The sequence below is a fragment of the Amblyomma mixtum genome, chromosome 5 (assembly GCF_055824585.1).
Source record: "Amblyomma mixtum isolate Tamu chromosome 5, ASM5582458v1, whole genome shotgun sequence".
NCBI classification, from domain to species: domain Eukaryota; kingdom Metazoa; phylum Arthropoda; class Arachnida; order Ixodida; family Ixodidae; genus Amblyomma; species Amblyomma mixtum.
In genome coordinates this window covers 79,488,900-79,560,988 of record NC_143016.1, presented here as the reverse complement: position 1 = coordinate 79,560,988, position 72,089 = coordinate 79,488,900, and the positions used below count along the sequence as shown (strand labels likewise).

General features: G+C 46.5%; 1 protein-coding gene across 1 annotated transcript; it reads left to right on the top strand.

The window, feature by feature from the left end:
• Positions 1 to 14,176: 14,176 nt before the first annotated feature.
• On the top strand, positions 14,177 to 63,574 carry LOC149342772 (zeta-sarcoglycan-like). Its single transcript, XM_089542232.1, has 9 exons — positions 14,177 to 14,428; positions 52,810 to 53,065; positions 55,394 to 55,513; positions 56,556 to 56,657; positions 58,542 to 58,629; positions 59,205 to 59,324; positions 60,736 to 60,808; positions 61,189 to 61,312; positions 62,483 to 63,574. The coding sequence occupies exons 2-9, from the start codon at positions 52,835 to 52,837 to the stop codon at positions 62,651 to 62,653; spliced, it is 1,029 nt and encodes a 342-aa protein (XP_089398358.1). The 5' UTR covers positions 14,177 to 14,428; positions 52,810 to 52,834; the 3' UTR covers positions 62,654 to 63,574.
• Positions 63,575 to 72,089: the final 8,515 nt, after the last annotated feature.

Here is a 72,089-nt window from a genome sequence, read left to right as displayed (position 1 = left end):
CCGAGGGGTTGGGAATGGGGTCAACTAAGGGATTAAATTAGCATGCCCACACCATATGGTAGAGGTTAGCTACCTCTCCACAGTACCCTACACTAAGGAGAGTATAGTGTAGGGTACCACTGGTGTAATTTAGCTGGTGTTGGGCATGTGTTGGTTTGTAGTCTCCTAATGGTGTTCTCTTCTAACTTATTGAGGGATTTGTGTGGTGTTGGGTATTCCTTTCTGGCTGTTCTATATGGTGCGAGATTGTCAGCATACACTGCTAAACCTATCAGGTCACGGTACCCTTCATGATCATCAGGGGGAGACGCCCGTTATAGAAGAGCTCAGGCTTGCCTGTGAGCGGCTTCGTTTCCTCCTGGTAGTTCCAGGTGACCGGGAAATGAGATGACTGAGGCTTGGTTGGGTGGATGCTTAGTCAGCAATGACAACCCTGAGTTATGAATTAATCCGTAATTGAAATTTCGACAGGCGTTCTGGGAATCAGTGAGCACAACGGCGTTGGGGTTAGATGCTACAGCTAATGCAATAGCTGCCTCCTCTGCGTGAGTGGGGTTAGATGTTTTCATAGAGGCGCAGTTCGCTATCGACCCTGAAGGCGTTGAGACCACAATAGTCATGACACCATTCTTTGGTCCTGCTGCGTCCACGTAAAGGGTGTTAGGTTGCTTGTCCCATTTCTTCTGCAGGGCTTCCCCTCTTGCTTTTCTCCTCTCGGTGTTATATGCGGGATGCATATTCCGTGGAATGGACGGCAACTTCTAATGTGCTGTGGGCTGCACAAGTTCTTCATCTGTGACAACGGGCGTGAACTACCGCAGGTTTCCTAGCGATAAGAACTTTCGCGACAATTGAGTGAGAGCTGTCCGCCGTGTCAACTGGTCTCCGAAGAATCATTCCCGCTTGTGCTCGGAACATTTCGCGCCAGATTACTATGAAGACAGCGTGTACCTCAGAGGGAGCTTTGGACTTGCTAAGGCTTCGTTCAACCGGCGCTTGAAGGCATATTCTGCGCCAACGTTATTCGAGTACAACCACCTATCGCAGCGGCCATCTGAACGAAGCGCGGCCGTCAAGAGGAAGCGGACCACAGTGAGCGTGCTCAAAGTATGTTGGATTGTAGAACTGTAGCTGGCGTGAATTCACTTCCAAAAGCTCGCCGTCAAGACAAAGCTTCGCAAAGAGAGGATTGTTGGTGATGCATTCCCCTGTAAGGACGCTGTGCACCGCGGCAACGTTCCGGCAGCAGATTCCTTCATCAGGCTGGGTCGGCCGGCACTGGCCACACGAACAGCTGCCGTCGGGAGCATCTCATTAACGTTTGTTCTGATGACTCTGTCACAAATGCATGCACGAGAAATGACTCAAGTAGTCACTTCTCTGAGTTCAGACCGTCTCCATGCTGCAGGTGATGCGGCCTGTGGTGCGACTCGGCTGGCTAGCGCGGCGGTGGATCATACCTGAAAGGCAACTCATCGGGTCGGAAATCGTCGAATGAGTCGTCTTCTAAAGATTCGCTGGTCTCGGAAAAGCTGTTCTCCGCGCTTCAGTCACGTCGACAGCGCGGCTCCGAACTTCGCAGCGCGGCGAACACTCTAGTGACGTCACAGTCAATACCGCACGAAGGCGCCTCCCCGGTATCGGTTTCGAGTTTTGCGTTTTTTGTTGTTTAAAAATTACTTTAGGGTTGCTTTTGAAAACCTTGTATCGTACACATTACAGGAGATTCTTAGGAGTACAAAACAGCCATTAACTTAAAATGGCTGAAAAATCGCCGGAGTTGCCCTTTAAAGGTCGACTGCATGCACGACTTTATGACCAGTAAGAAAAAAAGAAAAAGCACGCCTGTTAGAGCTTTGCTAAATTTGTGGACGTTTATTGCGCAAAATCAAGCGTACGCTCAATGTAAATTATCTGGAGCAGAAAAAATGAGGAGCACTGTGTAGAAATAATTGCTGCAGCCTTGCTTCCGGTGTACTAACCCGTCACCTTTGGGCGCCACAGTGGACGGTTCCGGAATAATTTCATCCACCTGGTGCTCCTTAACGAGTACAGACATAGCACAGCACGCGAGAACAAAATATACGACTTGCCTAGCTAACTCATGAAGTGGTTCCGATAATTTCTTTCTCTGTGCAACAACAACGTCACGTGTTTGTTCGACTTTTTTTGTGTTGTTTAGCGCCTTGCATTGTGTCTGGGACGAGCTATAGCTAACAGAACGTGGAACTAATAGGCACTGCAAAACGCAACAAAAACCCAGAAAAATCTAAATGAAAATTGAAATATTGCAATCATTGATGAGTGCTTTAGGTGCTTACGCGCCAGTATAGACGAGCGCTGATCTCCGTGACAACACATTACATGATTCGTGGAGTGCTTGCTTATGAACGTTGACGAGGAATTTTAGAAGGCGCATAATTCTGAGTCAGCGCCGTGCACTTTCTCTGAACTTTTGCATTCCTACAGACAACTCTCCGAATTTTACAGCTCGAAAAGTCATAAGTAAACTATTAGCCCCAATGCGCCAAAGTGTGGAACAGTTTACAGTTCTTTAAACCACTGCATCTCGGCGCTATAAGGTTGCAAAACACACCAGGGAGAACGCGATATTAACGATCTCAATTCGCCTCCTTGCCCTTCCTAAAAAAGAATGAAAGAAAAACAAAGAAAAAGGAGCAAATAAGGAGTGATCCACAACTACTTAATTTCACTCCGGCAAAGTTTATTCAGCGGGAAGCGAAATTAACGACTTTGAAGCCTAGGTGACGGCCCACCAATGGGGCGGAAGAAGTCTTCCATGCTCGAACGTTCGCTGCCACCCCGCCGCTGCCAATTAAGCTAATGATGGTCTTCACGGCTTCATGTTCTCCCGCAAGGAGAGGAGGAAAGCGCCCCGCTTCGCGTCATCTGCCACGTCACGCCGCTTGTGCGTCTTTATATATCCTTTTTTCTTTCAGTTCATCTCTTAAAACCGCGCGATTATCTGGAAGACAGCTCTTCAGGGGCAGTCGGCAATGCGACGGCACCGAACGATAGGGCTTACATGCGCTGCCGTTGATGCGTACATGCGGTCGCATTAATTGCAGAGACTGGTCCGGTTAAGAAATCTCGCCGCCAGAAGCGTGGTGAAATGACGACATCGCCGCTCGAAATTATAGTTTTAGGATGATGTCAAAAAAAAAAAAAAAACGTAGGTGGTGCGATTAAACATTTTGCTTATTGTTACTGACTGTTAAACTGCTCTTACAATGACTCTGTTGTAGTACTTGGCTATTTCCTGCAACTTTGTGGCACTGTTTGTGTAATAACCTTCTCTTTCTCCCCACTCTAATGCCAAACTGAAATGGCCGGCCGTGTGGCTTACGTGATAAATAAAATCACTTCCTCTATGAGTACACCAATTAATCAATGGCCCTCAGTTCCCAGAGGCAGTGACGCAGCGGGAAGGGGGGGCTAAAAATTTTCGGCTTCCAAAAGGCCCGCCATTGTATACCGAACCTGGCAACGTTCAACGCTAGACCTTTTATCAGTGAGGCTAGCCTGGCAGTGTTGTTTTAGAAATTAGTGGCTGTAAAAAAATGTTATGTTATAGGGCTTAGGGAGTTTAGGTGGGCATATGAAGCATATGCTATGTAAATGGGTGGACACGTACTATGCTATCGTGCTTTAGCGGATCGGCAGAGCTGGGTGTGGGATTCCTCATCCATAAGGATATAGGTGGATGTAAGTGGATATTGGTGGCATATACCAGGTGTTTCAGCAAACACTTTCAAAAATCTTCAAAAATAGACTTTTTGGGGCAAAAATATGGTTTTGACGGCATACTATTATCAGTGTTGGCGGACATCAGAAAACCAGTTAATCGTCTTAAGTAGTAAGCTGGTTAACTAATTTTTAATAATTAAATTTTAACCTCTTTAATTAGGCGCCTATGTGCATTTAGAGATTAGTTTCCTGTCGTTAGTAATAGCCATATCAGCTCTTAGAATTTTGAAAACGCGATTACCCTTGCCGTTGTGGTTCGAGAAAATTTGGATGCATCGTGCGAAAATACATGCGCTTTCGAAAGCATGCAGGCAAACCAACCACTCCAGTACATGTAAATAGTCGGAAAAGCCAAAATTTGTCGAGCCACAGCGCCAAGGGTCATCGCGTTTTTGAAATTCTAAAAACTGATCTGGCTGTTACTGATACTGACTACAAATCTCTAACTGGAGCTAGGAGCCTAACTCAGCCAGTTAAAAAGTGAATTATTAAAAATTAGTTGACCAGCTTATTGCTTAAGACGATTCACAGGTTTTCTGGTGTCCGGCAACACTGGTAATACTATACTGCAAAAGATGTATTTTTGCCCTAAAAAGCCTATTGTTGAAAATTTTTGAACGCGTTCGCTGAAATACGCGTTATAGTGACCATAGGACGATGAGTTATCGAATTAGGCTCGATTTGAACAGCGAATGGAGGAAACCAGTAAGGAAGAAGCACATGACACAAATATTACAAAGCTACCTTAGCGTACAAAAGACTTGATTAAGTAATACTGACAGTTGAGGTAATTGGTGCAGCATCTATGCAGAAAAAACAGGGCAAGAGGACCCAAGACTCTCCAAATTTTATGTAAGTGTCCTAATCCTTGTCTTTTTATTCATTTATGTACAGTACCTTATGTCTAAAAGGGCCTACTGTAATGGGTCTCCCGGTTACTTTCTTTTTTTGTTTCAGTAAACAAGTGTGTTTTATGTACAAGCAGCCAAGTCATGAGCAGCCAAGTCCAAGTCATGAGCCAACAAAGATCACATTTTTAGAGAACGACGTTTGAATTGCTCTGTGAATTGCTCTGCTGTGGTTCAATAAGGGCTTGTTCCCCCGGTCAGCTTTTTATCACAGCTTGCAACACGCTTCGAGCTGCTTATATCGCCCGAGTTGGTGCCAAGACTGCGGGTCCTGTGAGGGATAAGGATCCTCACATTACTCTTCCATGCTGTCCGATATTATCCGTGGCAAAAAGCAATCGTGACGTCACAATAACACAACTTGCGGAAAGCGCCTTTCTGGAATCGCAGTGGGCCAAGGGTCTCCGCGTTGCCCAAGGATTCGCGCCACTGCTGCAAACAGTCGCGGCGTCCGTCCGTGGCTCGCCCGGAGCAGCCCAGGAGAGAAGCTAGGCGAATCGGAAATAACGTCATGCGACGGGCAGCATCTTATTTCCGCCCCGCGTGTCACTCCGAGATACACCCCCCTCTGAGCTAGACCACGCTCGGCTGTTCCCAGGCAGGGTGTGCGTGGTCAGCGTGAAAACAAAGCTCGGTTCCGGTACGGGGGCTTCCGGACGTCCGGGTCGGCACATTAACTCCCGCCATGCCCTGCCACCGTAATCAGGACCCGCTCCGCAGACCGCGTTGACGCCTCGGCCGCCGGCTTCTCTCTTTACGGATCCGTAGAAGCAGAAAGTCCGCTTAAGCCGGTTGTGACGTCTGCCGCCGCGCCATCTTGGGCTGTTTCTTCTGCGCTTATCTGTTGGACTGAAGCAAGCGCGCGGATGGGACATGCTCGGCGCGAGCAAAGGGAGGCCGGGGACGTGAAACGACATGATTTAATATTGGCTTTACTCGCTTAAAGGAAAGTCCTTGACCTTTTGTTTCAAGGCTATTTCGCCCCAAAAAGGTGAGACATATTCACATGCTCGATGAAATGCGTGTTTGGAGAAGAGCTAAAAACCGCCTTCGACCTCAGTATTGCGGGGTAAATGCTATTAGCTGTTTCGAATCGAACGCTGTCAGTTGACATTACCTAACGGTAAGTCTAGTCTCGTGACATGAAGCGGAAGCATATATTACCAATTTTACGCCATCAGTTCTCGCACTATTCCTGAAATGGCGGCAGAAGAGAACGAGATGGTGCTAACACGACAGGCTTGCCTTGCAACATAGGCCGGTCATGCTACAAATGTCCGTAATCTCTGAGGTCACTTCCAAGCTGTGCCGATGTTTCTCTTTTGTATATGTGTTTCGTGACGCACTCGCCCACGGTGGCACATGTTAAATTTCGCAGCAAAGTGTGAACGCAATTTATAGTTTATCCGCGATGGAAGAGATAGATGCTTCCGAGGCTAGGTGTCAACTTATTGTCTTGTTTTTTAAATATTCTTACAACGGCATTTGTTTTTTTTTCAAATTATCGGTGAAACAATTGCAGAGTATGTAAGGTGGGAATGGAATATGCTATTTTAGTTTCTGGCATTTGTCTGACATTATCACGAAATACTGACAAGTTTATGCACGCGTGTTTCTTACTGGGCGCCTTCTTTGCGGATAAGCGGTTGAGTCATGTGCTCATCCTGTGCGTATGAGGCCTGTTTTACACCGCTGGCAGTTAATGGTATGTGTGACGGGCTTGACGTCACACGAAGCCGCGTACCACCTCCACTAAGGATGTTACGGGGAAATACTATTTACATTTATTTACAATCGGTAGGGGGTCTAGAAAGAATAGTTTCTAGCAGGGAGCACCGACGCGAACAGGGAGGCCCATCAACCTCTTGTACTTCGTTCGTCCCTTTCACGTGGGAGACCACTTCATCTTCCACTTCCACTTCGTCGTAACAATATTGCAGGGCGCTTGAGGGCGGTATCATTCGGTGGCTGCCTACCGTGGTTGAGAACGTGTGTCATCCGAAGTTGTATCCGAAAGAGGAATGTTGCGAGCGTCACCGAGAACGTGAAATCAAGCGACGACTGCGCGAAGATCCGGATTTGCGCGCTCTGGAAGCGCCAACGATGAGGGGATCCTGACTTATGAGCTCGCGATGTCGAGAAGACAAGACAATGGTGCCAGGACCGAAAAGTGCGTGTCCGCGAAGCCGTAGCCGTCGGACGCTTGAGGTACGCTAACCTCGGTGGTGGGACTAGGGCATTTGAGTGCCTGTTCAGCGCTACCACTTTCGGCTTTCCTGCGTTTGGTCATGAACTGACTATCGGTGATGCTTCAAATTTTAGTGGTAGCTCCACACTTTACTCACTGCCTCATTTGTCAGGAACATCACATGGAGGAGAGATCAGAAAGCCAGGTGGTGCTGAAATTTTCCCATTTTCTGATAGTCACCTGTCAATATTTTTCTCTATCGGGCATAATTATGAACGCGCAAATATCTCCATTCATGTTGTTCAGGATTCGACAGCTCCCCGGAATAAACCTAGACTCAAGAGCACCTTGGATTCAAGGAGCGCCTAGATTCAAGAAGCGCCTTGTCCGTGTGGTTTCTTCGTTCGTCCTGTTCCTTTTGCGTTTTATATCATCTAGTCATGTACCAACTCGCCCACCAATCGATTCTTCTGAAATTCAAGAACGATTGTTTTTTCCCGAGCGTAGGCGTCGCAATACACCACGAGTACTGTCCGTTAAACCAGGGATTCGCGTGAGCTTTGTTAAAAATTCACAGGGATGCCTAATTACATTACATGTTGGCAACGCTACAGTGTTACAAGCTGCTGATGCCTTTACGTCGTGTTTTGTGTCATTCTTTCATGGTTTTGTTGGCGGACCCCTACACGTCTGTCTGCACAGAACCAGGCATATCTTCGAGTCATCCATCTGGTGGCTAGATGTTCCCCAAAAGGTTTGCAATGGTAACAAGATGGAGGCAATGAAAATACATCAAAACGTATAGTTGTAATTCACGGTCTGGTGACGTCTCTTCTGTCCCTAGGAAATTATGGGACCAGCGGTGCTTTTTTTTTTCCCGACGAGTCTTCTAATATTTTACTGCGATTACAAACCTACAGGATGGTGGGGTAATAAATTAATCTGTTGACAACATTAGAGGAGTTAGGGAAACTCGCGTCGTTGCTTAAAAGAAAGCAGGAAGACAGATTGTGGGTGTTTTGCCCTCTTGGAAGAGGAGGTCCCACCGCTTGTCAACCGTTGCCTGCTCTGTCATGGTCACTCTGCCCGGCGACTGTTCGTTTTTCACGGCTACACGATGACGCACCAACGAGGTCCAATTTTGTACTCGGTTCCGTGACTCGCGTTCCATGGCCGGTGGTTTTACTGCTAGGAGCGGCGTTGCGCGCACCCAGGCGCTTCGATCATCAAGCTCGTCGTCTCCTCTTTGACGATGCGGGCGATTAGTGGCTCGGGTCTTTCTTGAAGCCGGTCCCAGCGGCAGGCTGGGGACCATGGGTCAAGGCTTGAAGTGGCTAGCCTAGCCAGGCCACCCCCTGCAATAACGACTTCAGATCACGGCCCCAAAGGGCGATTGGCCGCTCTTGCCCTTTTTCCCTCTTCGTCGCTGCTGGGATAAAAGTCGAGCCGAGAATTCACAATGAGTCAAGGGCTGCCCCAGCGCGGCGGCGGTAGCAGCCTGACGAATTCTTTCCTGAGGGGAACGTGCGTTGCAAGTCGCCGGTCGGAGCGCTTTTTTGCTCTATTGACCGCCACTGATTTTTCCTGACCTTCACAAGGAAGTGGCGGGAAGAAGTTTGACAGTGCTATCTCGGCGTTAAGTTTACGGATCTTAGGAGTGTTTACGTGTGTACTTCGGCTTCTGACAACAAAGCAATATCCTTCCTTCTGTTCCACTCTTCATCTTTCTTTCCTCCCCCTCCATCCTTCTCACTTTTCGCATTTTCTTCCGAAACCCAGCAGGTCGCTGTCCATTAAGGAACTGCCAAGTTTTGGTTGAGGCGTCAAGGGTTTGGATTGTGCGAGGTATTTTTTTTTCATGCCGTCTGGAGCAGACACAAAACGAACACAAGCTTAAGTTCCAGTACGTAGAGTTGCTCAGATTTAGAAAGGAGGATAAACAAACAACTGTGTAAATCAATCATTCTTTTTCTGCGCAATACACTTTGGCCAATAAACCACATGAAACAGCCGTTAAACCCAAAAACGAGTTTGTTTAGATGCTTAAGTTGATCGCATGCAACACGGGCATACTAGCTTCCTCACAAAACTCACACTCTGCCTCTTGCCGTTCCTGCATCCTCCCGTGATACACACAGAAAATGTTAAATGAAATTAACCTGGAGCAAGGAATACAGAAGAGAAAGCAGATTTAGCAGCCGGTCAGAAGGAACCTTATTATCTCGTTCTTGTGGCTTTGATTCTGGACTGTTTACTGTTGCTTTAGGGCATGCTATAACTTCAAAACCTCGCCTCTTGCTTCCGGTACGACGTCGAAACAGACCTCGATTTTCGGTCGCCGTGGAAGACGAGAGGTAAAGGGCTGCGCGCCGTTCAAAACGTCATCCGCAAGGTTCCCAAAGACAAATGGCCATCGCGCAGTGTTTCGGCGTCGGCGGTGTTTTCACTCGGTGCTCGCGGATTCGAAACCGATCGGCGTGCCCGAGTTGTTCATGCCCGACCGAGAACAGGTGCTGAGCGCAGGCGCAGCGCCGGTTCAACGCATCGAGCACGCGTAGGGCTCACGGGAGCATTGCTCGTGCGGTCTGGCTTGCTGTGAGGAAGTGACACGATATGCATGGGCATACGAGTGCAGCACCTATGCGGAAACAAAGGAATGCCGTGCGATTACTTTCTTGGAGATAGAGAGCATTATAGAAGGAATCTCGAGGAGAAAACAGCTCTAAAACTTGTCCACGAATATAAAAGTGTTCCGATTATGCCGTTAGCAAGGTTTGATGCAAACAACGCTATCAGAATCAAGAAAAACTGTAAAATTATATTGGCAGCTGTCACGTCAAGACGCGAGACGTATTCTTGCTTTACAGCCGCAATCAGACACATGGTTGTGCCCAAAACAAGACGAATAAAGAAAATGCAGGGTAGTAAAGAAGTGGAACGTGCAACAACAGAATCAAGAGATGCAAAAGAAAATATAAAAGTATGCTTCAAATATATTAAAATGCATTTTAACTCAAGGGGTTTGGAGACTTTACACCGGCAAAAAGTGACAGACATTAAAGAATGCCAGCAGTTTGATCAGGCAAGCCGAATATTCTCAGCCACGAGTTTCGACACTGCGGTTTCATGAGTAAACAGGAAGAGAAAAATAAATGAACATTATCAACCGTCTAAGCATTGTCAACAGATGCCAAAAAAGTGCCTGGACAAGAAAGCGATGGATTGTGGTCCGGTCAATTCTATAACAGCATGAAGACCTGGTAGCGTAACGAGAAATGCTTTAGTATTTTTCCATTATAGGCCTTATTCGTAACTATGAAAAATAAGGACGATTCTGCTGAAACATGTCTTTTGAAAGGTGCACTATATGCGCATGCAGCGACCACATCGAATCATTCATCATGCTAGCATGCCATAAATAAACTTCGCTTCTGTGTTTGCCTTTAAGTTCATTTTTAAGTTCCTGGGTTTCCTTGCGCTTAAAAATTTTCAAAAGTACTTGCAGGCCTTAAGGCTTGCTCACATCACACAAAGAAAGAATAATTATTTCATACTAAGAGCATAAAGTTAGAACAAGAGGAAAGGGAAAAAATCCGGACCCTCACATTAGGTCACTGTCGCTCTCTCTCCACTTCCACCTCTTCATTTACCCCTTTCTTTCCTGTGTATTTCGGGTGTCGTCACGAGTGAGATAGTTACAGGACCCTTCCTTTCCTTATAATCACTATTAATAATATTAACACGATTTGTACGTAAGAATAGAGATTATGCTCTTGGAAACAATACCATACTGAAACCCTTGCGCTTATTGCATGCCTGCTGCCCACTGAGATAATTTTTTCTTTGCGACATGATTTAGAGGCAGAAATTGTGTCAAAATTCGTTGTAGTGGACAGAAGTGCCGAAAAGTAAGCGTACGGGAAACACCTATGACTGCTACCTCTAGCCACGTGGTCCTAACAATGATCACCGATTACTAACCACGACCGAGTTGGGATCCCGGCGATTGTCGTCTCGCCTGGCCGCCCGGGTCGAAGGGCGCAGCTCGAGAGGCGAAAGGCGAACAAATGACCCTATCAGCTGTGGCGCTCCCTTTCAACCGAGCATCGCGCTCGGGCGTCGGAAGTCATTTAATGTGCCGCTGGTTTCCGGGGAGCGATTCGCAAGGTGCAGCGCGCGAGTCACCGCGTGTCCTAATGGCGCTCCGATTAATGACCCACAATTATTCCCCGAAGAGGTCCGCACTGTCTCCACTAATGTACCAACTCCTCCTCCTCTACTCTACCCTTTACCTCTCCCCGTTTCACTACGGGCTCTTCGACGCGTCCCCAGCTATGCGCCACGAGCGAAGATCCGCCTCGTTCAGTTCAAGGTGTTCGATGTCTGACTGCGGATGTTCCTGCAGCGCTGCGCTCTGTAGGCTCGTCTAGAGCTGTGGCTTCAGCCGAGACCTTTATTTTTTTCAGACTTGTTTTACCGTTGAGCTCTGTCTATACCGCGGCACGACAGCTTATGGACTGCTCGAGCGTTCCTCTACAAACAAACAAACAAACAAACAAACAAACAAACAAACAAACAAACAAACAAACAAACAAACAAACAAACAAACAAACAAACAAACAAACAAACAAACAAACAAACAAACAAACAAACAAACAAACAAACAAACAAACAAACAAACAAACAAACAAACAAACAAACAAACAAACAAAAACAAACAAACAAACAAACAAACAAACAAAAACAGACGCACACATAACTTACCAAGTACATCATAATCAATAACTTAACCCCTGAAAAAAAGAAGTAACTAATTAACACTAGCTTTCCTGAATCTGTGGCTCCTCCGCAACGCGTAATAACACATTTTCTCTTTTTTTTTAACATAAAAAGCATCCTAACTAGGAAGTCTCTGCAGTTGCTGCTCGTTACACATTTTTTTTCACAGAGCTAATAGGTTCAGCCTCGAGTTTGGTTTACACCTCTCAAAAACATATTAGCCAGTCTGAATTCGTGCGAGTGTCAATGGGTGTTTGGGTAATAATCACTCAAACCCACAAAAATACTTTTATGCTGCTCGCTGCAGAATGCGCTGCCTCGGCAGATAATTCGCAGACAACACTTTACTGATCCCGATGAAACAAAGGTCGTTCCACGTGCCCAGCCTCGAAGCCAGTGCTGCAATTGCTGAAGCGATCGTTCCGAAAAACAAGAAAGATCGTGTTATCCAACTTTGTTGCTAAAAAAAGTGGTGAATTTTACTCTTAACAGAAACAAATCCAACAACCCTGTTAACCACCATAAACTAATCTATGCATTCCGCTATTTTGCTTGCTCTAGTACTGAGTGATGTTATTATATAACTGAGCTGAACCTGCCCAGAAAGGTTCCGCTATGAGACCCAAAAACTAGACAGGTTTATCGGACGACCACAAATTACAGACTATCGTTTATCAACAGCTGAACATAGTAAGGCTTCATCTCATTGTTCAGTTGGTTATAAGGGAATAAAATGGTAATGTCATTGAGCTTTCTAACCTAAAAAAAAAGAAACATGATACAACTGTTACTACAGCAAGAAAAAAATGCCGCAAACGTTCAAAAATTCTGCCGATAGAAGGATCGCTGTGATGTGCTTTTGAACTTGCATTCCTTTATCACAAACTTAAAACTTTCATGTCATGCTAATTCTTTCATAGAAAAGTGTTAGCCGAAACCATTTTAGTCTCGGAAAAGACATATGGCTCAAACATTTGTGTTCATAGCTGGTCAAAACTTAGTGCTTTACCTGTGCCTTCTATCCACGAGTCTATCATCAATTATGCATTGCAATTTTCTTTTCTGAGTCGTCCTGCGCTTTCGACGTGGTACTTTCGCTGAATATAACTCTAAACTCACCCGTCTGATTAATTTTTATGAGTGTCGGCGCGAGAGTTGTGTGGCTGGCTTCTGAAATGCGACATTTTTCATACCAACGGTTTGGACGATTTCTCGTTTCAAGGCATGAATTTTGCGAGGATGAACAATAAACATACCTTCTACAGAGCGTATATGCAAAATTATACTCGGAGGTGTATTTCGACCGGGAAATGCCTTTTACCTTAAATTTCTGAAACCAACGTGTAACTGATTTCTGTTTCAAATACAACAGATTGCGTTCATGCGGTACTAGCCTGGACACCATATCGAAGGTTTTCCACATTCTGCAAATGTAGCTTCTCCGCAATATGATAAGCGCTGCGGCAAAGCCAAAGCCAACTGATGCCATCCAAGTGAAGATTTCTCTGCACAGGATCTGTTAATTACAGTGCCGCCGACACTACTAGGCTTGGTACGTGAACATTTCTCTGGTAACTTATTGTCGACGAGGTGTGTTACTTTCATGTCTTTCGCATAAGCACGTGCCCGGCAAGCTGATCGCAGCGCTCCCTTTATCTCGCGAACTGTTCTGCTGCCAAGCACGGTTAGTCTCCAGCAGCCGGAACCAGCAACTTAAGTGAGCGGATGAATCGGTCAAAAAGTGCCGCCAATTTCTAGGGTAGCCACGAACGACCTGTTGTACCAAATTTCAGTGGAGGCTCGATGCGCCGGAATGCTTTGCAATGAAAACGACGAAATTCGCAATATTTAATGGCGTTCTGTGCGTCTTGGCTTTGTACTAAAAACAACAACTACTACATCAAGATCCTCATAACAAAAAATATTACTGCTCCTACTACGAATGCAGTTACTACTGCTGCTGGTACTACTAGTACTTTGAACGCCAATACTACCAATCTATCTATGTTCAATTCGTGTTTAGTGGGTGCTTTCCTATAGCTGTCATGATTAAACAGCATTCACCCACAGGTAAATCACCCAATGGTTTTGAAGATGTTTGGCGCACACAACCCCGTATCACGCAGTTAAGTGGTCTTTGATTCTGCGGACTTTAATGCTCCTTTGCCTCTTCAAGCCAAGTGCATACTTCAAAGCAGAAGCATGATTCTCCAAACTCCTTTCCTTCTCCTCCGGTTCACGTGCTGGGCCTCCCAGCCGCTCTTCCCACGCTTCGCTCAGCGGCGGTGGCCGACGAAGCGTAAGGAAAGAACGGTGATGCGGCGCAGCGGAACCGGAGGAACCGACTGACGGAGCGTCGGCGTCGGCCCCGCTGTAAATAGTGCTCGCCGGTGCGCGCAGCGGCCGCTCTGGCGCGCTCAGCCAATGAGCGTCGGCGACGCGCGGCGGCCGCGATGGGCGGAGCGCCCCGGGGCGGCCGCGCGGCGCGCGACGCGAAGGGAGCGCAGGGGCGCCCCCGAAACTTGGCTCGGGCGCGCCGTAGAAAGGGGGCCCCGGCTGGGCGAGACTTAAAAATACGCGCCGCTGCCGCTGGCCCGTCTCTGGAGAGCGGCCTCGGGCTCGCGCGTGCGCCACGTGGTTTTTCGGGAGTCAAGCCTCGGGGTCCCGCGTAACACACCGGCGACCGTCCCGCGCCGTCTTTCGTCCGCGGGCTTGCTGTGTATACCGCTGCCTCAGGCGCTGCTGCTGCTGCGGCCGGAAGCTGCATGGCTGAGGAGGAGAGGAGGTGAGTGACAGAAGCAGCTAGTTTGTGCTGCAGCTTCAGTTGCGTACTTCAGCGCCATGCCGGCGTTCCATTGACAAATTAGCGACATGCATTTGGATAAAGGGAGACTATGATTCACAGCGGCACATTTTGTATCCGTCATTTCAAGTACGCCGTTTTTTTCGCTCGGCTAGTTAGTTAAAAACCATGCACTAATTGACACAGAGCTCTGGTAAGGTGACTTATAGAAGCGTGGCATAGAACTAGACTGAACAGGAGGTTGTGATGTTGGAAAGGCGAGAGGCTTTATTTGGCGACCACGAGTATATTATGTGCGCCTGGTGAACTAAACGCCATGCTCAAAGAATTTTGGCGCGCGGACGTTGGCTCCAAGAATGTCTAATACGCGCGTCGCTGGCATAAGAACACGTGGTAGATGACTTCGACATGCGATGCTCGATTTCATTACTCATTACCCACTTTCCTTTCTCTATATACCTGTATATTTGGAATGTGTAATGGTGCGTTGGCTTTTCAAGTTTGTATAGTTTATTTGATTTTAGCATCACGGCCGCTGCCAAAGAATGAATGTTAAGGTTTGGTTTATTGGTTTGGTTTATTGGGGTCTAACATCCCGAAGCAACTCAGGTTAAGGAGAAATATTGAACGAAGGCGAGCAAAAATAACAGCGACAGTTAATGAATTCTTGGACCGCTCGCAGGTTAACGAGATACCCATATAAAGCAATACTGAAGTTGGCGTTATTTAATACTAATGAATGAACTGTCCTCGGCCATTCTGTGTTACCGAACACTGAAAAATGGCCCTCCCGATTTTGCTGGAAGAGAGGAGTTAATCTTTACTGATCAAGAAGCCCCGTTTCACTCACCAACGCTAATTCTTCTCGTACGGAAGCGGGAACTTAAGGCGTTTATAAAATGAATAAATTAGCGCCATCTTTTTAACGCCTAGAACGACGGTCCACTTATGCGACCAGCGCTGCTGTCTTGAAGCGGAAATAAATTACTGCGCGAAGCTCTGTCGTGTTAGCGTGGTGCTCGACTTGTAGAATCGTACCTGCGTCATTGCAAGATCGCACCCAATCAGAATATTGCTCGAGCAAAGATGTTTCGTTTTTTTTTTACTGCATTTTCGATAAGCGATGTGCTACAATACACCGAATAAAAATTGTGCTTAACAAACGACAGAAACTGCCGGTAAAACTCCGAACGACATCACTTATTTTGCTACAGCTAGAACCAATTCATTTGTTTGTATTCCGTATAACTGGCGAGTAGGAAGCTGGTTTGGTTTAGTTTATTGGGGTTTAACGTCCCAAAGCAACTCAGGCTATGAGAGACGCCGTAGAGAAGGGCTCCGGAAATTTCGACCACGTGGGGACGAGTAGGAAGCATGCGTAATACGCTCTCTCACTACATGTTTCGTCGTGATGACACTCTTGAATGTTAGAGGCCGCAGAGGTAAATTATGTGGCCAGTTGAGGGATGTGCTCTGACTCAACTGTTTAACTCATTTCTATTCTTAGCGTCCGAAACTTCTAGCAGCGTAAAACTTGTTTTAATGGCTAAGTTTTACTCTTATAACGTCAATTTCTTAGAAGCAAAATGGCATTCATAAGTGATTGAGTTATTGAAAACTTAATGACGGGTATTTTTTGGGTACAAGCAATACTGCGCTGCCAGAAGCAACCGACATGACTGCAGCTTTTGATGGCCTTTGTCATTTTCTTGGCCATAAAACGCTTTCTCAGTGTCGAGGAAATGTGGGCAATAAGCTGCAAGGGCGAAGACAGCAAAATGGGGCGTACGTGAAAGACGGCCGCTGTTGAAACAATCCCTAAATCGTGCCGTTGTTACAGAAATCGATGTATTCGTGAGTTAACTCCACAGCTACAGAGCATCAAGACCTCATCCGTTAATAATACCCTTTACTTTCGGTAGTCCTGCAGTCCCGACTTCTAGATTTATTTAAATGCAGAGAGAGCGAAGAACCTATCATAGTCTCGATAAATATTTTGTTTTTAAGCTGAACGCCACCGAAATTCCTTGTTTGACAAATAGTATCCCTCCATTTTTTTGTATTTTCTGCAGACTAGACTAAAGAAGTTTCCTCTAAAAAAAAAGGATATGCGGTCAGAAGTAAAACTTCTGGGAAGGATTTACATGATTGATGTGAAGTGAACACACATTATTTCAAAACAACAAGCTCAAGGTGCGCTCTGGAAGTCACCCCGATAAAAAAAAAAAATCAATTTCGCAGTGTTAGATGCTCTGCGCGAATCAGTCGTCATAATAAACTTTGTGTGCGTTTCTGTTGTTGGAGCAGGTAGGGATATAAAAGAACTGATGGTGCTACTAATATCTCTAAAGAATGAAGGCAGCAGTTTTAAAATGAACGGTTAACAGTTTACGGTTCTATTTTTTTGCGGCAGTACTGCACAGAAATTCACAGTAAATGAAACGGAGCGAAATTTTTATTAGCCATCCTGTCGAATTTGTTTATTCGTCCACTTGTCATAGAAGTGAGTGGACGAAAGGTTTGCGAAGCCAGACCTTTCACTTAAAAGTGCGACACCCCACAGATATTGAAATGACTGATCGTCGAGAAACGGTTTAACTGAAAGCAAAGAGCTAGTGGGACTAAACTTTCATTTTCTGAATTTCCCCGGTGACGATGATGATATGTGATAGTTCACGACTTCTCCTGTGAGTTCAGTAGCCATAAAATTAGGCATATATTTCAAATATTCTGAAAAGTGACTATATTGTGTTGTCAACTACAGGGAAAGTGCGTGAAAGACAACAAGACATTGACCAATGCTGCATTGTAGTAGTAGTAGTAGCAGCAGTCTTTATTTTGGGGCAAAATTACAAAGTTTGTTCGGGGTGAGAAGGCTTAAGGTGGTTTCCTGCCTTATGAGGCCATCCAATCCTTGACAGTAGTGGCACCTATTTATAGAATTCAATCGAGAACACTTGTAGCACAATACATCGGACAAAAGTTCATAACAACCTAATTGCAAATACAATGTATACGAAACAAGCATGTAAGGTTCAGTTACAGCAGTGCACAAAAACACAATAAATGAAACTACCAGGAGTATTCTTAGCATATTTACGCGCATTATTGAAAAACTAAACCCCCAGAGTAAAAAATAATTGTAAATACATCTCAGTGTACTTTTGCAACTAAAAAATATTATTTGTTTATTCACAAAAAGAACAAGATTCACATGACACACACAAAAAATATTGCACCAATTTCTCCACAAGGTACAGCCCCCGTCAAAAGTATACAGCCCGAGGGGTTTGCTTCTAAGCTGTTTAGCGGGGCTCCCTAGCGCGTCTAACAGTCCAAAGCTTCGGAAAATTAAGGACGCATAGCCATTCTTCTTTCGAGAGATTACGGTCGCTGAGGATGCATCACGAGGCTGACCGCAGGCCTCACAAGCAAACCCGTTGGGCTGTATACTTTTGACGGGGGGTGTACATATGTTTCGGTGTTTTCTTGGTTATTTTTCTGATCAGCTGGCCGATAGTAATGAAAAAATGAGTTTATGATGAATCTATACGTGCAGTAGCGTGCGTAACGTCTGATCGTTATTGTTCGTACTTGGAATGTCTGTTAGTATTGCCTCCTAACAATGTTCAAATATGGTATATTTTTGGACCTATTGCTTCCTGTTTTGAAAGCCTTGCTGCTCGCTATTAATTCGACGCTTCTTTTCTTTACGAAAGAAATCAGCTTATCCCGTCAGATGGTAACCGACTTCACATCGTCTCCTTCCCACCAGAGCCGAATAAAATGCCCACTCCGTTCCATTCCTGCCAAAGTATGCCAGTTATTCTACAACTGGTTGTCTTTTTTAGGCATTCAGAGCTGACACAAAATTTATTTTATAATGAGGACATGTAATCGAAGCTAGTGTGTGCGGGCTACAACTGCATGTGCTTACAAGTGTGGGCAGATGGTAATGGAAGAAACGATTGCCTTCAAAAAATTTTCATACGTTGCCTAACTGTAATTGCTTGCTGCGCTTTGTGCATGCCGGTGATGAATACTAGTAAGATTTCTGGTGGACAAACAATCTTTCTTCATTTCCGATAGGGAAGGCGTGATCGCACTAGAGTGCCCCGTTTACTTATGTGCCCGCCTGTACATGTTCTACACCCGAGCAGTGTTTTAGTACTATCACTCGCGCCCCAAAGAAATGACTACACAGCGCACCATTGCAATATGGGAGTACGTGAAATAGATTCAAAATTACACTAACCTTTTGCGCACGGGTTTAGCGGGTTCGCTTAGGCCGTTGTGTGACCGCTCGTTCGTACAGTTCGTGATATTGACGAAAAACTGGCAGATTCTATATATTGGTTGAAGAAAAAAAATGTTTCGTCTTCGACGTGAAGAACAAAGCGCTTTCAGCGAATCTCACCAAGTGAGTGAGAACAGCAGACATTGGTTTCTGCTGCTGCATTCAATCACATTATGCGTAGCTCTATGGCTTTCGACAAGACAGCACTCAATAAGTAACGGTCGCGCTTTTGCAAGGATTCTCAGTTCTTCGACTTGCGGCTATCGTCGTCTTAGGCGATTTAAGCGCTCGATTCTCGTATACATTCTTAAGTCTCTTTGTTTCAATTTGTTCGCACTGAAGGGAATGTTATGCAGCTAACGTCAGCAAATCAGGGGCCTGATTCGGAAAGTTACTTCGGTAATGTGATGGCGTTTGACCTGCAGGCACCGTGAGCTATGCGTACGCTTTATCGCCTCTGTTACCGGAGTAACGGGCACTTCCCAGTCTCAACCGCTCTTAAATGCGAGATGCTTCGAAAGTTCGACGGCTGACTACCTGGTACGAGCTGCGCCCTTGATTTCAGTGCGAACAAAATCAAAGATGGAGTATAGAAGTTCTTCAAACTTCATACATTATAAAAGTCTCACAAGGGCACATAACACATAATGTTAACGGGATCTCTCATAAACCCCCTTCGTGGCATCGCCGCACTAAAGTAAATGTGCATCTTGTTTCCTAGCAAGACTTATTCATAGTCGCCCGAATTCTTTGCTCCACAGATGTTCCTGTGCTAGAGGTTGGTTAGACTGAGAATATAGCCAACTAACGTGAAAACAGACGGGAAGGCTTTGAATTCACTAGTTCCTTTTTACTTAGCCTGAGAACTGTCTCTCGCCTTATTTGGTGGAAGCAGCATTTATGGGACCGGTGCGTGGCTAAGTGATAGCGACTACTAAGACTGCATGTAGGTTTCGGAAAATAAGACGGAAATTCGTTCGGCAGTTCGTACTAGAGGCTGATACGATTTAGTGAATTGAAATACTACCTCATGGATGGTCACTGTGACGATAGACGTACTGGGAGAACGAAAGCGATGATTATGAGCACATGTGTTTGCATGAGATCCATAAGAGAAGAGCGGTAATCTACTGTCGCAACAACAGGTTTTCTACGAAGCCTTTTTTTTCTTGCTTGCGTGCCTGAAGAATGAACACATCGGAAAGAAAAGAATAAATTTCTCTTTTTTTGGAAACAAAGTGCGAAAGTAAGAGCGTCTTCTAATGAACTATATATCACATAAGCCACACTGTAAGGGATAAACTACTTCGCCAATTCGTGTATGGTTTCTGAGGGCGCTTAGAAGTGTGAATAACCCTAAAGAGGACAGCAAGCCTCTACACTCTCGTTGAAACTCGTCCATTCCGGTGTCGCCTTCATCTCAAAAGTTTACGTGTGGAACACCATTGTCTTATAACACGCACAAGCCTTTCTTGTCCAAAACACGAGGACGGAGCAGTTCGATGCCTTTGGGGGTCACGGGCTTATTCATTGCTCGCAGGTAGCGCAAGCCTGGATAGAATCTGCGCGAGCCTTTTCCCGAATAATACATTCCGTCGGAGTATTCCGCGATGATTCATAGGCTTCGGACGGGCGGCACGCATACGTGGCCAGCGGCATCGAAGGTCCGCCCGGGAGGGGGGCGCTGAAAGTGGCGAATATTTCCGCCGGCTCAGTGTATTTCGGTGCGCCGACGGCGAGCTCGACGGCCGTTCAAAAATAACGCGCTTCCCGCGGGCAAAACAGAGGGGGAGGGAAAGGGAAGGGAGAGCCGCACCCGGCGCTCCTGGTTGATGGCGCGGCGATATCGTAAATCGTAAACAAACGCCACACTTTGCGTACACTCAAGAGCACATTTGCTGCGGCTCGCTCGGGGCCGTGGCGAGCGGAAATGGGCCTCGGTTGAGACAGCTGGCGCGGTTGTGCGTGCGTTGTGTGTGTATGTTGTGGTGCGTCGTTGGCCGACGACGGACCGAAGAGACTGGCCGGGGGCTTTTCGCGTTTGGCGATGCCGATGCCCGGCGACTAACCGGGTTCTGTAGAGAAGTATGGCTGCTGCTGTTCTTTCCGGGATCCGGGAGGCGTGATTCTGCAGGCGATGATGTTATCGCGGCTCGCGACATATAAAAAGGGTGGCCACCTCTATCCTGCCGTTCACACTTGCCTTTGATATTGACGTCTCTTCGCGTCCTGCGCCACAGTACGCCGACTCACGGGCGCTCAGGGCGCTTGTACACAGTAAACACATATGCGCCTATATTAGAGTAAAAAGGGACTACACCTTTCTTCTAAAAGGGAGTGCTCTACAGAATACCTTACTCCCGTTTTACTCCATTCTGGTTATAGTGTAAGTGTGGGATGGAGGCGTACAGTTGGTTTACTATTTGCGATGGAAAATGACGGCTTTTGGTATCCACTAGGCAAGCTGGTCGACCGACACTTCGTTAAGCTTTTACAACAATTTTAATGTGTCATTGATGGGCCGACTATGATTCACTGACAGTTCGGCCGCATTGGCTCTCGTTGAATTTCCAATTGCTTCTAATCAGTGAATTAATTAATCTCTAAACGTATCAGTCAAATGAATGACCAGAAGAGCTGACGGAGTGCAGGCTTTCTTGGTAAATATTTTTACCTGATTTTGCCCTGGGTGCGCAGTAAGAAAGACATGAAAGGTGTAGAAATAAACTCCATCACGCCAGCTACGACAAGCATAGCTGATGACCGCATGGCGAATGATTGCGGCGTCGAGTCCAGTGACGTCCCACGCTGTAACCAAAAATTTCGTCAAGTAGACGTGAAAATTATTATTTCAGGAGCTTTTTCGATCTCTGCTGAAGATTGAGATCTCAGGAAATTTCGGCCCTTAAAAGTGCCTGAAACTTCGTAAAATCCCCTTTTCGACAAATTTTGCGCCTCAAAATCTCCACAGAGAGAAAAATTCTCCGAATGGAGCATCACTGGTACGTTCGGTGCATATTTTAATGCGCTGTTGCGCACTGTAGGTAATTGGGCGGTTATGAAAACGCTGCCAAGAAAAGGCCTCAATAAGTGAGGTTCAAAATAGCCTGACATTGCGGCTCCGAGAAACAGTGAGCCTGCGCCAAAGAAGGAGAAAAAAAAAAACGAGAGCGTGGGATTATTTAAAGCGCGCGTTTGTGAAATGTGATACATATATCCAAACCATTTCACTTTCCGTTTTGTCTGGTGAAACTGACGCGACATAAAACACAGGAGAAAGCTAGGCGCCGTAACGCAGAGGTAAACACCTGGGCCGGTATTTTATAACGTTTCTATTTTGTAACATCTTTCGATCCTCTGTCACTGATGTCATCCGCCATGGCCTACGTCATCGGAAAGCTGCGACCAATAGCAGCAAACCAAAATACAGAAAACGAAACGAAAGTTTGCAGAGTACACCGCCTGTATGCAAGATATGATGCCGAAGTTAAATTCCTCGAGAAAGCTATGTTGGGGCAGCTCCTGCGACGTTGTTGTCTATCATGTGGGGCTTGTTTTATATTGAAGGCTGTATGTACACGATTTTCTCCGGGTTGGACTACGCCGCCATCGTAGACGGCATCACCGTAGTAATATGTCGCTACAGAAAACATCGTTCACCTATTGGCCGATAGCAATGCCGCTCATGTCCAGGGCGGCCGGCACTTTCGACGAAGCACAGAACTTAATACAGGTACTTGTCATGGGAACTGGCCCTGCGATTACTTCATCCACCGCGGAGATGCCAGGAAATGTGAACTTCGTATTTGCTTGGCAAGAAGTTGACTTCAATCGTAACCTGAGTTTGAAAACATTAGACTCTTTCTTTAGAGTATCGACGACTACCTTAGCACCTTCGTGGCTTTGAGAATACTCTTTAATAGATAGGTATCAATCAGTACCGCTTACGATACATAACAGCCTATGTCGCGGCCCACTTGGGATCCTTGAACCGAATCAACATTTCCAACCGAAAACTAGCGAAGCCACAGGGGACACGGCTGCCCTTCCCAGCATTCTGATGCCGGAAGAAGCGCTCTTCAGGAAACTCGCGCAGACAGCGCCGTCTCTTTTCTCTAGATGATTTTCATATACTGCGTAGGACCATGGCCTTCTGCACTGAAAGCCTGATGAAAGAGCACTGCTCCAGCGCGCATCTAAAAGTTAGTCCCTACCGCCGCTATAGGGCAGAAACACTGCCGTCGATGTGGCGTTTATATATACTTGTTCGAACATACACATCTACTGACATTTAATTTCAAATAGAACATACTTATCATTTATCCGTGTAATTATAGTTCAGTAACCCATGTTATGGTCGGTGGTGGCGAATAAAAGAAAAGGGCTAGAGGAAAGATGTCTTTTAAGCATGAAATGCTTATAGCTCCCGTTGTCGGCAGTGTAGTGACGTCACGCCGAGACCGAGAGCCATCATCCGGGCACTGAAATCCACTAAATTCCAGTCATCCGGGCTCTGAAACGAGAACATCCGGGCACCGTACGAGACTTAACGAGATTTAACGAGACTCTCTAAGCCCTCCTACGCGACCGGCATGCAAGCGCCGGTTGGTCTCCAAACGAGTCACAAAAAATAACTGCTGCCAGTGCCTTCTCAATGTTTATCAAGATATCAGTCGAGCTGTGCGTTTGATAATGCACGGAATTATAATTTCCGATTTCTAATAACGGGTGCAAAAAGCACATAAATGCCACGATACACTTCGTTGTCATACGTGATCTCTTAGGGGCTTCGCGCATCGAAGCAAAGCCGCGCAGGCGCACAGGGGCCTGGGGGAGAAGCGCTGCGTTCAAAGGGCAAGGCATCGCGCCGAACGGGGGGTGGCGTTCCTCCCTTCCTTTACGGTGCGGTTCGGGTGTCCACCGAGATGACATTAGGCCCGTAAACATTTCATGCTTACTCTACTCTCGGTTACGGGAGAGGCAGATATTTTTTTTTTGTCTATAGAGAGAGAGAGAGACAAAACTTTATTTACAGAGGAATTCGGGGCGCGCCCCAGGGTCCCCGCACGACCCCACTGCACTCAAGTGTTTATGTTCCGAAGGTCCATAACACTGGCAGCACGGCCGGTGGCGATGGTCTGCACGGCCGGGTCCTCTATACAGTCCAGCCCATTTACAATGGCTGCAGTCACAACGAACGCTCGCTTATTACGAACGAGGGTGGCGCTACTGTCAAAATATTGCCACGTTTCCACAAGCAGCCGCTGGGCGGCTGCTCTTCGCAAGTTGCGTGCATCGCCGAGTGAAAGAAGAAGCTCGGCCCCGGCCTCCTCTGAGTGCTCCTGGCTTGCTCTCCGGTGCCGTCCAGGTCAACCCTCCATTAAAGCCTTTCGGTTAGGAGCCCCAACGGCTACGTAACACTTGCGACACGGCGACTTGCGTAACACGGCACTTGCGAAGAGCAGCCACCCAGCGGCTGCTTGTGGAAACGTGGCAATATGCATTAGAGCAATGGGACCACGTCAGATACAACGGAGGTCAGTGGCGGAGTAAGTCGGCTAGAACGAATGGAGAGGCGCCGTAAATTTGGTCCCGAAGTCGAAAAACCTACGATCCGGAAAGCGCGGAGTTTGAAGAGCACCTCGGAGCCCCCGTGACATACGCCCTCGAGAAGCATGCGGAGACCTCAGATGCAATAGAAAAGGAGAGACATTCCCGTCAAAACTAGAGCCTTGAAAGACGACACCTGCGCTGGTCGCAAACTTTCGTGTTGACGTCCATCGACAACTCTGATAAACTACGATACTTTGGGAGGCAAGCTTTCGTACCCTACAGGCCGAACACAAAGGCCTGTAGAATGCGTCAATTTTTGTTGTTATTTTGGGGAGAATACAAGCAGGCATAAGTTTGGTGAGGGCGATGCACGGTTTTTCGTCGAGTGGTAGGTTGAGTTCAACCATAACAGTGTGAAAAAGAAATGAACTCCTGTTCATGCTTGACAACTTTGCGACCCATCACGTGTTACCTTCTGTGAGTGTGGTGAAAATTCTCTTCTCGCCACAGAAGAAAAAGCGCACGATTCATTCACCGGGCATGGGCGTAATTCAAGTGCTCAAGTTGTCCTAGAATCTGCGCTCCATACAGCGCATGCTGATTGCAACTGACATAACAGGTGGCGACGTTCTGGCTCGGATATCTTTGTTCGTCGCTTTGGAAATAATGTGGAAAGACCGTGTGGCTGGTACTGACAGCGGAGAGCGTCAGAAATCGCTTTCCATGAAGCATGATTCATTGAACAAGAAACGTTTAAAGACGCCTTTGAATGTCCGCGTGTAAATTCATTTAGATTGGTAATAACGCGTGTTCGATGCACTTATGGCTGGGCACGATTTTGCCTGGGATAACTTTGTGATGGGCGGATCATGACGCTGGCATTGCAAAGTGATACACTGACGAAGACATTGTACGCGAAGTATGAGCACTCCCCGCCTGCCAAGAATCTGATGGCGAGAAGGCCTACCTGCCAACAGTTGCCGGGTACGCTTTAGCCACGATTGGTTAAATCGTGTTCTTAAGCACCTTGTTGCTTGGCCTCGGTGAGAAGCATACGTACGACCACTCTGCTCAGCTTGGAGAGCGTCATGATATGGCCCCCTTAGAAGAAGCCGAAGCAAATAATGAACTTTGCTAAGAAATGCAAGAAGAAATTGGATAATTAGGGCTGTAAAACAAAAAGGCCACTTAGTACGAATCCCAGATACAATGAACGCAATCCGCGCGGATGGCAGGTTCGTTATAAGCGGGCTCGACTGTAGTGAAAAAGGTTGTCATTATGCATGTTTTCCCTGCTTACTAAAACTTTACGCACAAAATAGAGGACGATGGGCAGATCAGAGCAGGCGAAAAAGTAAATCCAGCGCTATCAACGGCCAAAAAGCTAACGAAAGTTGGAGCACGCGCATGCATGGGACGCCGCTATCTCTGCAGGTCTGTGTAGATCAGTAGGTATTGTGTAGGACACGCTGTCGGATCTGGTCACGTGATCTAGTCTGTCTTAGCCCATAGGACTTTGGAGGGGGGGGGGGGGGGGGAGGTGCTGCTCCCTATATAAAAGGGAGAAAGTGGTGCGGAGCCGTTATCGTTGACGCTGCCGAGTGCCTGACGAGAGCAAACCCTGAGAGGGCACAACAATAACAAACGCATGAGAAGAACGCACGTTGTGGGAGGTTGGTTAAGAATCATTTCCTGCGAAAAACAGCGCAAATGTTACGACGGACGAGTGTAAGGTGTAGGAATACAACACAGCGAAATTTAAGACAGGGACGAACAAAAGACGAGACACCACAGCGCAGCGGTGTGCCCTCTTTTCTTCGTCCTTAAGTTGCCCTGAGTTGCATTCCTAGCTGTCATCAATTACAAACTAGCCTGATCAGTCACGCTTATAAGGTGCAGAAAGGACAAGCGCTCGTCCTGTCTCCACTTTACAACCGTCCGTCTTTCCATTTGCGCTGGTTTTCTTCGAAAATGGGCAACGTGAAGACATGCCGCGCCCACACGGCGCGGCATGTCTTCACGGCAGGAGGTGAGAAAGCAAATGATCAGTCACGACTGGTCGCTGGGCCGCCATTAGCCACACAGCTGCCGCCGGATTCAGTAACCTTGCGTCATAGCGACCATGCTTCGCTAATTTTTCACACAGCAACGAAGCTACTTCTTTCCTGAGAGGGAAAGAGCGCGATTGAAGCTAGCCAGGCATGTCAAACGTGTCATTGTCCTCTGTAATTCGTTGGCGTCAATGCCAGTCTGCCAGCGCGGCATGGTCATGAAGCGCGCGTTTCTGCAAATGCCCTTCAAGGGCGCGTTTGAGCCATGTCCAGCGCGACGTCATCCTCTACTGTCTGCTTCAAACGATATAAAATTTTATGAAAAACGTCCCCGGGACTGTTGCTACGTTTACATGAACTGGATTGAAGTCGCGTTGAGTCCTGTTTTTTAGGGGAACTGAAATATGCATCAAGGAAGAGAGTAGAGGCCTAGTCACAGCTTCGTTCTCAAAAGTCATTCTTTCTCTTGAATAACCAACTGGACCTTCACTCTGTAGAGTTAGCGTAAACGTAGCATATGATTTGGTGTTTCAGGTCCTGGGTAGCTGCCGTCGTTTAAGTAGACTCAGGATCGGTTGATTTGCTGCGGCAGACACACACGCGCAAGCAGAGAGTGGTCGAACGGGCTGGTTTGTCAAAAGGTGAGAAAAGAAGAAAGGAGAGCTAGACCTTTAACGTATCCTTTAAGAAAGACTGAAAATGCGCAGCCCATTCGTGCGAGGTCAGATGAGGGCCGCGTGCGATGCCTCCAAGATCGGCCTTTTTCAGTAGTTTCAAGCCGACTGAAAGAGCCGACCAAAAAGGTCAAAGCAGGTGAAAGCGAAAGAAACTACAGCGTGGACAAACGTCCTTTCAGGCCTTTCTTTAAACCTACGTAGGGCAGCAAACACGTGTGCACCGCTTGCTCCAAGTGCCGGCAGAAAGACAGTGAAGCACCTACGTAGCACGTTTTTGAATCCAGAAAGCTATAGAAGTATGAAAGAAACCGTTCAGCGTGTTCTCATTTTCGCTAATAGGCGTCCCTGGTGCTTTGTTTTTACAAGCGCAGTATGTTCGTCGGCGCGACCCATCTTGGTGCGCAGAAATAAATTTTGGCACATTTAAGCTTTTGATTCGTTTCTCTAGCAAACCGCCTCATATAGTTTTTGAAGGAATTTTCAGTTCTCATGCAATTTTTTTTATGCGCTGAAAGGACAGCGCTACGAATGTGTAGTACATGTGATGTCTCGTTACAAAGACCGTGATTGTGTTATAACACTGTAGATCAGTCAGGACTCGGGTATGTGCATGATTTGTGGGCCACATTTAAAATTTAGGTTACGCTAGAGTGGAGCAATTGCCGGCTGAATCCGCAAGGCTAATTCCACCTGTATACTTGCAACCGCCTCAACCTCTCAGTGGTGCAATTTTTTTTCTACCAAATCAACGGTCGAAACGGCTTGAAAGTGATGTAATTAAAATTATAGAGTCATTCTGATTGCATGTTTTCTATTTGAATGCTGATGAGACGAAATAAATTTTGATACCTCACAAGAGTCCGGCCAAAATACACGTGACATAGTTGAAGCAGGGATTCATTGTCAGTTAAACGTCGCCATTTAAACAGAAGCCAAGTTCAGGTCTGTAAATTGAAATGTAAACAGTGCGATCAAGTTATAGCGGTCGACACCTGGGACAAGAATCAAGCACGTTAAGCTTCTTGAGCATTCACGACCACGCGGCAATAACGAACACGCTTTATATGCATTCATAGGAAGGTTGCTAAAACGCAGTTGTAGGGCTAAATAACATATATCACATGCTTTCTTTTCGATCCCATAAATGATTCCTGCGCACCCACATACGTGTGTATCGGTGTGCGTGCATGTGTGTGCGTTCGTGATTGCGCAGATGCCGGTGAAACGCATTGTATTGGATTAGGAGACTTTAGGCGTCATCACTATTACCAACACGTTTCAGATGCTCCATTACATTGGTTACAGTATGCACACGCTACTGTTATTCTGCGTCTCTTTCGCCGCAACTTACGCGATTACGCGAGCTGCCAATTTATGTTGAACTAACGTACCTAGAAAGGATAAGAAGAGCTTTGCTCATTCCGCGTGCACTCAGTTTGAAGCGTTCGTTACAATAGAGGGTATCAGCACTTAGCGTATACACTTTCATAAACAGATGGCCCTAACGGGCAAGGTGCATGCTAGTTGCAGTTGCACCAGTTGCATTGGGTTCGTCTACGCATGCACATCGGTAGCTAGAGGTCACGGTAAGGTGTATGCGCTAAGTGCTATTACTCTACACGCTCGGTACACAGTACACGCCGGTATACACGATAATACTCGGTACACGCCGTGCTAAAGCTTTCTAATATAAAAGAGAGTAACTTCAGTTCACTTAATGATAGCCCCGGCCGCCAAATTTCGATGAAGGCGAGATTCTAGAGGCCCGTGTACACTGCGATCTCAGTGCACGTTAAACAACCCCAGTAATAAGGGAGTAATTACTCATTGGCATCCACCCGAGCGCAGCCATACGGCTACAAAGGAAAGCTATACAGCTTTCTCAGAAACTTCGCAGTTAAAGAAAAATTCGTCCTGGTCCGGGGTTCGAACCCAGGACCACCGCTACACCGGAGCAGTCGCTCTACCAATTGAGCTAACCAGGACGGCAAGCTTATGGTAGGGCGAGATCGAATTGATCAATAACTCGAAGTGGGAACTGTGTTGGTCAAATGTTTAGGGGAATCCCCCAAGGTGGAGTAGATTTGTAATAAGGGAGTAATTACTCATTGGCATCCAACCGAGCGCAGCCATACGGCTACAAAGGAAAGCTATACAGCTTTCTCAGAAACTTCGTAGTTGAAGAAAAATTCGTCCTGGTCCGGGGTTCGAACCCAGGACCATCGCTGCACCGGAGCAGTCGCTCTACCAATTGAGCTAACCAGGACGGCAAGCTTATGGTAGCTTGGTAGCTTATGGTAGCTTATGGTAGCTTATGGTAGCTTGGTAGCTTGTAGTAACGTCCCCTAAACATTTGATAAACAACCCCAGGTGGTCGAAATTTCCGGAGCCCTTCACTACGGCGTCCATCATAGCCTGAGTCGCTTTGGGACGTTAAACCCCAATAAACCAAGCCAATCAACGAAACTTAATGATAGCGAGAAGGAATTTCACCTGTTTATGTTTCTCTTATGCAACCAAGTTAGTGGTGGCAGAACTTGAGAGTTACTCTATCCAAATCAAAACATCAACTATCACTATTGCAGACGGCCACGTTTATTTGACCACTGAAATGGCGGTCAGAGGCTAAGTCCTAGCAGGAAGAGTATCTTAATGGCGAGGAAAAAAAAAGGAAACGTGAGGTTGCATCCAATTAATCTCAAAAGCAAAAAATAAGAAACTTAAAAGAATGAAACAGACCAGTAGCGGAAGGCGCGAATGATGAGAGGAAAAAGTCCGTGATTTCTATCGTCTCGAAACTATCAAGTGAGATAAGACGACGGCCGAGTTTTTTCACACTTGTGTACCGCACATAAAAAGAACCAGGCTTGGTGCCTTGAAAGGCCGGCGCCTAAAGCGGCCGCTTCCCGTCGACTATCTCCCTCCGAGGGTTCCCCTTTTCTTTCGCGGACCACTCGACGCCCGTGTTGTTGCTCGGGTTCCCCGTGGGGACTGGGGCGGGCTGATTGGTTCATTCGACCGTTCCTGAGTCACTTACCACCATCCCTTTTCTCCCGCAACCCTTTATCTTCCCTTCTCGTTTTTCCCTGCGCCGCCAGAACTGCTCACGCAAAAGCGTTCTCTGGAGAGTTCCTTGGAAGCCGAGCCGCTCGTTTTTACCAGAAACCGCACCCTTTTTACCACTCCCTAGACGGAGTTGAAATTTAAACTCCAGTGGCTTGGAATGCCAGCCATTAACGATTTAGCCAAGCAATTTTGGGGGTGGTTGTAATTTGATTTTTCGTTCTTGGGTGAACGGCAAGTGGAGCAACAACTTACGGCTCCCGAGGAATGTCAGCCTTGTGCAAAATGTGAGCATACGATTCACTACTAACTGAGAGCGCGGAACCGTAGATACTGATAGGACAACAACGCGGGAACAGCGCTCCGTACGTGTTACTTCTAATCCTCGTCTTCAATTTGCCGCTGCTAGTACAGAGTCCCTTCCGCGCCCAATCCTGCACCTATACGACTGAATTTAAACATCGCCGCCATTTTGACAAAAAGTGCAAAAATATTTATATTTTCTTCACACGACCTGTGGTCTGAACCCATGAAACATGTAAGTGAGCGGTCTAACAGTTCTCCTTAAAGTGGGCGCATGACATAGACTCAGTTTCAAGTTGCTATTCTGTGCACTCGTTTTTCTATCTTCATTTATTTGGCGCGGAATCATAGGGTATGAAGTGTAAAGGGAATGGTTTTAGAAAACAACGCTAGTGTATACAAGCACCTCATGGTGCGACGTGAACTCTCGCACGTGACTTCCCACGTGATTGTGCGCGATCACTTAGCTGGTAGGTACACATTTCCTTGGATAGGACCGAGCGACACCGGCGGCCCGGCCCAGTATTTGCCCTGAATATGTGATGACCCGCTGTGGGGCATTACACACGAACGTGCGATCGATGACTAAGTTCGCGCGCACTCCCCGCCACTTCGGCGATCGCGCTAGCAACGCATCTCTCTTTCGACCGATGCCTGTTCGTTGCCGCTGTGGTTCGTACGTCTTGCTTGGCACAGATGGGTAGCAGTAATTGTTCCCTAGTAATTTAGCCTGGCAAGCTGGATTCGGCCTAAACGCATTTTGGACGGAAACGCAGGCATTTCATGAAGGATCCTTAGCTACGTTTATGCCACAACTGACTACTGAGTTCGCACAGTTCGCGGCACCAGCTAATCACTGTGGCTTTTTACGTATAAACGTTTTCCAGCGCGTAGTGCCTTCGTATTCCTTCCATCATCATTATCATCATCATGAGCAGCAGCAGCAGCAGCAACACAGCTATATCCACTACTGGCAAAGGCTCTCCCCTAATTTTATGCTTAGCCCTGTCCTTACCCCGGCGGTGGTCACCCCATCGACGTGCTCTGATGCATTAGTGCTTCCGCAGCTCTGTACATTTTAAATAGAAAGGAGTAAAACGACGGGAGTAAGCTGTGCTCTAGTGCATTGCTTTTTATAGAAGGGAGTGTGCTAGAGGATAACCTGCTACCTTTTTACTCCATATAGGGGTATTCGTGTTTAGAGTGCAGTTAAGTTAGACGCTTTCAATTTAGTTCCTTTCCCTTGTTCTTCAGAAGCTGCGGCCCAAGAACTTTTGAGAGCAGCCCTGTTCACTGCTTTAGGAAGTGCTCGCCTATGTTCTGTATTACCAGCTGCACGAAGCGCTGCTATGGTGCGCATAGATGCGCCGAAAAGTGCTCAGCCAGCTGCAGCGAATTTTGTACCTCGACTCTGTTCCTTCGATGCAGACATATCATTTTCGGGAGAATAACCCATGCAGTCATGGTTTAACACCTTTTTTTAAAGCATAAATAGCGATTAGCTGCTCGTCGTTCGTTTATGTAAAAAAAAAAGCTGAACTTCATCGCACGATGCGCAGTTCACTCCATATTTGCGCGTTCGCTTCTTTGATCAGTTGATGCGATTAATAATGTTGAGCGCCCTGCACGTAATTTTTTTGGAGGAATGGTAGCGGTGCATAAGTTTCTCATTATTAGCGATCCTCCGCAAAATTGTTTGCTTTCCTGAGGTCCACAATACCTCCTGACTAGCCACGCTGAAAACTTACATGAAACTCAAACTTTTTGTTCCGAATTCCAGAGTCAAAGAAACGTCAGCACAAGCATGTGCGTGTTTCTCTTATTACTTGTTACCAGCGCCACCTAATGTGTTTAAGCTAGTTTCAGCCTTCGTCCATCCCTGCATATCCGTATATTTCTGCACTTCCTCAAGGAAAGTCCACTGTGCTGGTTACCTCCATAGGGAACACACAAGAATCGGTGTTCGGCCCTCTAGCGCGCTTCCTTGTGCAGGAAGACCAGACAGCCCACTTTGCGGCCTCGGCCAGCCGCTGACGGGCCGGCGGCCTGACCACAAGGCACGCGAAAAATTCGCCCTCGAAATGACACTGAACGAAGCGGGCAAGGCGCGAAGCCTCCTACGCCACTCTTGTCGCCGCGTCACAAGCCCAGTTTGTACGCGTCACCGCGAACTTCTAGCCAAGTTCTTGCATCCGCTGTCCGCATTTATTTTCCTTCTCTCACTGTCTCCCTTTTCATCTTTCACTGGCGCGCCTCGAGGCGGCAAAGAGCGTAATCTCTGTCCAAGAAGTCTGGCCCCGCGCCAGTCAACTCGACTTGACAAGTGACGACCTGCTCCTCGTTCTTATTGCCTGCCTTCGGAAGCGGGTGTGCGTCTTGCTTTTGGTACCTTTTTTTCTTTTTTGCTTCGTTTCTTTCTTTGTTCTGTCCGAGCCACGCACTGGACATTACATGGCCACGAGCAAGCCACTGCATCTCCGGTTTGTGTAGACTGGTCAGGAGATGGTCACGCTGTCTAGTAGACTGATGAATCTTCAACGAGAATTAGGTGACCGGATTAGACCGTGACGCAGTTGTTTCTCTGGTGATCACTTGCGCGTCCTTAAGTGGTCATTTTGACAGAACGCTTCCAGAGGTTGATAAAGTGCAAGCCTTCGTAAAATTTACCTGCGTACGTTCCTTCCTATGTAAAATTCTTCATACAGGGCCATCGCCGAAAGTGACGTAGCTAACGGGAGGTACTTGACCGGAAATCTCATGAGCGATGACCTACAAGAAAAGTCGCAGATAATCGGGGGAATTGAAGGAAATTGAAAGCTTCCCTCTCAATAGCCCTGATTACGTCACCCACGAAGCCTTCCCTGTTTTCAATTACATTATTTAATGGTGGTTTCAATACTGACAAGGAACAAGAGATAGACATGGCAAAGGAGTCGACAGTCGGGCAACCGAAAGGCGCGACAGCCGAATAAAAGCTACAGTTTTTATTGAAACACGCAAAAATTCCCTGATTGGCTCCATCGTGAAGCGAACATTCAGGAGCTAAAAGCAAAATCAGAGAAAAGAAATTGCTCTTGTGAACCATTCCAGAATTTCAGACACGCATATAAGAGAAGCGGTGGTTCGTGCATGCACACGCCATGGGCGTTCTCTCCGCTTATAGCAAGCAATTCGCTCGGCACGTCTGCCAGGTAAAAGGGGCAGGGTAGTAGTTGGGTGTGTGAGGACGGGAGGAAGCACGTCGTCGTCGACGCTTCCAATAACCTCGCCGCGTGCGTGGGTGAGGTGGCCGCGAGGCAGCCGCCGGGGCTGACACCCGGGGTCGGAAGTCGCAGTGCCACATGCTCCTGACAGGCCGCTGTCAGCGCCCGTTTCCCGCCACCGCCGCCAATAGTCGGCGCGCGCACTGAGCACACGCCAGGAGCGCACGTCTTTCCGAGGCGAAGTGCGCTCCGTCGTGCTGCAGTGCTGCTTCCTCTTCTGTGCATCCTTCTCTACACCTTTTTTGTTTTTGTTTCTGCCTGAGTTCAATTCTCGGCGCGCCCTTCTCTCTTTTTCTGTAGAGGAACGAACGCAATTTCAAGGTGGGACGTGCGCTCATTCTTGAAACATGTGAAATAGACAGGGCGATGATTTTTCTTCGCCACTACAGGAGCAACAGAAAGCGCACTAATTACCTCTACTTGCAAAAGCACTCCGAGATAATTGAGACCGGCAGGCGTTAAAAGAAGCGCGGTAAGGGTAATCACGCATTAAAGGAAATATAAAAATATACGGTTTCGGAATGCCCCAGATCTGCCGCGGTGGCTCAGTGGTTATGGCGCTCGGCGGCTGAACCGAAGTACACCTGTTTAATCCTGGTCTCGGCGGTCGCATTTCGATGGAGGTGAAATGCTAGAGGCCCGTGTACTGTGCGATGTCAGCGCACGTTAAAGAACTCTGTTTGGTCCAAATTACCGGAGCCCTCCACTACGGTGTACCTCATAACCTTAGTCGCTTTGGGACGTTAAACCCGATAAAACCAAACCAAATGCCTAAGAGTAAGGGCATAAAGACAAAAAAGAAAGACTGAAGATTTACATGCTGTTGTCATTCTTCATCACGAGTTTGCTTTCTTAGCATACAGTAACAGCGGGTAAAATTGACGCTTGCATGTACGTTTACTTCTAAGCAATGCTACGATGCCGTGGAAGTTACGGAAGGGATTCTAATAAGCAATATGAAACAAGATCAAAATAACATGCTAGCTGCGCGATGCTGTAATACAATTTTTCAAAACTTTATAGAAAGCCTTAGAAGTCCGGGACACGAACACGAAATTCCATCTGCAAAGAGGAAACAGCGCACGAGGGGGTGGTCGGATAGAATACTGGTAGGCGACCATCGATGGAGGAGTAACAAAGTGCCGAACTTTAATCAGCGGCCGGCTGTTGTTAGACAAAACAAGCCGGGGAGACCGGCCGATCTGGGGCCAGCCGGTGTGCCTTTATATGTTTCTGCGGCGGGTGTCCCAAGACAAACAACACGGTGTGGTCCGGCAGTCGTCGGTGGAGCGCGGGTCAACGTAGAGTCACATCGGCGGCTGCCCGTACAGTTGTTGCCCTTTGGCGACTGCGAGGCGAGGTGTTATTGTACTTCAACGCTAGGGACCCACCAGAGATCGCTCCGGCAAATTGAGTCCTGGCGGGAATCGGAGGCCGGTTGCCTATCGAGCGACCATCACTGCTGCCCCTCTCATAGCCTCGGGGCTCCAACAGTTGTCTCGTGGGTGAAGGGGGCGAGGGAGAAAGGCTGTCATGGCAGCTGCATATTTGGTTGGTGCCCATGTTTGTTACTTCTGAACGCCCGTAGCCGCTTCAGAGCTACACGTTGGACTGGATGCATGAGCTTTTTGTGAGGCATAAGGCTCAAAAGAGGCTTCGCTATTCTATGTAAAAACTTCAAGCATCGTACTGATGACAAGAGGGCAGGAACAGCGGAAGCACTAACGCTAAGGTGCAGGTTCACGGTGCCCTTCATTGCCTCACTTATGATGGCTAGGTTTATCAGCTAATCAGTGCGAGATGGCGTGATTTTCTTTATGCAGAATTACAATTAGGGTAATCATGTAGGCTAGCATCGGTTATTTCCATCATACCTTCCTGTCACCAGAAGTTTTGGTGTTTATTCACATTATGTAAGCGGTCACGGTGCAGCATAGTGTGTTCCGCAGGTATCATTTGGTTTTATGCCAAAAAATTGAAGATGCCTCGCTTTAAGCTAAGCTGCCTCCTTAAAATTGGACATGAAAAAGATGCACTAGAGGAATAGGAATATTTCAGTAAGATGATCTTAGGAGTAGTTTTAATAGGAGCTTGCCTTTTGAACAGGAAGGAACTAGAAACATTAATCACATTGCCTTGTGATTAGGAAAACAGTACCAGTAATTTTTTATGCAGCAAATTTTTGTTCCTGCTCTCGGGAGTTCAAGAATTGTCATGTGCGTTTGGATAATCATGCATAAAGCTTGATATACCAGGTTCTTTGTGCTAACGTCCTCATCTACGTCGGTCAAGTGTAGCTAGCCAGCAATCGGGTCACGTGGCATTAAGTAGTTGTGCACAGGACCTTGCACGTAACAGCAAAATAGCTGGAGCGTCAGTGCGTCCCAGTTTTCTTCCTCAAATATAAGCAACAAGAAACAATCGCAAACTGGCTCTAAATAATGCGCGAGAAGGCCGCGCGCCGGCTCTTCGGCCCGGGAGAACGTGCTGACGCGTCCGAGACACCAGCCGCACGCGTCAGCAGTTTCGCTTCCTCTTTCATAAGCTGCGCTCACCGAGCGCACAGCGCACCTTCCATCTTCATTGTTACACCCTCGCAGCTTGACGCGACGCGTTATACCCGCTCGAAAGTCCGCGCAACAGCGGAGAGAAGGGCTGCAGTTTCTTGGAGGCTACAGAGCGTAGCCGAGACAGAGAGCTCCAGGCAGGAACGAACCAAGGTTACAACAGCAGGTGTTCTGGCCCGGCCAACACTTCAACGCGCAGAAAGATGGGGGGGGGGGGGGTAGCTTAATTAAAAACTCGTTCTCTGCCCTTCCGCTTGGCACTGCGACCTCGCCAGCCATAGCGTCTTAGGCAGGGGTGACGCAGCGACACATAGGGTTGGGCTGGCGTATAGCAGGTCTTGGGGACCACCTTCTCTCCGCTCTCTGGACGGCACGCTCCGATGGGCGCCGCCACCGTCACACTTATACTTGCCGGTAAGAAGGCCCGCAATAGCGACTCACCGTAGCAATAATTGTGAGTCGGGAGCGCGGAAACGCGGTGCCGAGACGCGCTTCGCTGCCTCCGTTCTCTGCAAGACGTCGCGTGGTCCCCTGCGAAAGCTTTGTCTGTGCCGCAGGGTTGGCGGAGGAGGCGCGAACAAGGTTGGGCTTCTTCGCAACTCTTGGCGCCCTCTGCCGCACTTCGCTCCTGGTCGCGCGACCAGTGACCCGTTCGCTGCGGTCATTCCTGAAAGGTCATTTAATGATCTCAGGGCGGGGTTTGTGGTGGGATGAGCGGAAATCAAAACAACTGTGGATTGATCTGCGTCGAATGCGCAGAAAACGAAACTATGTTCGCCTGTTCTTGTGCGAGTTGCCTTTTAGTGGTCGCCATGTAACTGTTTGAAAGCTCGGACCTGATTATTTACGGAGCTGCTGTCCTTTAAGTATAGTCAATGAGGTGATGGCTAAACGTCCGAGTGTTCAAGAACTGTCTCGACGCAGCAACAGCTTTGTGAAGCGCAGAGCTTCTAGAGGATATAAAATCCGTGTTTGCGCCCTTTGCTGGGCGCAAACAAGGCTGGGAACCACCCTCCATGCAAGGTTTGGCTTTGGAAGGCCCCGTATTCGATATCTTGAGCTGCAAAAAAAGAAATCGGTTTATTTGAATAAAAGAATACACTTTTGGGACTCTATAAATTCGCGCTAGCGTGTTTTCCCCAGCTTGCGGAAATCTGACGAGTCACGCAACTTTTTAGAGAGTTGGAGAGGTGCGCAGATTTGCTGAATTGATGAAATGCACACAAACTCGCGGGCCCTACAAGATAGAGCTCATCAGACCTCTACATAGGGGGCCTTGTTTAGGTGCTCGGCGGTCTAATACAGAGTACTGAAATCAAATAAACATGTTTATCACAAGAGGAGTGAAATTTCTCTTAGCACTAGATGCTTTCATCAAAAGTCGGTATTATTTTCTTCTCCAGTCACATGGGTAGAAAAGCCCATTATGCCCTATCATCTAGCTTCTAAAAATCTGACTTCAAGAAACGGTATGGCACTTAGAGAATGCTTATGGACAGTATATCAGCAGCAGACCTATGACTGTTTCTATGTACTTGGATGTAATGATTTTTGCCTGTGTTGCCTTGGCTCCCATGACATAATATTAAAAAAGGCATAAGAAACACTTGTCCTGTCATTTTCCGCATGGATATTATCATTTCTTATAAGCACAAATTTATTGAGGATGCTGGTAGGTGACACGGAAGAATTGCCGCACTGTGAGAGTTGATATGAACTCTCTATTCTTGCGCTGGCCAAACGAAAGGCGTGTGGAATATTCCATAAATATTCGAGTTAAGGCAGCGCCACCCCTGGAGAAAGTAAACCTGGAAAGAGAGCATACCTTACCGCAGGTGAGAGCAGAAATGAAGCTCACGAACTTGAGGTACCTCCCCAAGAAACGCATTAAAACTCGCTAAAGGAGTTAGACAAGCTCATCTCAAGCGATAGGAGCAGGTCGTATGTTCAGCAGCTGCAGCATCCCTCGGGGCTTCAAGATCGCTAACACATTCGCAGGCGATTAAGGTCAGACATTTACGATCGCCATTCCGCCCTCGACGAAATCGCAAAAAAAAAAAAAAACGTCCCTTAAGACACTACGTTTTCTCTACTACTTACGCGCTATGTTTTAATCCTTCCGTCATACTTTCATGAGTTCCGCGTAATACCTTCCAGGCGGGCCGTTTATGGCTATTCACAACGGCCTCGTACACCTGTCTGGAAAGATCGACCGGCCGTAATTCATCCCCGCAGACACGTGTACCGCTCGCTTATGACGCAGTCCATCGCGTCATAACGCGCCTCAGGGCTGGCGAACGCTGCAACCGAGGCGAGAAACCAGGTCTAACTCTACGGGCGCAGACCCACTCTGGCCGTCCAGAACACTCTCTCTTCCCTGGTGGTGTGCTGTGCTCGCCGGTTGGCCGGGCCGTTACCGTTTACGACCAGACCAAGAGAATAGCCCGAAGAAGGACCGTGCGTCCGCGTAACGGCAGAACGCAGCTTGCGCCAGCATTTCGAATATAGCGGAAGCCGCAGGTTTCCCTGGTAGATGTACGCTCCGTGAGCGCCAGTGCCCGGCCTCGGTGGTGACGCTGGTTATCGTGCGGAACACTGAGAAAACAAACTGTACTTCAAATTTCACATTCTTGCGCCCACTCCCCGCGTGTGTAGTAATCACTGCGAGTGGTGCGCTTGACGCCAAACTATGTATTGCTGAAGTTTTACGCGAAGCCGTTTTTCCTGAAAGAATTACGACGAGGAATCTTTTGCGGCACTCCAGGCTGATTCCAGGAGTGCGTTTTCTGAATAGCCAGTAGCGCCGTGCTGAGTAGGCGAGAGTGACGCAGAGACGGAAGTCGTTGCATCTGACTGTTCTTTGTTCTGTCTCTGAGCTGTGTTGTGTTAAAATGGTCATGAAGAAATGGCAGCGTTCACGCGTCGCAAGGCAATTTATGTTTCGAGGGCAGACGCACAATTTTCAAGAGAAGTTTCTAAGTGACCCTCTAAATTTTGGCAGAATAGGCGCTGAAACACGGTGATTGTGTGCTTAGCACAAGGCATATTTATTGGATGGGGACTACACATGTGGAGTATGTTTCGTACGTGTGCGGGAACATGGAGTTTGGATACGGTGGTCAGCTCCAGGACGGAAGGTAGCACATACAAAACTAAGCCAGATGTGTTCTCATGCCCCCATTACTGTGTAAGATCAGTGCGCATGTTCAAGCGTAACACCGCAAAATCTAAACGAATGAAAAGCATAAGCCCCAGGGAGCAGGGAGCGCGACATTCTGAACAAATCTTCGCGACGTTTGCTTTAATGAATAGAGCAAGCGCTCGTTAGAAATGCAACGAGGGAGTGGCATCGCGTTTGCGCTACGGTCGCAGCGAGTGTTTCGACGTACAGTATGTGTCATACTTAGAGGGAGAGGGAACAAAGCAGCGCATTGCCGCCGCGCTTCGCGAAGAGCTGCCGCCGAGATCCACCGACGGTAAAGGCGCACGTACAGCAAGCGTGGCCAGCTGCTCTTTCCGCGCATGCGCCTCGTGCCGCCCATTCTAGCCCGCTTTTGGCGGCAGCGCTTCGCGAAGCGAGACGGCTAGGCACCCCCGTGTTCACTCGAAGTATGACATATTCTGTACATAGCCAGTGTGATCATGGCGATACTCGCCATGTCCTGCTTGAACCAGTTCACTGCTAGTGAGCGTTCAGGTTGGCTGCGCATAACCTCAAGGCTAGTGTTTCGCTTGGAATAACACGTAAGTGCACCGTGTAAGTGCACATGTAAGTCTACATGTAACTGCACGAAATGACAGCGGTGAGCTGCCAGTGAAAGCTCTAGAGAGGTTACAGTAAACGAAAGTTAGCTAGCTAGAGTAGATCAAAAGAAGGATTGATGAGGACAAACAAATTCCACATATCAGAAGCATGCGGACAAGTGCACATATTTTCGATGCTGTCTGCGCCGTTGACGAAGTCAGATTTGCCCAGGTTACACTTTGTAGTAGCAGGTCACATGCTTTGGAAACAGCGTGGGTCACGCTGTGTCGCTGAGGTGTAGTGCGCTTGGTACAAAGCGCCAGGCAAACCATCGAAACGAGTTGCGAAAGCTGCATTTATGTTTATTTTGTGCCTCTAGAGCATCTGGGTAACCTGCGCAGTGATTATTGAAGAAGTACATGGGTTTCTACACGAGAATCACTGCGAACAACAGACATCACATACCTCCTGTGCATATTTTCCTGCTACGAGAAAGAATTTTCTACCGAGAGTAGTTGTAGACTAACTAATATGTTTGCGATGTTGACAACGAAAATGTAATTAGTGTGCTCTACCGACAGTAGTTGCACAATAACTAATACGTTCGGGATGCAGACCGCAAATATATATTGAGTGCACGACCGATTTTGCAAAGCGTGCCCGTAATGACAGCATAAGTCTAAAGGGGCGACAGGCGTGTAAACAATAACAGTGTCGTTCACCATTCCCTAAGGGCAAAGTTACAAAACGACAGAGCGAGGCATGTAACGTTTAAATAATGTTTTTGGTGCCCAAGCTACTTCTAGAAAATGACGCTTAGTCCGGGCGGCGCCTAAGAAGTTTATCGTAACTAGTAGAGCAACGTATGTGATTGCGTTTTAACCCTTTGTGATTCACAAGCCTTGTGCCTGTATCACATGCGTACAAATGGAAAAATTGCACTGAGGATGTCTGTAGGAACTGAATGACATCACCTTCAAGCCATTTCGGCCCCTAGATTTGTAGAAAAAAAAAGAGGTACACATTTGCAGCAAAGACTTCGTAAAATACCTCACATTTGGTATGTAATTGTTCCGCAGTCTTTTGGGCGAGTAAAGAAATTTTGATTATAATGAAAAATTGGTCCAATAAGTATTATGAGACAACTGACTGATGGGAAAGGCTCTAAAGCTCAACAATTTTCAAAATGTTTTTCTTCCCTCCAAGGTTGGTGATGTCAAACTGTGCATCCGCGCAAGGAGGCCCATTAGCGAAAGTTAAAAACGCACTGAATGGTTTGACAATTCGGTAGTATTAAGCGCGTAGAACTATCATACGTAGGTGCACTGTTTTCCGCTGGCCGACATTTGAAGCGAGTGGGACACATGTGTCCGGCTGTCTTATAAAGGACTAGTTCACGAATGTCCAGTGTAATAAAAGCAGAACTCTGAAAGGCGGCCCTCTATTGAGGAAGTTCAGCGATACCTCCTGGAGTGGATGTCATGCACTTCTGGCTTTGCCCACTTAATAATTTCCTTGACTTAATCCGGGAAGGAAAGACAGGAGGGGCGGGGAAGTATAACGAGTATTTAAGACTTTGTGACGTATTTAATATTAACCTTTTTTTATAAAAATCAGCCTTCTATTTTTCTCTGGAGCTGTCATGGCGTCTTCGTGCAGACAATGCGTCATATGAGAACGCATATTTGTTGCAATACCTAACGCGCAGTGGCATCAAACACACAGGGTTCCCATAACTGACATTAAAAAAAATAGTTTACAAATTTCGTGGCTGTTTGTTACGAATGTACATGCCTCCGGTCTCCAAGTAAACATATCACTCCTGAAAGAAACAAACGTACAAAAGCCTTGAATACTCACAAGCATACACAAACTTAGCTACAAATTGATATGGCCGACCAGGCAGACACCCAGAGATTTAAAGGCGCTTGCACCATTTCACATAATCATTGCGCATACTACGCAAATTAATTCGTGTCTCCTTTGCTTCACACTTCCCACAAGAGACGTACTGAAGCTTTTCTTTGCACAATACAAGAATACACACTTTCTCTTCGAAACGTGCAGAATAGACGGGTATATCTTGATCGAACGAGCTAGATAAAGCTGTTTTTTCATGCAAAGTGAGAGCAAAATGAATAACGCGGATGGAAACATGGCACGCTCAACATTTTTTTTTTTCGTTGTAACTTAGTCGTGGCGTTGAAAATTGAGTTTGCTCAAAGCCAACTGACTAGAAGAAGGCTTGAACGACTGCCTCAAACATCGAAGAACGCACGCGACCAGCATGTGGCGCGGGAGACAGCCCAGGCTCACCACGAGAGTGGAATCGTAAACAGTTTGCTTTGGAGAATCTGGGGACCATACAATGGGTACCGCAAAGGGAAAAACCTGATTTGGAGAGGGGCGTTTTCAAGAGTAACTAGCAAGTGGTTTCGTTACGTTAGCTTCGCAGTTTAGCTAGCCCCAGCTCATTCCAGGCTCTCGAAGGTGCTGCCCATCAAACAAGCAAACTCAAGAACAATTTGGCATCCCTGAATAGAGATGATCCACCTGACTTTCTACGAAAGTCTCAATGCGCTGCGCCTGTCGCGGTGCGAAGCAAATGACTCGTTTAAAGCTAAGCAGAATGATCAAATGTAAATTCTCTGCGGAGGAAAGGCTTTTAGTATGTTCTGTCATTACATAGTTGCATGAATTCACTTCAGAGTAATGTTGATGCATCCCTGGTAACTTCTCTTACAGGTGTGTGTTATTCAAAGCCACTCCTGTGCATAAGAGCAAAGAAATATCCTACTGTTCAAATTTGAAGGATTATTTTCCACTTCAGCAGCAAACATGCGCGTTCGATATCGTGAATTTATTAGAAACAAAATTTTAACAGTAGCTTCGAAGATCAAGGAAGCATGTAGCATCACCCTAATGTGCTTTAATTCAAACACTTGATACAATGAAAGCGCATTAATTTTTTTTCCGGATTCAGAACAGCTTTGTTTATTATACCGCATCTTTGTGCCAGAGGAATTTACGCACCATGCGCATAAAATCTATAAATGTAAGCAAACTCGATGTTTAACCTGCCATCATGCCTTGGTAGCTGTCGCATGCGGCATGTGAGCACGTGTTCACAATTTAGGTGCCTGCCTTAGCGCCATAGGTTTAATACAGAAGATATGAAAAAATAATAAAAGCAAACGTCCTTGTAGTCCTCGAAAATTTCTGAACACGTTATAAAAGCACAGACGGCTGAAATAAACGCGAAGCCCTTCCATAGTTTGCGCCTCGTTTCGCATAGTGTTGCTTGGGCAAATATACTAAAATCTATCTTGTCTGTATAAGGTATGCGCAGTGATAAAATCCTACCAGTGCTAGACGGCTCCGGTTACGTGAGGATGACAGACATGTAAAAGAGCATCACAAGGAGGCATTGAGAAAGACAGAGGTTTTAGTTATAGAACATGGTACTTTAAATACGAAAGTCCAGCAAAAAAAAAAAAGGAAATTACAGTAACGTAATATGGCACGCTTTCACATTTTTATTTTGGACCTTGAATCTAAGGAGCGATTGCTAGCTTTGTGACCGCTCGCAGGGCATTGACACTACTCATTTCTTCTCGTTGTTTAAGCGAGAAATACGCACTGTGTCAGAGCGAGGGATTTTGCGCACGCTATGCGTGAGGATCTGTAGAAATGTGCTTCCGATTTTTTTTCGGCGAGTTGTAAAGAATTCAACTGGGTCATTGAACCAGTAAGTAAAGTAGAAATGAAAACAAACATCCTGGCTCTCTTAGCGTCCTCCCCCCCCCCCCCCCCCTTTCCTTTCTCTAGTTGACCGATCTAGTACTTCTTTACAGGCGTGCTGCGTTGTCGTTCTCTGGCGCGTATTATAGTAGAATAAAGATCTCGAACTGAATGGGAGGGAAAAGAAAGCAGCTCAAAGCAAGCACCTTGCGTGTTCTAGCCTTCTCGTCGCCCCCTCAGCTTTGCGGCGCTGAAACTGAAGAAGACTGATGCGCTGCTGGGCGATCATCGTTACGTCCCCAGCAATCCATCAGCGGTAGCTCCCGCGGCGGTGGACGGAGGTGGCGTCGTATTTCGGAAATGACGGCCCGTTTTTACCGGAAGTCACCATTACGCCGAAGGAGGCCGGTGAAAGACGAGCCGGACCGCGCGCGCTGCTCGGAGAGGTGCGTACACAGGAGCCTCTCTTCCCGTTGGGAAGGAGGGTATACGGGACGCACTTTCTCCCGTTCCGGTAAACGTTCATCTATGGGCTAGAGAGAAGTCATAGGGATGGCCGGAAGTTTGCAAGTCCGCTATTGGAAGAGGCAGAAAGCATCGACGATGACTCGAGTACCGTTGCCCTATTCTATTTTCTCCAGGAGTCGGCTTACGTAAGTCCAGCAAAGAAAGTGGAAGAGGAAGTAAATACACAAATTGACACCATTCGAACTCTTGACGTGGAATTATGGGTTCGTTCTAGTACTGATATGATCGAAAAGGCTCAGAAGTCAGCCTGATCACCGCACCGCATTATCATTGCCACGAAAGCTATACTTCCGTGTCGAAAGAGTAAATATAAAATTTTGGTTTTCAGCCATCTAAAATAACTTTTCTATTACAATTCCGTCTTTATACCTGGTATATAAAATTGCATAAACAATTTGTTTCCTTCCTTGCAGATGAGGCAATAATTAATCACGCGATTTAGTCTAGGCGAAGTTCTAGCCTCGTTACAACAAGTGTGATAGCTGTCGCGTGTAAGCAGATCATTAGGCTTCTGTCACAGCCTTCTTTGTAATGCGGATTCGAAGTGTCCTTGCTTGTCCACGTAAAAATCTTCTCCTTCGTACGTAATTCAGCTTTCCGACATGGTCAAACTCAAAATCGCTCTTCACGCAAAAGAGACACAAGAACGCCTTTATTGATCTCAAAGTCAGACTCGACTGCCTGTCTGCAGCGTGACTCTGGTTCCTCGTCTGCGCGGATGCAGAGCACTACACTGCTCGGAGCCGCTCTCTCGAAAGCGACACAGATCCGCACTCTGCCGAATCCGTAGCCGAGCAGAGTGCTGGAGAATCGAAGTCGAGGTATCGAGGGCCGAGCCAGGTTGCGAGTCCTTCTCGTCGTCGGCTCTCGGTCCTCTTGAGGCTGGTCGCCAATGCACCGAGAGGCTCTCCTCCGTATAGTTTGGCCCTCTTCCGGCTTGGCGCCCTTGAGCTTGCAGACTCACTGCGAACGTAGGCAGTCCCCTTACACCCCCCCCCTCCCCCCCCCCCCCCCTCACCCACCTGCCCAGCTCCCCGCTCCCGTCTTTCTCTTTTATTTTTTTGTTAGTAAACTTGCAGGACTATCCGAGCCCCATCGGCTCCATGAGTAAACTCGAGTGTGCCCTCCGGAGGTCGCAACGTACTTCGTAAACATAAAAAGTCTACTACATGAAGAGGGAGGCAAACGGTGAAGAGACCGTGTTTACTGTATTTTGTTCTCCTGGGACACTCCACACGCTTCATGTCGATCAATGAGTAACCTCATCACTGTAGGCTAGAAATTGACATATTCTTTGCTTATAGCTGGGTCGGTCACATACGCAGGTAACTCAGAAGCGATCCCGAAAATCACTACAGTTTCGTTATTATTTTTTAGCAACATGTCTGAATTTATCTGTTTTACTCCGGACGGATGAGAGAGTTTGGAAATTATTGGACATCACTAAGTGCAGTGACGGGGAGTGGGCAAAGAAGTTGAACACAGGCCAAGCATATCTATATAAATAGTTTGTTCAGTGTAGTGCTTGCTGGCGAGCTGCTTTCAGTATGCTGGATCGCGCTAAGACCTTACTGGAAAACAAATGTGTTATCGTATACTGTCGTTAACGGCGCGTCCGATAGAGGCGCCCACATCCCGTATCGCCACCACTCAGAAAGGTTTGCGTTCCATGAGCCCAACCAACAAAACGTAGTGAGGAAGGGGGGGGGGGGGGGGGCACGACCAAGGGGAATGAAAACTGGTGCCGTAAATCTCGTTCAGGTGGTGACAGCTTTGCTCTTTGTCCCATCGAAGACTCTTTCTCTGTATCATTCTTTCGGACAGGGCTGTAACAACGTGGCCCGAGGTAAGGAAGGTACCGAGGTTTATGCTTTTACGGCGGGGTCTGATTCATCGACGCACAGAAGTCCTCCGCCCGTCGTGTCCACATGCGGGTCGGCTCATCCCGTTATGGCTTTTATCGCACAACGTGGCTTTGCTGGCAGGCGTGAAGACAGCACATTTTCGTCTAACGCAAAGCACCATGCTTCTGAGATAGGGTTGTAGTATATTTATAGTTACTTGGTAAGGGCAGGGTTCCCGCTTGTACGACATCAGGAAAGTCGTCAAAAAGGCCAAGTATGCCCTTATCGCTTCACTGGGAGCACCACGGTTGGCAGAGTGAAGCCAGCGGTGTTTCATCGCTATACATTTCATTGTTTCTTTCACTGTTGGAGGCAAGCCACAGTACGGTACTTCTTGAGGTGTTTTAACTGTAGCATTTAACGCACTGTACGCACTCCTAAACAGTATACAGTCCAACCTCGTAATAATGAAGTGGTTTATGACGAAATAATGGATATAACGAAGCAACGACGCTTCCCCTTGGAAGGTCGGTCAATACGGGCTATAACAAAGTTGCGGCTATAACGAAGTAATAGCCGAGCCCCTTCAACTTTGTTATAACGATGTTCAGCTGTATATATATTAAATGCGCATCCGTGGATATATGTGAGTGCTCATATGAGTGCTCTACAGTTTCTATTCTGCGCAACAGGAAGGCGGTTGCATAAGAAAAGAGCGTGTTTTAAGCCGTGTCGTATTTCTTGCGAAGTGCGGATTATCTCCAGCCTCAGCCTCTTTGCGACTTCACACCTCGTCGTGAAACATGAACCGGCTCCGAAACTAGTCATTGCCAACCGCGTCCATGAAGTTGTAAACGTCAGCTATAGCCATGCACTAACTGGTCCAAAAGTTACGGTTCTGGTCAGCCAGGCGAGCCTCTTCCTCAAAGGCACCTGTAATAAAGATTTGCATCGCAATTGAATACTGAGTGAACTGGACGTTGCCGTAATATCTCGAATGAAGCTTCTGTTATAGATGTGCCTGCTGGTGCCCAGTTTTGAAAGGAATCTTCTCGCTCTCCGGTATCGGAATGAAATACCACTCTGGTAGTCACTTTCATCGCATGTGAACCAATATGCAACAGAAGAAACTCAGCGCGAAGCAACCTGCAGCCACTTAGCGGCTGCAAGGTGGCTGTAGTGGCTAGATGCCTAGCGCTGGAGGACGCGTTTTTACAGTTAAGAGTCGACTCGATTGTAATCCCTTATTGAGGCTGTAGATGATGCGCTCGTCACTGAGACAGACATTTATAAACTCACTATTTTGGTAGCTTGTAGGGTCACATCCGTTATTGTGCGTCCGTATCGTCACCTCTTTTTCCTGATGCCCTTTCTTTATCCATGAAATTAAAAGCCCTCTGTTTCCACATAAGCGAAAACTAGCTCACAATAGGATGTACGTACGAAAGAGGCCGATAGTCCCGGAAACCAATAAAGTCATAGTGGAATGTTTTTCCTTCATTTTTTTTTTTGCTTCAGGTGCCGGCGAATGAGAAAGTAGCAATGGACCCATATCTTACCTGACAGATGATTGATTTGGACGTAGAATGTTGAATTAGTGCAATATAGACTATACTACTACTTTCCCAATGATCAGCACACGGCCCTAAGCTTCCCTCAGTTTCAGGGATGGTTGGCTTTCTTCATATGTATGTCTTAACGAGCCCCTCGTTTTCTTACTCTTGTCTGCCCAATACCTTAACGAGGGCCTCAGAGGTTCCACTCTTGATGGCAAAAGTAGCATGTGAAGGTGCTCTCACAGCTGCCACCCTCAGCGTTTGGTCATGTTGCATGGGACACATGAGGTACTGCAACGTTCGAAGTCCGCCGCTCTTGTGAACATTCTCGAGGTTAGGGACAACCTTATATAGAAGGTTGGATGGCAGCCGCCATAGCTGATTTGTAGAGCACCGTACGAGACACGCGGAAGGAAATTGGTCCGGGTCCCACCGGTGGCATGAGGCTCTATCTTCTCCTTCTTTCCAATCAATTATCTCTCAGTTAAAAAGGACTAGTAATTTTATACTGATCAACATCACAAATACAAAACTAAAGAAGACAGTCTCCTACGCTTTCCTTGGTTTCAATGACTGTCGGCTTCCTTCATATGTATGTCATAACGAGTCCTTAATTTTTCTACCCCTCTCTGCTCAATACAAGCTGATGGTTTTTCTTTCTTTCCAAATATATTTCAAGCAAAGCGGAGCATAGGGTTTCTGTTGCGAATTGAGATTGTGCGCGCGGTCGGGAACATTTCTTTCGAGTAACGTTTCGAAAGCATAAAGAGAACACCCGTCAGAAAGGCTGTGGCCTCATCGCAATTTGAGCGCTCTGAACGCATTTAATTACATTGTGGCGAAATAATACAGCACACTTGGAAATATCAATTTCAAACTTGAAATCGTATCCTCTGGCAAAGCTACATGTGCTTCCCATTTACGTAGGGCTCCTCGCTGCGAAATCACAGAACGGAAATCACCATTAAGGTTTAGGCCTTAACCCTGTCAAGACGCTCAGGACGCGTTTAACTACGTTCTGCTAAAATATTAACTGTGCTGGGAATAGCAGTGGGAGGCGAGAAAAGGGAAAATATGCTTGGTAACATGTGCGTCTTATGTTCCTTGTGATGACAATCATATCACAGTGTAATGAATGCTGCTATTTTATAAATGACCTTTCTTTATGACAACCGCGAGATACAACAGACAAAACTATATATCTCGGACCAATAATTAATGACTTCAGTGCAGCTGAACCAAGAGAAGCCAGGGCCGCAGAGGGAAATTCTGAAAACGAAACATTAAAAACTTGCTTGCAACAGAGTGAAGCGATTCTTCATGCCGTTCTCGCGAACACCCTGCTGCGTGGCAATTAAGATACTCCAGTCCGCCGTGGTGGCTCAGTGGTTCTGGCGCTCGCCTGCTGACCCGAAAGATGCGGGTTCGATCCCGGCCACGGCAATCAAATTTTGATGCAGGCGAAATTCTATAGCCGAAATTCGAGAGGCCCGTGTACTGTGCGATGTCAGTGCACGTTAAAGAACCCCAGGTGGTCGAAATTCTCGGAGCCCTCCACTACGGCGTCTCTCATAGCCTTGGTCGCTTTGGGACGTTAAACCCCCATAAAACCATAAACCAATAAACAGACTCCTCGATCCGCTGCGCAAAGCTCGATGCAAACATTGCAACTATACTCGGTTTAAACGCGATTACGTTGGCCCCTGCATCTACAGGCGTACTCTGGACTGTACAGCCAGGCTGCAACAATTTAACTTCTGTACAGGCAACGGACTATGGTAGCAGAGCGAGTATAGAACGGAGTGCGATGTTCAACAAAACAGAATGATTACAGGTTTATACCAGTGATTGCCTAAGCTAGCATAAAGAGCGTGCAATATACGAAACCAGGCCCACGTGTGATGACCGCAAGCACTGCCAGTTGTACACCGGCGACAGTAAACACGTAGCTACAGACGCCACCTGCGTGGAAGCGCCCTGCGTTAGCGACTTACGAATCTTCTCAACAAAACAGGCGCTGGCTCCCAAATGCTCTACGTGAAGGCCTTGCACCGATTAGTATATGATTAAAAATGGCGCCGGTATAGAGCGCTGTATTTGAAACGATACAAGAAAGGAATGTTGTTATGTTTACAATGTCGCAGGAATGCGCGAGGTCCAGCAAAAATAGAATTTTATTGGGATAGCGTTAAAGGCCCCGTTAACCAGAAAATCCGGTGTGTGGGTTGTCCGCGCCGCCGTTGTGAGTGAAAAATCACGAGCATGGATCTGATAGGTGGTGCCCAGAGAGCGACCTAAGAGGCAGGTGGGCCACCTGGGTCACGTGGTCTAGCGGCGTCACCACAACCTGATCAACAGATAGCGATCAAACTGCCCACCGTGGCAGGTGGCAGTTAAATGAATGATTGGCTGCTCAGGAAGAGCACCCTGGGCCTCACAAGGCGCACAGGTGGGCGCACCTGCCCACCTGTGCAGGGCGGGCTATGACCCTTAAAAAATGGTCTATAAACTCTGTATAAACTTTTTACAGACTCTATTACCCCCATATAGATATTTACTTTTGTCTATTCATAATCTATAGACTTGCTATAGACAAAAGTCCGCGAAATGTGTATGGCCATAAATCTATAAACAGTCTATAGACTGCCCATGGGGTTTGTATTGTCTATGGAGTATTATATAGGGTTTGCCTGTATAAAGTCTATAGACTTTATAGACAAACGTCTATGGACAGTCTATAGACTGTCTAAAAATTTCAGTAGCAGCAGTACTCCCAGGGAGTTATGAGTGTAAAGCAGAGGATGAACTTCGGGGTATATGGGAACTAACCCTCTACGTTATCGCGTCATATCGCGTCATACCCTTAAAGGGGAGCTTAAGCGTCCCTTCCAATTATTTGGCTCGGAAAACCTCTCAAGAGATTGGCGGGAAAATTCACTACAGAAAATTCACCGCGGAAAATTCACTGCGTTTCATCATGTGTGCTTCCCGAGGAATGAGTAGACAGTGCAATTTGTGCCGTTCCATTAGTCACGGTGGGAAGGCAGCTTTCTCATTCATTTCTTGCACTCATCTCAGTGCGCGAACGATATTTGATATACACCTATCCAGTGAAAGTACGGGGCGATTCTTTTAAGCAATGAATAATTTTTATAATATCGCTTTATATATCAAGGTAGGGTGGCACGTGGACTGGAGTGCAATCAATTATGTTGCCTTTTCAGGCTGTCTGAAAAAAAAAAGAGGCAAATGAGAGGCAAGTTTAATTATCCGTCATCCTGTTTTCTCTAAAAACACAGTTAATTGAACTCATCTATATTCCGCTCAACCTATGCATTAACTGTCAGGAACATATTTCTTTTGAATGGGGCTTCATTATGAACGACGTAGCGTTGAATTGCATATACGGTTTTTAGCGTGTCAGGCGCCAGCAATTGAAACAGGCTGAAAGCATATTTTGACTTGTATTGTTTCTTTTTTGCAACGAAAATATTTTCGTTTCGCCCGTTTCCATTTCGACCGCAGCCTAGTTTTGGTGTGATAACCACTGTTTCAGTTTTTATTGAGACATGAGATAAAATAACAACAAACTGCAGTTCAGGTGCAAAGGAAATACGGAAATGCTTTATTAATTAATAATCTCTCCGACTTGATTAAAAATGGTCAACAATAAAGACAAGTGCTATCTTTTACATATTATAACTGCAAATTCTGAATTCTTAACACAATTTAAAAGAGTTCACTTGCATGTAAAAATAAAACAAAATTGCATACATTGCATTAATCTCCCCTATACTTGAATATGCGTACAACATTTAGAATTACAAATAAGATTACATCATCACTAACATCGAAGTCTTTCAAAACAGTGCTCCTCAATTAATATTTTCAGGTTACTCACCAGACACTAGCGTCATAGCATTAAAGGGTGAAGCTTAGTTAAGCAGCTTTGCCTAACGCCACAAAATTGCCCGTTGATCACTTTTCCATAGACTATATCAACATCTTCCCGTTCATGATGACTTCTTTTATTCACCATTAGTCATCTTGTACACCATGGCCATTCATAAAACTAAGCGCTTAAAGTGCCACTCATTCCACTATGCAATATCTTTAGCGCCACGTAGAATAACAAAATGGAAAGTTATGCATCTGCAATTTACCAAAATCTAACCCAACCAAGTTTAAAGAGCGTGTACACTCACTTATCACCACTTAATTACATTTATGCCCTGTTTTTGTAGTTTTGAAAAAATTCTGCACATTTGCGTTTTCTGATCATTTTTTTATTGCATTGTGGTGATTGTCTGTTGTAATGTTTTCATTGTGTTGATTTGATCACACCTGCTGTCCGGCCATTTATTATCTCCTCCTAAGTTATTAGTGTATCCTGCTCTTATGATAGGCGGCCTATGTCCGTCCACCGTCCTCTCATCCAATGCCGTCGTAATGTGGCACTTTGGGGTATTCTGAATACACAAGATGGGAGCTACTTTCTCTCTCTGGTGTGATGTACTTGCCTATTCACCGAATACAATATCTGGCTTCTCATTCATTCATTCATTCATTCATTCATTCATTCATTCATTCATTCATTCATTCATTCATTCATTCATTCATTCATTCATTCATTCATTCATTCATTCATTCATTCATTCATTCATTCATCCTGTGAAAAGAGCCAGACTGACAATTTCAAAATCGTATCCTGATTGACAATTTTACTTGCGTTGTTTCCGAACCGCTTTAAGTTGCTTTCTTAGTTTGACTACAAACGGGATCTTCACCCTTTATTCATGTGCGTCATGTCACCTGTCACGCTCATGTCTTTGTTACTCTATAGATTCGGCGATGCTCTATTGTCAGTGAATAGATGGTGAGCGCTTTCTCAAAGAAAAAAGGTGGTCACCTTGTCATATTCGTACTCTGCACAGCTGCGCTGACTACGTGAGATCCTGCGTCACTGTTACGTGAGAGCGTCATTATGTACACTGCGTTATAACATGAGCATAGTTTGGTGAGAAAATTAGGCACTCTAAGAGCACATGTCAGCAGTGTTTCTTGTTCTGTGGAGGTCCAGTTCGCAGCGCTAACACTGTAAGGTATTGAGTATCTCTTTTGAGATGATGAAGCTTGTTTCTTCTCCTCTTTCCTCTTGCCTTCTCTGGCCGATAGCAGCAGCAGGTGAGTCGAGTTCAGCATGGCGTCCGGGGCGTCGGGCGTGGCGGCGGGTCCCCTGGTGCCTTCGCTGACGGTGACGCCGGCGGGGGGCACCGGCTCCCGGCGGTCCTCGGTGTGGGAAGGGCCGCGGCGTCCTTCGGCCTGGGACCAGCGCCGCCCGTCCGTCTTCGTCGACGCCGTCGTGGCCGAGGACCTGGTCGCCTGCCACGACGAGGACGCCGCCGCAGCCGCCTTCCTCCACAAGCAGCAGGTATTCTCGCACTCGTGGCCAGACTTCACAGAGTTTTAGCATAGGGTTACCCTACAGCACTCCCGTATGCCGCTGCCGTCAACCACCAACAGCGCATGCGCAGAAGGCATCAATGAGCCAGGTGTGGGCCAGGTTTGGCTGTGGTAGCGGTGTAGTGTAACGTAGTGCTAAAACTCTCACTGTTCAGCATTGCGAAGGCACGCTCTGTCTCGGCTGTGCGCAACTTTTTATTTGACAATTTTAGTATAGTGTAGGCGTGCTAGCGCAGGCGTATGCCGGGCCTGAAGGACGCCTGCTGCGCATGGGCAATGGTCAGGTGGGGTGTGCAGACAGTTTTCTCCCATGATAAACAATCAGTGGCTGCATTATTCTGCGCAAAATTTCAATTCTACCTGGTAGACGAACTTCGCTAAGAGATTACGTAAAGCAGGCGGTATTAGAGCGAATGCATGACTTTAAAAATTCAAGCCCCAAAGGTAAAAATAAGTCGCTAAATAAAGTTTTGAAGAAATGCAAAGTGACGTAGCTGCCTTCCTGTGACTCTGTTAATGAGTCGTGCGCATTCTGAACCCATATCCTAATAAATTGCTGCATGACCAAGCAGGTAGAGTAAAGAATAACACGCCCTGACGCATTCTCGCAATTTAAGCTACAAAACAAAGCTCACTGACTACACAGCTATCTTTCGAGTGCAAATTTCGCCTACAAAAGCAATTTTGCCGAGGTTTTCTGTTTTCATGTTTAATGTAGGTGCACGAAATGGCGACCGAACGCTGTAGCCAAGCCCTTTTACAAACTGGTGACTAAAAATTAAACTAATAACGCTCTGATAACTGATAGCTGATAACGATGCGCATCGCGTCCAAACAATCAATTCCTTCTACTTGCTTTTTTCGAAACAAACTTTGGACATCTGCACTTTGTCTCCATTTCCTTCATGGTCGAACTGCTGGGAAACCTAATTGAATCTTGTCTTGGGTGAATATTAGTGCAAACCGTTCGATTTACAGTAGTTTAGAAACTTTGGATTTACTTCTGACGGAGCCAACATAGGCTGCCTAACTTCTGGAAGGAATTTATTGGCTTCCAATATTTTTGTTTTCCGCCTATTTTGCTGTAAGCCGCACTTTCTTTCTCTTTTTTTTTAGTTTCAGGGCATGTTTGTTCTCAATCATATTTAAAATTTTGCACAATCAGACAAAATGCCTTGAAAAGGATCTTTCGCGATGAATTATGTTCCTCGAATTCATGTAAAGCACGTGCACTAATTGATTTTCAGGTATCTGAGGACATGATTAACAGCAGAACATATGCGCCATTAGTTAAGGAACACAACGCGATATTAGTTACCTTCGTGCAGACAAGGCGACAATTTATGCAACATCTATGCTCTTGTGCCGCCACCATAGAGCTACCCGCCTGTTCACATTAGCGATTTCCTGTCGCGCCCACATTTGAATTATTCTCTCTTTTTGTTTCAAGCGGCCGGGTTGAGAAAGCAGAGCAGTCATCTCTTGTACTACAAGCTACAGAGAGACGATAAAATGTCGGCTTTGTTCTTGATTCGCAATCGAACAATGCAGTGGTTTGCACAAGCCGACTTTATGAATAACCAAATTTAGTTACGCAAGGGTCGATATCAAACGACTGAAGAAAAGCTGAAATTCCAAAGGCGCCTCTCTTTCCCCCTCTCTATCTTTCCACTGCTTCTTTCTTTTTTCTTCTTCTTCTTTCTTTCTTTTTAATGCTCGCCCTGTTCGATTCGCGTTGCTAATGAAATCCCGTTTGTCATCCAAACCAGCTCTTTTGTTTTGGTTGATGGCGGATTGCGTTTCGACGTCCTAGTGCTGTCTTCCTGTTTGTGCTGATTTTTCCTTTCCTCGGCGAGCAAATATTCGTGTAAAAACGCATAGAGGACATTTATAGCCAGCTTTACGCTTTTCAACCGCAGCTAATTTGAGCAATGGTTTCATGAGCAATGATTTGATCCTAACGCTACGGCCATGTGTATATGCGTCTGGTTACTGTGGTCAAGACAATCATACCAAATCATGGGTTTTCAAGCTGACAGCCAGAATCATGACGGAGGTCGCCAAGGTCAAACGTTTCCAGCAGCCGATGCTTGCACACATTATATCGTAAGGATAGTCACAACGCCGGACACTGCACTTTGTGTGTCTGGTTTTGTGTCCTTGCTGTCCTTTTCGCGCTGTAACTACCCCAATCACGAAGAACTAACTCGCCAAAACTTCTGCGCTTGTAAACACTTTGCATGTTTTTGCGTTGGTAAGAAGACTGGTATTGTATTTGCCTACCCCCGTCGCGCAGGTGGGCATATACGGGTGGCGTAAGCGATGCCTGTACCTGTTGGTCACGCTCCTGTTTGCCATGGTCATCATGAATGTGGCGCTGACAGTGTGGGTGCTCAGAGTACTCGACTTCTCGCTGGTGAGTGAGCCGTTTTCGAATGTGGTATTGAAATCTGATCAAGATTGAGTCAACTGATTGCAATTGAGTTAATTCACAGCCCTTCATTGCGGCGTTCCTCGTAGCTCACGGTGCTGCTGTGGCTCATAAAAGGCCAGTATTTTGCCTAGTTAGTCATTGTGATACGAATAACTGCTTTGTTTACAAGGGAATTGTGTGTGCCCTTGAACACAGAGCGCGACGAGCAACACCTTGAGGAAGGACGGATGAAAGAGAAGGATTTCATTTTCCCGACTGCTTTCGGGGTAGAGCTTAAGTTTTCTGGCAACCATGCAGAGATTTCGAGGTTGTTATACTTTGAACGGAAGTTAACTAGAATTGAGAAAGAGATGAATATAGCAGAAGGAATAGAAGTAGATACTCAGCAACTGTTATTCATCGATGCAGAGGTGGTAAGACGAGCATGTCAAAGCAACTCTTGTTAACAGTAGACGGACAAGTTTGAACTTCCCTTTTGGGGAACTGAATGATACTCTGGTTTGTTTAGAGCGATGGTTGTTGGCTGTCAGTGATGAGTGGGCTTGGTAACTGTCCAAGAGCTTATCCTGCTACGTTAATTACTCGTGCACGCTTCCCTTTGGTAAAAAGCTAAACAATGGATACAGCGAAACAACAGTAAAAGAGCAGTTTATTATTCCACTCAGGATAGCGCTTCTGACGAATATTCGATTCTAGAGAACAGTTCAGGCAGTGAACATTCCAGTTGCACAGTCTAATACTGATTCCAGTTGGGATCACTCAGATCGCATAAATGATTGCATAATCGATCACCTCGGGGGTTTCGTAACTCTATCACCAGAATCATAATGTGGAAAAAAAGACAAGGAAATCATAATCTCTTGTTAGGAATTAGCGGCAACTACGCAAACTTGGGCAATAAGCAGATTTTCTATTTGTTTCTTCAGATATGCCACCTTACTTCAATACCCGATGAGGAGAAATTAGTAGAGTCCTGCCTCTGTTCCCCTGCCTTCTATAAATTTACCCTTTCTGCCCCTCTTAGGACGGCATGGGTCGTCTACGCATTGTGGAAAGTGGTGTACGGCTCGAAGGAGAAGCCGAGTTCCTGCATTCGCTCTACGCTGCCCAGATACGATCAAGGAGGGTGAGGTCTCAACGTTCTACCTTCGCAGAGAGAGAGATTTCGTGTTTGCATAGTCTTTGCCATCGAGGAAAGGGCCAGAGAGTTTCCCAACATCTTCCGTATCAGTTGCTAGGTCGATCGGTGGAGGGCTTACAGATTAAAATGTCAATTTCAGCGATTAGCGGTGGTTGGTGGAAAGATCTGGGAACATTAGACATTCATGATGACGCAAGCACGTGTGGCTCTGTGCGGGTAGCTATCAATAGAAATGTTAATGATTCTTATGTTTAACCGCCCCTTCGCTCAATTCTGTCCACATTCACGCTTTAATTGTACCTCAGTTAAGAAGAAATTAAACAAATTGGACCACAAACGGGCAGCGCACTGGCAGATTCTCTTAATTACGTTGCCCTATAAAGCGACTTCTAGAGAAGTACCCTCTTCACAGCAGCAGCCAGGGTTGTTACTACGAAGACTCGATTTCCGGAAAACGCCGAATCCACTTGAGCGTTCATTTCGGCTAAACACCGCTACCCTCTCCACTTACATCCAAACCCTTGCTACCGCTCTTGAGCTTGAAGCGGAGCCAAACAACCGCAGTAAAAACGCGACGAAGCGGAACCGTTGCTTAGCGTTCGCATTCGCTCGAAGCGCCCTCTACTAAACCTTCTCCTGCACGCACAAACTTCGACCCGGCTGGCCGCTGCGATTGCGTGGTCCCCAAAACACTCGTACTTACTTCCCTGGGGAGAGGAAGGAGGCATGCATGCTGGAGAGGTCGAAGTGGGTCCAAACCGCTTTCCAGCCTTTTCTAACAAGAACCACAGCCGAGCCCGGACACGCGCCAGCGCGCCACGGAGGCCAACCGCTCGTGTCGACGACGCATGTACAGGTCGGGCAACGGAAACGGGGGGGCGCTGCGGCCCGCTCTCGACCTCACTCCTCGCGCCCACCGCATACGGTTCGACTCGTAGGCGTTAATGGTATGCCGCGCGCGATCATCCCGGGTTACCTGTTGTAGCGTTGCGACGCGGGTTCGCGAGCACCGTTCGAGGGTGAGAGCGATGAGGAGGGCATGAGAGGAGAGGGCGCCGTGCGGCGGCCGGTGGCGGCGTTAATAATGGTTGGCACGCAATCAGTGGGTCTCATTAAGCCTACGACACGGGGCACCTCTCGCAAGCTTCATTAAGCCCTTAACCTGGCCGTGCGCTGGGGCACTCTGTAGCAGTCGCTGTTTGCTAACGACGACCGTTAGGGACTGCTTGAATATGTTTTACTGCATGGGCTCCGGCGAGAACTCGAGCTCACGTGTCCTACTCTCGATCTGTGTGAGCTTTTTTGTGATTCTGTCAAATTTGGTCAGTGGTAAGGGTATTTCTTTCTTTTTATTTGCGGGCGATTGCCCAAGGGGACGTTTTGTGCTGACCGCAGTAAGCAAGACAAAAAGAAACAAATCTACGAGTGAACGCGAAACTGTTGGGGGCATTTCGTGCGACGTGACCAGTTATACATGCATGAGATCTTAGTTAGCCTACCTACCGACGAAAATGTGACTAGGTCACACGCTCAAGCGCTGCTTTTGGAAACGGGTGCAGACAGAGGAGTTTCTGGGCTCCCTGACAGGGACTCTGGGGTGAAGAGATTGATTGCTATACATGCGGCCTGACTGCTGTGGTAGAATCTTTCACGCTAATGTTGTTCGGTGCGTACGTTAGAAGAACGAAATACATGACAGAAAGACAGATAAACTTGTGGAGATAAGTCAGTGGTTCCATTTGATCCCTCTTCCTCTCGTTGTCATTCCTGATATATTTTTAGGGGTGAATTTGGTTGTTTCATGCTTTATAACGGCATAAATGCTTGGTAATTTCTTATTAAAAAAACGATTCTTTTCTTCTCTTCCAGGAACAACCTCTGAATATAGAGTCTTCCAAGAACATTACGCTCAATGCCAGAAACAACAAAGGGCAAATTTCTAATAGGCTTTTTATAGGTAAGGCATTTTTAACTGCTCTTGGCGCTCGATAATACCAGCCCTGAATCTAGAAATATTTACTTAGAACAACGTGTTTCGTACAGATGGTGAACTTGAAAACACACATGAAGATTGTGTTTTTAGGATTTCATTTCTATTTTCACTCTTTTAAAATGCATGACCTGAATATACTGCCAATGACGCCCTGTGGATCTTTAATTCCCAGTGGGCTAAATCTACAAAGCGAAATAAATGAAATCGTTCTCTTATCTGTTGCCCTAAACCGACAATTACGCCTCTGTTACACTAGCTTTCTCCAAATGATGATTTTTTTTTTGCCTCATTTACTATTACATATTGCTGACATTGGCTTCGTTGCCTCATTTGCTATTCCATAATGCTGAAAAGCTCTATAATGCCAGAAGTCATGTTCATAGTTGAACAGCCGAATTACGGCGGGCTTGTCTCTGCTCCTTTAATAGCAGTCCTCATGTATCCGCCTCGTGTCGGCGTGTTGTTAATATTTTGATGGGTTGTGAAAGCTGCCAGGAGACCAGGCGCTCAGAAACGCGGCACTGCTGTGATCATTGCAGGAAATTCAATCGTCGAAGCATTCGCCGAGGAGTTCCGAGTTAGAGACTCCAGAGGAAAGCTTCTGTTTCGTGCTGCCGACGACGAAGTCACGGTAGCAGCAGATTCTCTCAAAGTCACTGGTGAGCTGCATTCTCACTAAATGTTAAGCACATTGCTCTCTCCGCAAATATATCGTACTCACGCAGCATGCTTTGTTGTCTTACCATGTGCTGTATTGCACGGCACAGAAAAAGTTGTTTCTACACACCGTTAGTAGGCCTCAGAAGCACATTTTGGGAGAGAAGCAGGTCAGCAAGATTTACGAGGACTGAGGCATACTCTGGAATAGCACTGGCGGATTTGATTTCGTAGTAGCCAAGCTATGGAAGAAACTTTTCACTAGAAGCCGCATGGGGTGGAAATGCAGCGTAGGTGATACAATTTGCCCATTAGCTGGAGTACCCGACGACCCCGACCAGGACGAATTTTTCTTTAACTACGAAGTTTCTGAGAAAGCTGTATAGCTTTCCTTTGTAGCCGTATGGCTGCGCTCGGGTGGATGCCAATGAGTAATTACTCCCTTATTAGCTGGAGGGAAATGACGTCACCAAACGGAAGCATTACCATTGGCTGAAGGAAAGCGACGTCAGTAGACATCAAGTGACGACACTTCTGGTAAAGGCATCAACAGTTCAACAGCCGCTAAAGGTACCGCATTGCCAACACATAATGTAATAGGTGTCTCTGCAAATTGTTTTTCGCTATAGCGTAAGGAGCTCGTTCTGCTGAAAACCCGACATCTGCCCCTTCCTTCGTCAGTCGAAAAAAATCCCAAATAATAGAAGTAATTCAATAAAACCCAGAACAGCGCAATTTTTTCCTTTTCAGGTCGATTTTTTACGGTTAATTGTTGTCATTCCAAGAGCCCTGCTTCCACTTGCTTAAAGCTGTGGCCCTTGCGACTTCGCTCGTTCACTAGTTACGTCATACGTGAGGCCAGAATCGCAGCCGTGATGCTTTTCATGTCAGAAGGTTCGGTCAGAAGCTGGCAGGAGCATAAAGAGAAAATTTAGCAGATGCTGTACACGGTACATGTCAGTAATCCTTTAGTGAGAGGCTTACAAAAAAGCTTTCATCTTTACTCCTGTTCCCGTGACGTCTCTGAGCTGTCTCAAGGATTGTTTGAAAGCTGAAAGCTGAGTGCAAAAATACTAGCTTTATAAGATAGGCCAGTTGGACAGACACGAAGCCCTTTAATAGCAGCAGGAACATGATGTGCGCACGCCGGAGACGTATTTTAACTTTCGACATGAAATGGCCCAGCAGTTCTTAACTTTAAAAAGAACTTTTTTGTTTCTTACGCTGGTGAATGAAACAAACCGCGCTTGAAGCATATGATTTGCACTGTACGCTTTTTAAAAAGAAAGAGGATGTTCCCCGAGAAAGTAGCTGAAATTAATTAGCGTACATGCCCTTCACAGGCAAAGCTACCGTTGTACACGTATTAGCCCTTCCATGCAGCCTAAATTTTTGCTATGTTTTGCCTTGCAGGTCCTGGAGGTGTAAGGTTCGACGGGTCGGTGCAGACACCGCTAGTTCGTTCCGAGACGTTCAAGCAACTAAAGTGAGTACAAAAACGTTCCTGACAGAGAACAAACCACAAACGACTACAAACCGATTTTATAAATTATTTCTAAAATCCAATTATTTTACCAACTGGAGTACTGGAGTGGATAACTAACCGAAGTGCATAGAACATAGCAGTATGAGCCGCCGGGTTTCCTTCTAAACTTCTGCGAATCTCGACTAAAGGGCAACGCACTCAAGGCAGCGCGGCTGCGGTTTTCATTTAGCACAAAACGCCAAGAGTGCATTTAACGCCTTAAGGGAAAGCGTTCAAATAGGACTAGGTAGTACGTGTGGTGCAGCAAACCGCATAGTTCGATATAACATTACGAAAAGAGGCGGTGTGAAATTTCGTACTCGGTAACGCATCTTTTACAGGCTTGAGTCGCCGACTCGAAGACTCAAGGTGGAAGCACCGCAGGGCGTTCTGGTAGAATCTAAAGCCGGAGACATCAGCGTCGCTTGTCACCGGAACCTTACACTCCAGTCCAGGCAAGGAGAGGTAGGTACGGTCTACATTTAACTTAGTAAGTTTAGTTGAGCCTCTTTATAACGAAGTTGAAGGGGCCCGGCGAATAATTCGTTATAGCCGTAGCTTCGTTGTAGCCCGTGTTGACCAAGCTTCCGAGGGGAATTGTCATTACTTCCCTATATTAATTTTTTCCGAGGTCGAAGTGGGTTGTAAATGTCCACAAAAATGACCATCTGAAGGGACACTGGGGAAAGCTCAATCAAGTTGTTGTTATTAGTAAAAATAAACTCTGCGGCTGTTTGTTACTATGTTGATGTGCGTTCTTCAGTGAAAGACAAATTTATTGCTTAAAAAACTTGGTTTAAAAATTGCACATTTTTTTTCCACTCCGCCCCGCGATCAAAATCATTGACGTTCATACCTAAAAAATGATGTAATTTGGGTTTGTAAATGAATTGTGGCATAACCTGCACTCAGGCATCAGCGAAATAAAGATACTACGGCTAAGTTGCTTACGACTAAGTTACTGCTTAACAAGAAAGATTCAGTGAAAACCTCCTCCGGCAGCGTCTGCCCGATGTTGCCAGTTCCTGCGTTTCATTGTTTTGACCTTTTATAACTTGTAAAATTACCACGTTCAGTGCAAGTATCCTCTTCCTCAGTAGAAGGATTCATAAAGGCAACCTTCGAATCTTCCTTTGCAGTGACCCTTTAATGTGTGTTATAGCATAGACACGCCTCGAAATTGCGCATTTGCGTTTTTTAATTTTATTTGCGTCCCATAAGCTATGTTGTGGCAGATGGCTGTTCCTGAAACTCAAGTATCTGTGTTTTCAAAAATAGTTAGCAGCTAGGCTAGTTAGCGGCCTGAAATCAGTCATGTAATTTAGCGTGAAAGGACACGATAGCATAAAGAAGAAAAACACGGGCAGTGTCTTGCCCTTTAGGCGCTAAATAAGATGAGCTGTGATGTTAGCTGTGTTTTACTTAATAGCATTAAGGTTTTCCTCCATGTTCCCACAGTGACGGAGCGAACAAGATGGCGTAAAAAAGGTGGCCTCCCTGTGTTCCTTGTCAGGCAGTGACACAAAATGGGGGCGTGATTCTAATCTTCCATAAAACAATATCTTTAAGGCACTCGTGCTAGGCTTATTTAGCGAGTAACAGCATTGTTTCCCCGGCTGTGGAATTTATTCGCAGATCTTCCTGGACTCCGAGCGCATAGTGTTCCAGAACCTGAAGACACCGCTGCCAGCGCTGTCGGGAAGCCCTTACAAGAACGTGTTTCAGCTGTGTGTCTGCCAGACCGGTGTGTTGTTTCTCTCCGATCCGGACGGTCAGTGCAGGGCAGACGACAGCGTGTGCAAGTGAAGCCAAGCCAAACAGGGACCGTGTGTGCGCCTAGACGAAGCTTCCTGTGTCTGCGATCGAGCTTAGTGAGTGCGTGCGCCAACTGAACATACTGCGAAGATTTGTTCTCAAGTGAAAAGAGCCCAGTAGACGAGACCGTGAATTGGCACTTTTGAATATCGCGGACTTCCAGAGGGGAAAACGTGCCATTGGGGGAAACATTATTTCCCGACGCTTGGCGTCATTGGAGTCGCCTATTACCGCGCACTCCTAGAATTCTAACGAATAATTGGCGAAGAAGAGTTCCGCGCATATCTGATCAATGTAAACACACAGGAAATATTTGCGTACTAGGCATTCTGAGGCATCCGGTGTATGCTCGCTAGAATTATGTCTAACCCAGCGGAGCACGTTAACTTAAAAGGGTACGCTATGTGGCTTATTTTATAGCCCAAAATAAGAAGATTAAAGCTATCATGCTGCCAAAATGCCGATGTTTTCAGTGTTTTCTCCTTAAGTTTAGTTTTATTCATGGCGCTTGTCCCTCACTGAAACAAAATGGATTTCAAAATTTACCAGGTCCCGTAGCGTGTGACCCAAGACAGTTTCGGAGCTCTACTGTGAAGATTTTGCGGAACTGTTAATGAAGTACGCGGTGACATATACCATTTGTTTCACAGTTAAACGTTTCAGAAGGTTTAGGATAGTGACGGTGGCCCCATCACAGTGTTTGTGAGTGAGTGAAAGTAAAATGTCTTGCTCGCACGTGACATGATCAAAGCCCTTGAAAAGGATATTGTATGCGAGTTACCTTGTATGGAGCGCTTCTCCTTAGAGCTTCTACTGTTAAACGATAGAACAATGGATATAACTGTTGCCTCAACATTGTTGCCTTACACTTCACGTTATGTGTTTGTAAATAAACGTACCTCGAACATTGTTCTCCGGCTGAATTCCGTGGTTACTCTCTCGTGCTGCAAGTTGGGCGCAATTCACCACACTACGATGGTCGACAAGGCACCACAGAAAAGATAAGAACCAAGGAAACAACAGAACGTGCCACGACGTTTGTCGTCGATGTCTCCTTTGCTCTGTTTCGCCAACTGCGAACAATCCCGGATAGAGTACCACGCGTTAGATGGACGCTGCGCAGAACGTTGAGTAACGGAAGATGTTTTCTCGAATGCGACCTTGCATATGGTTGTACACAAATTGGTGCAGCATATGAAATGCAGCAGGAAGGGTGACATTAAACTTTACAGTGAATGTGACTGACCTGATCAGAGTTCATTTCGCGCTTTGGTTTATTTATTTGATTTATTTGATTTATTTTTCTTACACAATAATTCCAGACAAAAACATTTCTGAGCGGGAAACCGTTTATGAGCGCATTTTTTTCATATAATGTAAGATTTCAATATAATAATCAATATACCCGGAGGTTATTTGACGGCAGTCTTGTACTTTTTTTTCTGTTAGCGTTTTTGCTGTCGTCAAAAGCGTTCCCCTTTGCTTTTTTATGGTAGCCTCAACTGCTCGATGCGATCGATGGAAACACTTTCAAAGAGAGATTTCTTACATATCAGACGGATGGAATATTTCGATCAAAGTACCTTACAATGATTCCATTTTCAAAATTGGTTCGAGAACGTGTGACATAACTAACGACACATTGCAGCCGCTCTAGCTTACCATCATTCCAGTCTCTCTGCATTGCCCGCAGATGACACGCGCAAACTGTCCGGCTTATGTGAAAAATGTCATGCTGAGCGACATTACCTACGGAGAAGAACCAGCTACCTGTATCGACATACCCGTGCCCAATATGGGCTCCGTACCTTGTTTCTTACAGGCACTCACTCTATGCTGGAGTGTTGTATGCTGTATTATATCGGGGAGCAAAATAAATCAAGAAACGAATATGAAATCCGAAAATATGCTACAAAAAAAAGCGAACAAGAAGCGGAGCAAGAGTAACAATGCTGCTGGCACAGCGCACACGTGTCAGAAAGTCTCGCCCAGTGTTATTGCGACCAGAAAGCGCCTCCGCCGAGCATTCGGTGCATCGTGTCGCCTCGCAGCGCGTCCAAGCCTGTGCCAACCGAGGCAATAGTGCCGGTGGTACGTTGATCAAAAAATGATGCCGTTTACGACGAGTGGAATCCGATTACGAGGGAACATTTTTCCCCGCTCCCCGACTCGCGCTATTCAGCGCGGCTCCAGCGGCGTCGCAAAAGCCGTAGCTTCGTTCTGGCTACCCTCTCGCCCCCTTCACGTTGGTGTGGTTGTTGCTGCTGCAGGAGAGCGTCGGCGTCGCTTTGGAAGACGCTGGAATGTGCTTCGGGGGATCGGCGAACGGGATTCTCGACTCAGCATGGAGCAGCAGAACTGGTTGTTTGGTGCGACAAGCGCGAAAGTTTTTTTACCCTTTTTTTTAAAAACTAACGGCAGCATGTACAGAAGAGGCTGCCCATAATTGCGCTTGTGAACCGTCTATCCACGGCGTGAGTGCAAGCTTTATGAACGATGTGAAGTTTGATATGCCGCATCTGTACTGATGTGTGATATGAAATTCAGGGAGCGGCCCGGAAGTCACGTGATTCTGCGATGCCGAATCACAATTCGTGAGGCGTAGCTGCTAGCGTGTTTGCCTGCGACAACTGGGTCTTGCTTAGCCACGCAACGAAAAGTGCATGAATGAGTGAACGGCATTTGTTCTTATACTTAAAAATACCATTGGTCGCGCTCAGTAACGACTTGATTACTCTGTTTTAAAACGACGTCGAGCAAAACTGACCTTAAATTAGTGTAATAATAAAATTCGCTGTTTTAACACAGTTGAGTGCGCAATCCGTGCGTGTATATGACATTTCTGTAACTAAGATGTTCTCAGCGACGTTGACGTTGGACGTTGAGGGGTCCGCATTGGTAGTCGCAGAAGGAACAACAGAGCACTCGCTTCATTTTGTGGCTGAAAGGGAGGAAACATACGCTGTTTTTGATGTGGAGAAAGATGGATAGCTTGCTGGGTTGGTAAAATTTCATTGTGGGTGGTACAATGCGAAACAGATGAAAGCACAGAAGAAAGAGACACCACAAACAATCTTCGCTCGAACTTGGGTTCCCTTCTTTCGCGACTGTTTTTGCTTGCTGTGCTCTCACCGGAATTGATGCTCTTTCACAGACGGAGCACACAGTACTGTTAAAAATAAAGAGGCACCGACCAAAAAGGTGTAGTCAATATGACAGACGTTTCGGCTTCCACACGGAAGCCTTGTTCACGAGTGAACAAGGCTTCCGTGTGGAAGCCGAAACGTCTGTCATATTGACTACACCTTTTTGGTCGGTGCCTCTTTATTTTTAACATGTTTTCACCCGACCAGACGAGATTTCGTCAAACCTTGGATTTCAGCACAAAGTACTCTTACGGCGGCGTCCTGCGAAAATCAGTTTTGAATGCATGGCGGTCACTGCTCCACTTCCTGGAAGACAGTGCCACAGGAAACTGTAAAAGGCAATGCTCCAGGCTTATCGTGTAAGTGGTAGTTGGGAAGGAGGATTACAGGTATAGCCTGATGTGAGTGTAAAGAGTATTGTTTGAGCCTTTTTAGAGATGTGAGCTTGTGTTATGTGTGTCTAGTTTAGTGTAGAGTCGACAAACACATGAGGACCAGTTGGCCTTGCGGCTCTAAGCGATAGACGTTTTGACGGCAAATCTCTGCTTTTGAAAAAAAAAATATGTCTCTCTTGGCGCAGTGCATGCTTCTCCTTGATGTTCCATTTTATTCCTTCTTTGTATTCCCCACTGGAGGGTAGTTAGCTACGTACCTCCCCTCGTTATCATCCCAGGATTCCCTGCCGTCCAGCTTCATACTCCTCCTTTCTTATTCTGTGCATTTTCTATGTGGTTAACAGAGATACTTCCCGTATGTGAGATGACTAACTCCGCTTTACGGACGTCACATTCGACACCCTTTTCGCGGCTCTTAGGCTCTACTCCTTTGGGAATTATTGCCGTAGTTCTTTGGAAGCACCGAAACGAGCAGCACTTCTTATAGCCTGCTTTTGATATCTCCAGTCATGCTATTCCCCTTAGGGTATGAGCCACCTGGGAGAAGTTGACGAATACGACGAGAGGCATTATGGTTGATAGCTGTGATCTATGAGCCGATAAATCAGACTTGGAGAGAAAGGGTTTTTCGGAAGGAAACTTGAAATAGTCATAAATCGAGAGAGACCGTGAGGCTAAACATCTAAATATCGCCAAGAAGGGCTTGCTGAACCATACAAAAACAGTACATCTATGTAATACTTTGCTCTACTGTTTTTCAGTGCTTGTGCCCTCTGGTCCACAGCGCTGAGGGCAACTACGTATTCGAAATTTTAGAAACTAATATGGATATTAATTGCGGTGAGTTGCACGCCTTTTAATTAAAAACGAGACTTACAGTAATAGATAAAATGTTAGCAACTCAGTGTTAGTTAACTAGCCTACAGGTTAGCACGTCTGAGCTCTATTCTGAATCGCTACAGCCTTACAATGTTATGCGGAAAGAAAGCGCTCTACTAATTAAAACAGCCTATTTTTAAATATTGCAGACCATTCTACGTGAACGCGGGCTCGATCCCGGCCGCGGCAGCTGAATTTCGATGGAGGCGAAATTCTGGAGGCCCGTGTGCTGTGCGATGTCAGTGCGCGTTAAAGAACACCAGGTGGTCGAAATTTCCGAAGCCCTTCACTATGGCGTCCCTCATAGCCTGAGTTGCTTCGGGACGTTAAACCCCAGCAAACCAAACTAAACCATTCTGGGTGAAACACTCGGTAGAAACAGCAAGATTAGTATACAAAATGGGATGGCTAGCACTGATGTACTTCTGCAATTCATTTGTATTGATAGCTGTACAATCGAAGTTATTGGTTACATCTTCTTATTTTCCTTTCTTCCTTCACTTCTAGCTTCCCGATATTACGTTTGCTAAAGCGTAAAAAAAAGGATAATGAACAGGTGGGTCATGAATCATTAAAATGGATATCTTTATTTCTGTCCCATTTTGAAAACGCTCAAATGCGTGGCGAGCACTAGTTAACAAAACCAAAGTGTGCTTAAGAACAACGTGAGAATAGAATATATTTATGCCTCAGTCATTTGCGGTTGTTAAGCGTTCAATACGTTCACTACGGTTTTTTCATCGAGAGACGGACTCTGCCAAGGATGCTCCTGCTTTCTCCGCTTCCACATTCACTTTAAGTAAAAAATTCTGTCAGAATGTGTGTGCGTGTAGAGGGGGGGGGGGGGGGGGTGAAGTGTCGGAAATGCATGTCAGCTGGCATTTTGCTTCTTTTTTTATTTAAAAGTATACAAAATGACCAAGCTCTACACTTCACGAAAGCAGAACGTACTGATTTCAAGACTTCAGATGCAAACAAACCAAATGTCAATAAAAAACAGCAACATAATCTCACAACCTAAATCAATTGACCTTTACCTCGGCCGGAAGGACGCCTGCAAGTGAGGAAATGAGGACATTCAAAAAATAAAAAAAATCTTAGTACAAAGGGTTCGCTCAAGAGGAGTTGGGGAGTTGGATTCGAAGTTTGGAACCCGCGTAGAAGTGGGACCGTTTTATCTCACATAGGCAGCCACGGCTGTGTCGTCCCTCGGCGACTCCGCTAGGGGGCGCCAGCAGCGCGTCTCCCACGAGGAACCTCAGGAAGGGAGAAATTTCTCACTCGCGATTTTAAAAGGGCGGCCACCGTGACGGGAATAACCAGAGCACTGCGACCGAAAGAAGTCAGCTTAAATGCTCGCAAGAAGCAACTTGCCGCGCGAGAGACTCTTGAACTAGCAACTCCCTTGGGGGCCGTTCAGTGTGGAAAACACGAATATGGCTACCAAAAGCTCCGGGGTGGTGAAGGTGCGTGCGGACATAGGTGGAAGTACTTGGAGAAGGAAAGTGACCGTGAACTGACTTGGTTTCACTATGCGGGCTTTAGTTTAGGAATGTAGGACACGGGGGAAAGGAGGAATGTTCCGCCAGGTGCGAAAAGCACACACAAGAGGAGAGGTTATGAAAATATTGAAGGTAATCGTCTGTTCTTCACATATTTAGCAAAATCTTTCTTTTAAAGTGTTTCCATCGATCGTTTCGAACAGTAATACTGCTATAGAAACCCAATGAGGAACGGTTTTGACGATACCAAAAACGTTAATAGAAAAATAATGCAAGACTGCTGTCGGCTGATCTGCGGATATATTGGTTGTTATATTGAAATCTTTGATTATATGAAAAAATTACATTCATAAACCGTTCCCCAGTCAAAAACTGCTTTTGTTCATTGTAGGAATAAGAGAAATAAAAATATGAGCTGTGAACAAAAGAACTAAACTGATTTTCTTCTCTCTAAATATTAGATTTTAAATAATAAAAACCTATACTAATATAGAGGAAGATTACAATTTAGGTGATAATTAAGTGAAGCATTCCGTCGATGTCAGCCCCAGCAGACTGCTAACGAACCGTCTCCAACCTCAAATTAATCTTGCTCATCTCTGAAGGTGGTCAAGTCGCGTTAAGATAAGCCCTAGGTTGAACCCGAACTTACTTTGTGCCAGCCGTAAAAAGTGACTCCTTTTGACGCACTTTTAGAATTAATTGTTTCAATATTGAGACAAAAAAACCCTGTATATAGCAGAAGGTATAATGAGCAAATTTCTCTACCATGCTAGTCGTTGCATGTGCGAAAACTTTCTCGATAAAAGCTCAGAGAACTTTGTTCCACAATGCCCCCTCTTCATTAACCGTCCAAAGCAGTAATTACTTCCTTCTCGTCGCTTCTTTTGATCTCACCTCCTCGTTCCCGCGTTAGCTTCTGTTTAGCCGTTTAGACACTAACCGCCACACAAAAAAACAGCGGTTTTGTTCAAGGGTCTGGTGCCAACAACGGCCTTCTCACTTTTCATGCTGGCGCGCTGCGAACTTCGCGGAGCTTTGAACGTCCGCAAAAGTTATGGTTCCGCGGAACCCGAATAACGCCCCGCACCGGCGGTTTACCGTGATCGAGGGAAAGAGAGAATCTTCTCAAAGCCCGCCGAAACGAGTGAAGGCCGTCGAGAAATGAATGAGCTCCTTCGAAGGCGAGAAAAACCTCCGCGCGCCCGATCCGGAATCTTCTTCCTTGCGCTTTTTCAACCTTTCTTTCTCTGCCTTCATTTTCTTTTTTCTATGCTGAAAATCGGCAGCAGAACGCGTTCCCAACTCTTTTTTTTATATATATATTTTTTCTTACGCGGCGGTGAACAGCAGCGTAAAAAAAAAAAAAAAAACGGATTGCCGCCAGGTTTACAACGCCGCGGCACGCGTAATCCGAAAGGCGAAGAGGACCGGAACCGCAGACCGCGAAATATAAACGAACACCTTCCGCCCTTCACCACTTTTACGAGCGGAAAAAAAGAGAGGGAAAGGGAGAGGCGCAGGCCCTGCGCGCACCGCTGCTTTCGCCGAAGTCTTCTCTGTAAGAGCGTTTCAGCGCGAAGCTCATGCGTGCTATGAAATAAGAAAGGCGTCGTATGGTGGCGCTCCTTTTCTTCTAGCTCTTTCCGCGGAGGGTCCGTGGGCGCGTCAAACCGACCCTACTTTGTCCCCAGCGCGCTGCTTAAGATCTACGGCAGCGGAAGTTATTAGGGAGAAATAAAGTTCATCACAAAGATCCTCAGCGTTTTCTGTGTGTTTGTGTGCTGTGTAAAATCGACCCATCTTGTAATTTGTAATGTTACCTTTCCCACGTTGCACCTTGCCCACGTTGGCTTTCCTACGCTGCACCTCTCCCCAGTACCGGCGTCAGCAGCCTTCGGTAAAAAAAGGATTGCGTTGCGCTAAATAATACGAGAGCCGTGTTATTTGCTATGAGAGACGCCGTAGTGAAGGGCTCCGGAAATTTCGACCACCTGGGGTTCTTTAACGTGCGCTGACATCGCACAGTACACGGGCCTCCAGAATTTCTCCTCCAAAGAAATTCTAGCCGCCGCGGCCGGGTTCGATTCCGGCCGCGGCGGCTAGAATTTCTTTGGAGGAGAAATTCTGGAGGCCCGTGTACTGTGCGATGTCAGTGCACGTTAAAGATCCCCAGGTGGTCGAAATTTCCGGAGCCCTTCACTACGGCGTCTCTCATAGCCTTAGTCGCTTTGGGACGTTAAACCCCACAAAAACCAAACCAAACCAAACCATTTCATTAATAAATTTGAGTGCCCGAGATACGCTATGTGTTCCAAATAAAGATCGGTTTCAGGTAACGGAAACTCCTCCCACCGACAGCAAACGCCATTGTGAAATGCTCGTGTGACATCACAAGATCTTACGTGCCGCCGCGTCGCCAGTAGTGCAGACTAGAAGAAAGAAGAAAGACGCTACTCTTTTCCTTTTGGAGGCTACCGAGGTAGCGGCCTTTCCTCATATTTAAGAGTGATTAAAAACTTACTCCGCAAGAGTGATATCAATGTAAAGTCGGTTTCTGTCACTAAAGTTCTTGAAGATAGTTGTACACTGCGATAAAAACCAAAATATGCATGGGTTGATTTCTTCGTTGGCTGTGCATTGGACGAAGCAGCCGTCGTAACTGCGCCCTTTTGTCGCACCACGAAAGTGCGAACGGCAGCGCAAAAGGAACGAGAAACGAAAACAAAGGGGTTAACAACAAGCGATAACCGCGTTAAAAAAAAAATACGAAAGAAAAGGGCAATTGCCCGCACTACTTGTTTCGTATTTCTTTCCTTCGATCTATCTGCAATGCAAAGTGTGTTTGCGTTTCTAAAACGCTTGATTCGAAGTGAATTTGTGTCGTTGTCTCGTTGGCGACCGTGAAGCTGCCTGGCTTTGGCCAGTGCCATCACCACCGTGCGCATCGTTAATTACGTGCGCTACGAGAACAGTATCGACGACCGGTGCTTTGAACTTAAAACAGTTATAAAAGCTTGAACGCCTTTACACTGCGCATCAACATTAAGAATATTCATGACATACCCAGGAAGCATTTATGAACCTCCAAAGCTCTCTTAAGGAAAAATATGTAGCTTCCCGTAAAAAATTGTGACGCAAATAAAAAAAAAACAGCGGATAACTGCACCAAGCCTTACTGCTTCAAAGTAATGCCTACATTGCGTCTGGCTGCTTCAAGACAGTCTCTGATGTATTTGTTTTGTCATGAAATGAAGATTAAATAGGCACAGCCTCGTGGCATGTACACTCGCACTCAGAGCTTCCAGACCATGCATGCAGCAACGAAGAAGTCTTCGTTTTCGATAGTTTTCTCGGCTTCTTTCCTGCATCAAGAGAGACATTGAGGGTGTCTTGTGCTAATTTGAGGTTTTAATTACCAAGCTGACAATAGCAACGGACCACAACTCGATAGTTGGCAACGCAACACTCCTGCCAGAGTTTTGCGTTACGCAACACCCCCGCC

Coding starts and splice junctions, on each gene's coding strand:
- LOC149342772 (XM_089542232.1), top strand. CDS start 52,835: ATGGCGTCCGGGGCGTCGGGCGTGGCGGCGGGTCCCCTGGTGCCTTCG. Junction 53,066..55,393: donor CCTTCCTCCACAAGCAGCAG/GTATTCTCGCAC, acceptor CCCGTCGCGCAG/GTGGGCATATACGGGTGGCG. Junction 59,325..60,735: donor AGATTCTCTCAAAGTCACTG/GTGAGCTGCATT, acceptor TTTGCCTTGCAG/GTCCTGGAGGTGTAAGGTTC.